Source organism: Thamnophis sirtalis, unplaced genomic scaffold (assembly GCF_051295495.1).
Source record: "Thamnophis sirtalis isolate CommonGarterSnake01/CBP01778 unplaced genomic scaffold, rThaSir2_p1.2 scaffold_4, whole genome shotgun sequence".
NCBI classification, from domain to species: domain Eukaryota; kingdom Metazoa; phylum Chordata; class Lepidosauria; order Squamata; family Natricidae; genus Thamnophis; species Thamnophis sirtalis.
Genome location: NW_028261384.1, coordinates 85,098,959 through 85,171,047, shown reverse-complemented (window position 1 = coordinate 85,171,047; position 72,089 = coordinate 85,098,959). Strand labels below are relative to the sequence as shown.

The following is a 72,089-nucleotide window of genomic DNA, read 5'->3' as shown; positions in this document are numbered from 1 at the left end:
CTGTGGATATTTCTATGAGCTTGTAACAACACAGTCCTTTCAGCAGTTCCAAGAAGGTTCCATACCCATTTGTACTATTCAGGTGACCCTGAAGGCACAAATAAACCTTCAAGTGGCCTCAATAACTCTCAGAAAGAGTGCTAACAACCAGATGACTTTGACTAATGTAAATCCTTCCCTCTTCCACCATTGAGTCAGAACTGAAGGGACTTCTTAGATGAGAACGAAATGTCTTCAAGGAAAATCAAAATCCAATTGCTTTTTGAAAAAAAAGCACCTTTGGGACAACCAGATCTTGATAGAGAATAGAGAATAGAATAACAGAGTTGGAAGGGACCTTGGAGGTCTCCTAGTCCAACCCCCTACTTAGGCAGGAAATCTTATATCATTTCAGAAAAATGGTTATCCAATCTCTTCTTAAAATGTTGGAGCATTCACAACTTCTGGAGGCAAGTTGTTCCACTGATTAATTGTTCTAACTGTCAGGAAATTTCTCCTTAATTCCAGGTTGCTTCTCTCCTTGATTAGTTTCCACCCGTTGTTTCTTGTCCTGCCCTCAGGTGCTTTGGAGAATAGCTTAACCCCCTCTTCTTTGTGGCAACCCTTGAGATATTGGAAGACTGCTATCATGAAGTAATATTCATCAGGAGAAACCCACAATGTAGGCTGATAAAGTGAAGGCCTATCCAGGCAGCCAGATGGTTTGCCATAGACAATTAGCCTGTAATGGGTACCTTACCTCAGTAACAAAAAGTTCTCAATATCTCTTTGCTGCCATCTATTGGTTAGCTAGATATTTGCAAATTCAATATCCTGGCCCTACTGCAACAGTTCTTGAAAGCCTGCTCTGAAGGAGATATATAATACTGGAGGGGTGGGTGGGTTATAAATTAAATAAACAACATAAAAAATAAAACTGGAGGCTGATTAAGTGAAATGTGACAAATATATAAGTTCCAGAATTACCTCCAAAGTCTAGTTAAAAGAAAAGCAAACAATTTGATATAAACAAGCAGCAGGAGGAAAACAAAGCTGAAAACAATTGTTTCCGATGATGAAATATTTCCCAACAAGATCGAAGAATGCTGACCTCGCTAACGATTTGGTGCTTTGCCCATCTAGGATTACGTACATCTTCACAACTTTTTCTGGGCGAGTGGCAGGGTAGACTTTGTGATCAGATCTATGTTCCCTGATTGGGCAGCGGGTATTCTGCCCAGGAAAAATGATTTATTACCGGTCACTCTTTGAATCACCCTTTGTTAACTGGAATGGCAGGCAACTGCTCACCAAGGGAATAGAAAGACCACAGACTTTTTACACTACGTGATGGGACAGATCATGGAAAGTCAGAAGTATCTTAACACTGAACTGTAAGTTTGCTATTAAGAATGCCTGATAATAAACTTGGTCTGAAAGAGATTCCTAAGCGTGGAGTTAAGCTGCCTGCTCCTGCATCGCTGGGTCAGAACAATTAGCTTTGCTTTATGGAAAAAATGAAGTTTGTAGGAATACAAAAATAAATTCTTTTAAAATATTTGATGATAATGGAGGAGGGAGCAGAAATGCTATGTCCACGATGACGCATATTAACTAAGAGCCATGGTGGTGCTTAGAAAGATGGTTGATCTTACCTGAACGGTAGTTCCCTATGCACTGCAGGAGACTCCATGCATGGGTTATAACTTGTGTCTATTAGCTCCGAGACTGAGTTTGAATGTTTGGACATGCCTCCTTGGGCTTAACTGTAGCTCAGTTCTTTTTTTTTTTTTTTTTTTTTTTTTATAAAATATTTTATTCAATTTTTCAATTTTCACATTCCATTTGCAATCATTTATACACAGGGTATTTACTATAAGAAAAGAAGAAAAAAAAAGAAAAAAGGAATAAAACGAACAAATAAAAAGGAAACACAACTCATCATTCACAACCCCACCTAACCCTTGCATCCTCCATACACCCCATCTACCCCCTCCAACTTTCCTTTCTCCCTCTAACACTCCGCTCCTACTTCCCTTTCCCCTCAAACCTTCCTTCTCCCCTTACTCCCCAGACACCCTCCTTACATACTCCTTACATTCCCCTTACTCCTTCCTTACTCCTCCCTCTTCCTTCCCTCTACCTCCCTCCTTGGTGTATGCCTTTATTCGAGTGTTGTTTGATCTAATAAAAGTAAAGTGAACCAAGGAAAAAATAATAATAATAATAATAATAATAATAATAAAAAAAAGAACCACCGTATATAAATACATTCTTGTTCTTATTAAGACTATATTAACACCCCCCCACCCCACCCCCCACAATCCCCATCCCTAATCCTCCCGGCTTCCCAGGGCCCACACCTGGCACTACCTTCTATCTAAAATATCTTGTATACATATGGATTAAAAAATAAAAGTAATATATCAAAAGAAAAAGAAAAGCAGAGAAAGAAAAAAAAGGAAAAAAAAGAAAAGAGAAAAGAGAAAAAAGAAAAAAAGAAACCACTCTTTGTGTTGATCTCAGCCCCCCATCTTTATCTATGCTTAAATAGTATAAATCATTCTATCTATATTTTATTCTCGTCTCTTACTTCTTTGCTATTTACCCCGATCTTCTGTAGACTCTCCCGTTCCCTTCCTAAACCTCATGATCCCTTCCAATAAGATTTAAGCAGCATGGTTCATGCCATATATTCAAATATAACTTTACAGACAAGTAATCAAACTTTCCCTTCTAGTAAAATTTAAACAACGTAAATGATCTTTCTTTACCCCTTTTTCAAACAGTAATTCAAAATAATCTAACCAGATTTCCCCTTCTTAGTAAAGTTAAGCAGCGTAGATCAGATATTACTTTACACAGGAATCAATTTCTATCTTAAGATAATTCCAACCGACTTCCCCTTCTAATAGGATTTAAATAACTTAGTTCATTCCACATGCATTTTACCCTCATCCCCCACTTGTCTGATATTTACCACTATCAAATTTATACTAACATTTGTTTAAAATATAACTCAGAGCGATTTGTAGCATGAGTCATTCCACATATTCCAATAATACTTTCAGCAAGAGTCAGTTAACCTTCTATTTTAAGGTAGTCCCTTCTAACAAAGTTTAAACAACATAAATCATTCCGCATTCTTTTTACAGTTATCTTAAGATAATCCCAAGCGGCTTCCTGTTCTAATAAGCTTTAAACAACGTAAATTTTGCCCTCTTCCCTTGCTTGTCTGATATTTACCACAAATAACGTAGTTCATTCCACATGCATTTTACCCTCATCTCTTGCTTGTCTAATATTTACCACTATCAAATTTATACTAGCGTTTATTTAAAAAGTAACTCAGAACTATTACAACCAACTTTCCCTTCAAATAAAAGTTAAATAGCATGGATCATATTCAAATAATACTTTCAGCAAGAGTCAGTTAACCTTCTATTTTAAAATAGTCCCATCTAACAAAGTTTAAACAACATAAATCATTCCGCATTCTTTTAACCACTATCAAATTTATGCTAACGTTACTTTAGAATCTAGCTCAAAGTAGTTTCACCCAGCTTTCCCTTCTGATAAAAATTAGTCCACTTTTTCTACCGGAGAGAGGTCTCAAACCCCCATTCAGTCCTCAACTTTAGGAAGTCTTTTGAAGTATCTAAATTCTCGATCTGCGTTCTTCTGCTTCTCCGAGGGAGGAGGGGCTGCCCCCTCCATCTTGCAGCCGCATGGCCATCCGTTTGCTCTCTCCTTCCGCTTGTCTCTCCTCTCTTCCAAGCGCGTCAGGAGGTCCCGCCTTCAGAATCCTACAATAGAAATCTTGAGCCTCCGAAACAGAGTTAAGACGAAATCTTTGATTCTCAAATGTAACCGTGATGCCGGCAGGGGCCTCCCATCTGTATCGAATCTGTTGACTCCTAAGCTCTTTGGTTAAGAAAGTGTAGTCCCTTCTTTCTCTCAACATCTGGAAAGGTATATCTTTGAAGACAATCACGTCCTGGTCATCAACTCGGAGACTGTTATTATGAAACTTTTGCACAATCGCGTTTCTAGATTCTTTTGTAGAGAAATGTATAATTATGTCCCTCGGGAGCTGTCGCTGTTCCGCTATCAATGAGTTCTGGCGATAGATTTTCCGAATCTGCCAATCAAAGTTAAGTCCCGGGCTTCCCAGCGCATGGCTGAAGGCTTCAGCAAAGGTCTGTTTCAAATTCTCTTGCTCCTTTTCACGGAATCCTCTGACTCTTATTGAAAATGCCTTCCTATCAAAATTTTGCATCATAAGCTGTTCTTCGTTATTTCTAATTTTTTCTTGTAAAATTTGAATATTGGTAGTCAAATTAAAATTAGCCTTCTCCAGACTTTCCAATTTGTTCTCTATTTCAGCAGAGTAATCTGACAGGGCAGACACGGCTGCAAACGTATTCACCTTCATTTGATTAACTTTAGATTTTAGGTCATCATAAAGTTGCAATACAAATTCCTCAATTTCTTGCTTAAATGCATTAAATATTTTAAAGAGATATTCCTGTGTTAAAACTTCTCCAGTAGAGGGCGTAGGAGACAAAGGCTGTGTTTCCAAAAAAGATTCTTTAAATTCTTTAGACACATTTGTAGCAAGACGCTTCTTTGATCTGGGTGCCATAATAAATAAACAAGTAAGCAGCGCTTCGCTCCCCTCTATTTCCAAAGAAAAAAAAAGTTTATTTTGTTAAGGAGCGGTCTGCAGGAAGATAAACCCGGCTAAGTACATCCAGTAATCATCCACGGAGAGAAATCGCCATTTTGAAGTCTATTTAAACAAAGAAGTCTTTAAGACGAATGGTGCTGGTATTTAAGATAGTAATAAAAGCATAAATCTCACAGGGGTGGTACCCTCCCGTATCAAATCTAGCTTGAAAAAACTTTGTTTTGTCCTGGGGGGGGCTAGCCTGTCTGGGGCTGCCAAAAAAAAAAAGGCAGCTGAGAAGAACTGGCCGGAGATAAAAGCTCCGCTTCGGCTGGATCTAATCTCTTCCACAGCCAAAAAAAGAAAAAGGCTGTGGCTTACGAATAGACCCTAGTCTACGGAGCTATCCTCCCTGCCCCTTTCTTAGCCAAAAAGGGGTGCTATCTATGATCTTATTTAGATATACAGACCAGATCTCTGAGGAGCTCGGTGGAGCCCTCCTCGGCAACAGGCCACGCCCCCAGGAAGCCCCGGCCACGCCCCCAGGAAGCCCCCACTGTAGCTCAGTTCTTAACGAAGGCGTAGATCAAAGAAAGTCATGATTAGAATCTGCGCCTGCGCTGGGGAGATGGCTGCCTGAGCTTTTCGCTCCAGCTGAGAAGAGCGTTCAACTGTCCTGAACTGAACCCTCCCTCTCTGTTTATCAGATCTAAGCAGTGGGGGATCTAAGAGAAGAGCTTGGGCTGAGCCTGGGAGTGGTGAGCGAATTTAAAAAAGCATTACCCAGGGGCTTATCCAGAGGCTCTGAAACGGATTCCGGCATTCCTCAGCATTCCTCAGCATTCTCGGCGTTTACGAACGGCGTTGCGAACGACCTTCAGCTTACTGGGCGTCTTCCCCCTCCCCCTCGCACGGACGGCTATTCCCAGCAGGAGTGGAGCCGAGCTGAGTTTGGGCTGTTTCCTGCCTTAGCGTGGAGAGTGCTCGAGGGTTTGGGGCAGGTGTGAGGTGGCATTATTCTTTGAACTTTGCTTAAAGGTGCTAAAGACGCTGAAGACGCTGTAGCTAGCATTGTGAGAACTAATGCGGCTCAGCTGACTGGGAGACTTTGCCTGAAGTGTTATTTGTTCGCTGGGACTCTAGACGAGTTGGGAGCATCGTGACTGCTATGAGCGGCGCCTGAAAGACCACTATAGCCCAGCTGCCAGGAGGGGGGTCCCCTCACTTGATTGCTACAACTATCATAGCCACCTGACAACTATCATAGCCACCTGAGAATGCTGTGGCTGGCAGGAGTACTGAGGCTTTTCCGTGTGAGTTGCTGAAAATTGAACCTTTCTGTAGGCCACTTGTCAACATCATAGTCTAGCTGCTTGAAGATTGTGGCCTTATTGTTCTGGATGCTGTGGAGTTTGTGGGCCTTATTTTGCAAGTCTTTGTTGGGCCACCTGCGGTGAGAGACGGGCGGTGGCCTCTCGACCACTGGGGCCGAAGACACCCGTGGAACCTGGAAGAGCAGGCTGAAACCATCTGGCTGCCGTGGGAGCTGCTACCGGTGACTGCTGGGGGGGCCCAACCCCCCTGGGATTGCCTGACGCCTCCTCTGCTGTTTGTGCTGCTGTAGGGTCAGGCTAGGGACAGGGTAGGGTTAGGTTAGAATTTAGGGTGGGTTAGTTTAAGATATAGTTAGGATAAGGTTAGGATTAGGGTGAGGGAGGGGGTGGGGTCGCTAGCCTGATGGCCTACCGATGGGCTGCTTCCACGGGTAGTGTCATGGTACAGCTGGGAGTGGGGTTCTCCCCCCCTTCTACCGTGGGGTTATCCCTGGCTCCCGGGTGTTCTTTGCCCCCGATGGGAGGGAGTGCTGCTGGCCGCCGTCTCCTGCGGCTGGCCCTACAACTTTTGCCATTATCCTTTACTGCCTGCAGCCCACTTGACTTTCAGACTTGCCTGGATTCGCTCTGGACTACTGTGAATTACCATTTCAGGTCCCCCTACCCTTGGACTCCGGATATCTATTTCTCGGGAAGTTTGGACACTATTTCCCGGCTGCTTTGGACTATACAATTGGCTGGACTGCGCAGGCTCATAATCATAATCTTAATTTTTATACATTTGTAAATTTTTTATTTAATTTTTATATTTATATGTATGGGGAGTGTATGGTATGACTGTGATTGACTGAATGTCCCACTTTTATTATTATATTGCTGTTTTTGTTTTTAACTTGTATTGTGGGGATTGACCGGTTGTATGCATGGGTGTGTTTGGTGGGCCGGGAGTTTAGCTGGGACCTCCTTCACTGAGTGCTTTGGCAGAAGTGCTAGGGGGCCCCGGGCCTGGTCCCGGCCCTTCGTTGTATGTGTCGAAGGGCCTGCCGATGAACCCGGTAGCTGGGGGAGAGGGTGAAGGGACCACAGATGCAGGAGTGGGCCGGAACATTGGGGTCATAATGGGGAGGGGCAGATATGGCGGGAACTTCAGGGCAAGCCATTACCGAGGAAGGAAGGTTCCCTATATTCGAGGGATCCTCCCTTCCAGCCCTGTGAGTTCCACTCCAAGGCCAGATGGTGTGAGTAATCAGGACCCTGGTCTCAGGTTGCTGTTGCTAAATGCCAGATCTGTGGTTCATAAGGCTCCCCTCGTCCAGGACCTAATTACAGACGAGGGGGCAGATCTGGCATGTATTACTGAAACCTGGCTGGGCCCGGAGGGAGGAGTCCCCCTCACAGAAATGTGCCCAGAGGGTTTTCAGGTGCTTCATCAACCGCGACCTCAAGGAAGGGGCGGAGGAGTGGCCATTGTTATCCGACAGTCTTTAGTTCCTCGTATGATCCCTGCTCCGGAGCTTGTCGGGTGTGAGTCCTTGCTGGTGAAGTTGGACCTTGCGGGTCAAGTGGGCTTGTTGTTGACGTACCTGCCTCCCAACAGCGTGACAACAGCCCTCCCCTTGCTCCTCGAGTCAGTAGCCGAGCTGGCGGTTGAGTTCCCCAGACTTATGATACTGGGGGACTTTAACTTGCCTTCGCTCGGCAAACACTCTGATGGAGCACAGGAGTTCATGGCTTCCATGACAGCCATGGGCTTGACCCAAGTAATCCAGGGCCCGACCCACTCAGCGGGTCACACACTCGACCTCGTATTTCTCTCGGAGCAGTGGAGTTGTGATCTTGGTTTGAGAGGTAGTGAGATCTTGCCCCTGTCATGGTCAGACCACTTCCTACTGAGGCTTGACTTTCGGAGACCAATCCCCCGCTGTAGGGAGGAGGAACCGATTAGGTGGTTCCACCTCAGGCGTCTTATGGATCCTCAGGGTTTCCAGACGGTGCTTGGCATTATGCCTGATACTCTCACCCGCAGTTCGGTGGAGATCTTAGTTGCTACTTGGAACTCGGTAGCGTCTGAGGCTCTCCACAGAATTGTGCTTTTACGGCCGATCCGCGGCAGTGGATTCAGGAGGGCTACTTGGTTTACCGAGGACCTCCGGGAGATGAAGCACCAAAAGAGACGCCTAGAGCGCCGCTGGAGTGCCAGTAATTCCGAGTCAGACCGAGCACTCCTGAAAACCTGCATCGGAGCATATCTATCGGCAATACGGACAGCTAAGAACAATCACATTGCCGCTCTGATAGCGTCCGCTGAGTGTCACCCTGCCGCCTTGTTTAGGGTGACCCGCTCCCTCCTAAATACGAGGGTTGCAGATAACCCTTTACAAGGTAGAGCAGAGGAATATGTCCAGTTCCTCGCGGACAAAGTTGCTCGGCTTCGGATGGACCTGGACTTCAATTGCGCAGAGCCAGCCGGGGTACCGGGGGAAGGTCTTGAACACCACCTCTGGACTGACTTTCAACCTGTTGCTCCTGATGAAGTGGACAAGGCCATGGGAGCAGTGAGTGCTGCCACGTGTGTACTGGACCCGTGCCCCTCTTGGCTGGTCGCGAACAGCAAGGAGGTGACGCGGAGCTGGGTCCAGGTGATGGTGGATGCTTCTCTTCGGGAGGGCTTCTTCCCACCGGCATTGAAGATAGTGGTGGTGAGACCCCTCCTGAAGAAGCCATCGTTGGACCCAGCTAGTTTGAACAACTACCGTCCAGTCTCCAACCTTCCCTTCATTGGGAAGGTTGTTGAGAAAGTGATAGCCTCTCAACTCCGACGGTCCTTGGATGAAGCCGATTATCTGGACGCCTTTCAGTCTGGATTCAGGCCTGGCTACAGCACGGAAACCACTTTGGTCGCACTGACCGATGATCCCTGGAGAGCCAGGGATGGAGGTCATTCCTCCATCCTGGTTCTCCTTGACCTCTCAGTGGCCTTTGATACCATTGACAATGGTATCCTTCTGTGACGGTTACGAGAGGTGGGAGTGGGCGGCACCGTTTTCCAGTGGTTCTCCTCCTACCTCTCAGACAGGTCGCAGTCAGTGTTAGTTGAGGGAGGGAGGTCGACCCCTAGGCCCCTGAAATATGGGGTTCCTCAGGGTTCGGTCCTATCCCCCCTTCTGTTTAATATCTACATGAAGCCACTGGGTGAGATCATTCGACGGCACGGGATCAAATACCATCAATATGCGGACGATACTCAGCTGTATCTGTCCGCCCCGTGCCAACTCAGTGAGGTGGTTGACATGATGTGCCAGTGCCTGGAGGCTGTCAGGGTCTGGATGGGGGTTAACAAGCTTGTACTCAATCCAGACAAGACCGAGTGGCTGTTGTGTTTTCCTCCCAAGAATTTGGCCAGTATTCCATCACTCAGGCTGGGGGGTGAAAATTTACGCCCCTCAGACAGGGCGCACAACTTGGGAGTCCTCCTGGATCCACAGCTGACTTTAGAACATCACCTGTCAGCTGTGACCAGGGGGACATTTGCTCAGGTTTGCCTGGTGCACCAGTTGCGCCCCTACCTGAACCGGGAGGCACTCGCAAAAGTCACTTACGCCCTCGTGACCTCAAGACTGGACTACTGCAATGCGGTCTACATGGGGCAGCCTTTGAAGATTATTCGGAGACTTCAACTCATCCAGAACGCAGCCGCGCGAACGATTGTGGGTGCACCTCGGTACACCCACGTTACACCTATCCTCCGCGAGCTGCACTGGGTACCGATCGGTCTCCGGATACGCTTCAAAGTGCTAGTCGTAACTTATAAAGCCCTTCATGGTATTGGACCTGGGTACTTGAGAGACCGCCTGCTGCCAATTACCTCCCAAAGACCCGTCAGATCTCACAGGGTCGGCCTCCTCCGGGTTCTGTCCACCAGCCAATGCCATCTGGCTACTACCCGGGGGAGGGCCTTCTCTGTAGCAGCTCCGGCCCTTTGGAATGAACTCACCGTGGAGATCCGGACCCTCACCTCACTCCAGGCCTTCCAGAAAGCTGTCAAAACCTGGCTGTGCTGGCAGGCCTGGGGTTGATGAGTTCCCCTCCCCTCTCGACTGGTATGGCTGTGTGATTTTCGTGTATTTTAATTATGTGTACTGTTGTTTATGTTCCCTTTCCCCTTTGAGTTGTTCGCTGCCCTGAGTCCCTCCTGGAGAAGCATACAAATAAACCAAAACTAAACTAAACTAAACTAAACTAGAAGTGCAGAATTCGACATGGATCCTGGACCGGCTCCTCAGGGAGGGAATGGAGTCTCCCGCAGTGCACAGAGAACTACCGTTCAGGTAAGACCAACCATCTTTCTCTGTGCACTGCTTAGAGACTCCATGCATGGCATATAGCCAAGCAGGTTCCACCACAAAACCGCGTTTGACTAAAGGGCGCTCGACGAAACCACGTAGCTGACGTCATCACAGCGCGACAACAGCGCGGAGAAAAAAGCACGCTGTAAATGCTAAACCTAAAATTAACCCCTAAACCTAAACCTAAACCCCCTAAACCTAACCCTAAACCTAACCCTTAACCTAACGCTAAACCTAATCCTAACCCTTAACCTAACCCTAAACCTAACCCTTAACCTAACCCTAAACCTAATCCTTAACCTAACCCTAAACCTAACCCTTACCTTAACTTGAATCGGCTTGCTTTCAAAGCGCTATTTAAAGCACCCTTCTTTCTCCGTGCTCGCTGTTGTCGCCCTGTTGATGACGTCAGCAACGCGGTTTAATCGGGCGCGCTTTAGTCGAGCATGGTTTTGTCGTGCCACGAGCCAAGCATAGATGATCAAGGATGGGCGACCTTCTAGTCCAGGGTGCCTTCCGTAGAGAGAATCCTTTGCAGCGCACATCATCCAAATGCCGCCTCTGGCGAAGCAAAGGAGTCTAGCCAGTAATGTCTGATAAACTGCAATGGTGAGGCCCAGGTTGCAGCTCTGCAGATGTCTTCTACTGATGCCTGAGTTGCCCAGGCGGCAGTAGTGGCAGCACTATGGGTCGAATGAGCTGTGATGCAGTGAGGTAAGGCTGTGGATTGCTATTCATAGGTTAAGGCCATGCAAGCCCTCAACTACCTACCGATTATTGCTGGTGACACTTTCCCATCGACTGTGGCAGGCTGGAAAGACATGAAGAAACTCTCAATGTACCAGAAGGCAGCTTTATGTTTAATATAACGATACACTGCCCATCATACATCCAGCTTGTGCCATCTTTTCTCAGAGGGATGGACAGGGCAAGGACAAAAGTCTGGCAGGACAACCTCCTGTGCCCTATGGAACCATGTATTCACTTTCAGCAGAAAGGACGGGTCGAGTCTTAGAATGATACTGTCTGGTCAGATGAGGCACAAGTCTGGACGGACTGAAAGAGCTGCCAGCTCCAAAATTCTCCTGGCCGATGTTATGGACACGAGAAAGGCAACCTTGATGATAAGGAGCTTGAGAGTCATGGATTTTAACGGTTCAAAGGAAGGATCTGTAAGGACTTGAAAAACAACAGAAAGGTCCCAGGATGGGTACCTGTGTACTACAGATGTGCATAGGTTGATAGCCTCCCTGAGAAAACCCTGTGCCATAAGATGATGTGACAGGGAACTGGGGCTTTTGATGGGGTAGAACAATGGCAGCCACTTGCCTCCTGAGAATGTTAGGTGCCAGCCGTTTAAATAGTCCATGTTGTAAGAAGTCCAACACCTGAAGGACCGTAGCCAAAGGAGCTTTGATGTGCGTTCCTACGTACCAGTTGCAGAATGCCCGCCAGGAAGCCTTGTAGATAGAGGTAGTGGAAGTATGTCTTGAGGCCTGTATTGTAGAGATGACATCTTCAGAGAAATGGTGTCTTGTTAAGAGCTCCCTTTCAAGCGCTAGGTGATTAATTGGAGCCACAGTGGGTCTGGGTGCTCCAGTTCCCCCTGACTGAGAGAGATCTTGTGTTCTGGGTATCATCCATGGAGGAAGGATGGAGAGGTTGTACAGATCTGCAAACCACGGTTAGTGTGGCCAATGCGGTGCGATGAGGATGAGGTCTGCATTTTTGGCAATTGCCTTCCTGATGACCTTTGACATAAGGGGAAGGGGAGGAAATGTGTACAGTAGGCCTGGCAACCAGCGACTGTGGAGAAGTTCCATGCCCTTTGCCCCCGGGTTCCGGAACCGCTAAAAGTAGCATGGTAGCTGGGTGTTCTGTGGCGTCACAAACAGGTCCATTCTGGCCGAACCTCTGGGTGATATGTGGAAGAGGTCGATCATGGCCCTGCTCAGCCAGTCCCCTTGAATCTTGTCTACGCCTGATATGTGCTCTGCCTGCAGAGATAGGAGCTGCCCTGGTGGTTCACATATGCCTTGATTGCAATGCTGTCCATCATCAAAAGGACATGACAGTAGGTGATGCGGTGATGGAACTGACAGAGAGCCAGGTGTGTGGCTCGGAGCTCCAGCCATTTGATGCTGTTCTCCAACTCATCTTGAGACCAATGGCCCTGGACCAATTGAGATTGGAGGTGGGTCCTTCAGCCGAAAAGGCTGGCATCCGATGTGACAGTTACCCCTTTGGGTTCCCTGAACAGGGTTTCCATCTGGATGGACCAGGACTTCCACCACTGAAGAGAACTCAAGACTCTGAGAGGCACATGTATGGTTGCTAGAGACATGGAGATTCCCACTCATTGGTGCGGAAGAAGGAACCATTGCAGACGAGAATGGAGGCAAGCCCAGGGCACTATGTCTATGCAAGATATTAGCTTCCCTAAGAGGTGGGATAGCAATATCAGAGGTACCTTGCATCGAGAGATGACAGTATCCACCAGAGTTCAAATGCTGGTGCAACGGTCCTGGCACAGGAAGACCATGAACAAGTCAGTGTCTATCACTGCTCCAGATGAAGAAGTTGGGTGCAGGGAAGTAGATTACTCTTCTCTGTATTCACAAAGAAGCCGTGACTCACCAGGGAATGAAGAGCGATGTACAGGCTGAGAGATGACAACTGTATCAAAATGTCATCCAAATAACATTGGAAATGAATGGGGACTGACCAGAGTTGAGCTGCCACTGCTGTGAGGATTTTGGTAAATGTCCTGGGAGCTGAGGAGAGTCCGAAAGGAAGAGCTCCGTACTGGTAATGTTGTTATAACAAAACCCGAGGAACCTCCAGTGGGAAGGTCTGATGGGAATGTGTAGATAGGCCTCCTTGAGGTCGATGGACATTAGGAAGTCTCGCTTGTGGATACAGGCCAGGATGGACCACAGAGATTGCATCTTGAATCACCTGTAGGCTACATAACTGTTGAGCCTTTTTAGATCCAAGATGGTCCTCCAACCCCCAAGCTATTGGGAACCAAGAATATGATGGAATAGAACCCGGTTCCCCCATGACCTGTGGTCACTGGCTCTATGGCCCTGATGTTCATCAGATGGAGGATCTCTGCTTCCATGAGTTCCCTCTTGAAGGAGCTCTTTGGGACAGCACATTGAATGAAATGGGGAGGGGGAGGAGACAGAACTCTAGGGTGAGCCCTAGGTGGATAGTCTGCAGCACCCATGTGTCCGTGGTGATTGCCTCCCACTGAGTCATATAATACTGCAGAGGACCATCAATGGGAGTGTTTAGGGAGTCACTCTGACTTCTGAAAAGGCTTATTGCTGGTTTCCCTAAAAGGTCTCCTAAAATAGGACTGCTGTTGTTGTTGCCTGCCCCTAGTCCCGAAGGATTGCCTATCATGGTGGTGATCGTGTCCCTGGGAATACCCTCACTGATATTGGTGGGGCTGGAACCCAGTGTTAGCTGATCAAAATGGCTGCCTACCTGGATATGGGAAATTCCTACGGTCAGATTTTTTAGTACTTGAGGGTAGGATCTTCTTTTTGTCTTTAGTTTCCACAAGGACAGATCTAGAACCTCATTTCCAAACAAATGGCTTCTGTTAAAGGGAGCCGATACTAAGCGCCATTTGGACTTCATGTCAGCTTGCCAGTGTCTAAGCCAGGCTAGCCGATGAGATGTTACATTGGCCGCCAGTGGTCCTGAGGCGAACTTGGCTCCATTCATAGTGGCATCGGCGGAGAACTCTGTAGCCACTGCCAATTTGTTAAAGTCCTGGCGTATGAAGGCTTACCTCAGAACAGTTGCCAGAGCCCTGGTGACCATTTACCTTCTTCTGTAGTCCAATTAAGGTTAGTATATGGTATAGAAGAGAGACCAATTAATTTCTGTGGCTGGTTTAAGAGTCCAGATATAAAAATTCTAACAAATGCCTAAAAATCTCAGAGAAGAGTTGAAATGTGTCTCGTTGGACTAAGACTGAGTTAAGAACTGAGCTACAGTTATCCCAAGGAGGCGTGTCCAAACATTCAAATTCAGTCTTGGGGCTAATAAGCACAAGTTATAACTCATGCATGGAGTCTCCAAGCAGTGTACAGAGAAAGCAGTTCTGTAGACAGTTTCTGCTGACTGCAGGCTGCCAGCTGTTCCACATTTTGAGTCTCACCAGCTCAAAGTTGACTCAGTCTTCCATCATTCTGAGGTTGGTAAAATGAGGACCCAGATTGTTAGGGGCAATATGCTGACTCTGTAAACAGCTTAGAGAGCGCTGTAAAGCCCTGTGAAGTGGTATATAAGTCTAAGTACTATTGCTATTCTGTTGCAATATGTAATCATACATATGTGATGATGAATTACATCTTTACATCATTGTGAATCTTCAATTTCATTTAATCAGTTTGGTCCTGTACTTTTATTGGATTTTGAGAACCTTGGAGTAGACATGGTCAATATTTCAGGGTCTTCCAGTTTTATAGATTTTAAGAGGCAAAATATATGCCCTACTTCTTTAGAAACCTTAGACCAATTTTTTGTACTATAATTGTTCTCTAAGAAAACCCTTGAATGTACTAAAAGAGGAAAAGGTAATTCAGACATGGTTTCAGTATGGGCAATTACAGGCCAGATAGAAAAAAGATCAAAAAATTGGTTTTATGCAAAATGAGGATAATTTATTAAAACAAATTAGGGATCAAAGTCAAATGCATATAAAAAGACTATATAATGTATTAATAGAAATGGATTCGGAAACAGAATTAGTCAAAGACTGTATGATAAAGTGGGCACAAAATTTTGAAGAACCAATAATGGACACATGGGAAAAGATATGCGTAAGAAATGTAAAATTTACACAAGCCCAGAATTTGAGAGAAAACTTTTATAAGATGTTTTATAGATGGCATTTAGACCCTAAAAAACTGGCCTGTATGTATCTGAATGTACAACTTAAATGCTGGAGATGTGATTGTCTCGATGCTACATATTACCATGTATGGTGGACTTGTAAAAAGGTAAAAGCATTTTGGATAAAAATATGGTGGATTATGTAAAATGTTCTTAAAAAAGGATAAAGTTTACCCCTCAGTTATTCTTGTTAGGTATAACTACTGATTGTACTGTTATAGAGACTAACTTGATTTTGTATTTAATAATGGCAGCAAGACTGTTGGTGGCGCAATACTGGAAGAAGGAAGATTTGCCTACTATTCAAGAATGGACATTAAAAATAACAAACCTAGCAGAGATGGCTAAAATATCAGCATATCTCAAGGATCACTCAAATAAGATATAAACTGGAGTGGAAAAGATGGATTGACTATATTCAAAATAAATATGGGACTAAGAAATTCCAAATAGTTTATGACTGAAGAAACAAGGAATGATATAATCTGTTTAGAGTTAACCTAGCAAAGAGGAGTTAAAGCTCAAATGAAAGATGATACTAACTTTCTTTAAGTTTATTTTAGAACATCTTTGTTAAAGATTTATACCCTGTATTTGTTCTGGGAAGTCGGGGGAGGGGAAGGTTGGAGCGGGTTCGGGTGGGGAGAGCGGGTGGGGAGAGCGGGTGGGGAAGTAAACATTTGCAAAAGTTTTTTGTAAAAAAAAATCAATTAAAAAAGAAGAAGCCTTTAGTTAGTTTGCAAATAAGCGTTGCCAAGAAGTATTTATAAAAGATATGTGTTATTTATTCAATAAAGTTAATTATCTGCATAGGAGAATAAAAGATAATATTAACATCAAGTTTGGAATATGCCTACTGAGCATTTTTTTTTAAAAAGTGGAGAATAATAATAGCTTATTTATGAGAAGGTCACTTTGCTTGAAGAGGACACCAAGGATGGCATGCCTTCCTAAAGAATTCAGCAGCTATTTTGGCACAAGACATTTTAAGAGCAGTCTGTAAAGTGTAGAAGGCACAAGAAATCTTCTGGAAATTGCATTTGTTAAAAGTAAAATAACATTCCCTTTTCTCCAGCTATTTAATTCAAGAGACGTCCACTAAAATCAGTCTTCTTGGGAGATCTTGCTACGTATGCCTTTAATATCCAGTATTCACCAAATGTCAGGATAAGGATGGATTTGCTTGGGAAGGCAGGAATAATGGGTGAATTCAAGGAAGTATCTCTGTGGGTTCCTTTCCCAGAGTTGATGGCAAGGTGCACTGGTTGTTGTAGGACTATAATCCAGACAGAAAGTGTGCAGCTGGCAGTGTTTTTCCATTGCTCCTAAGCTTCTGTTTTCCAATTGCCTTCTGGAGAATTCCAGACTCTTATCCAATTCCAAAATCTTCCAAAAAGGACTGGCACAGTTGAGATCATTTCCAAAGGAATTCTTGCAGTTGCTGGTGATATTTCTGTCGACGGACACAACGAGGGCAGAAACTGACATTTGCCTGACAACTATTGTGGAAGACAGTCTTGCACTCACTACACCTGTAAGGAAAAAGAAGTATATCAATTCTAGAAGTAACTCATCATCTGTGAGCAGTTAACTACTTGAGAAGGTCACATTAGAGCTCAACAGCCAAGTTGGAATTGCAGTACAACAGATTGGAAGGTATTAGATATTCTCTTTCTGTATTATTGGCTCCAAAGGCCAACCTCCCTCTTATAATATCTTTACATCTCAAGCATGAAACTGGAATCACAAATCAAGCTATCGTATCCCTGCTGCCAGTCTTCCTCAACTGAACTCTTGAAACAACTTTCCACTCAGAGATTCCAGTTCTGTAAGAAAAAAAAGCTTGAAAAACTACGCTTTTCTCCCGTGGTACTCAGATATCATTTCGAGAGAGAGAACAGATAACTTTACATACAATAGTATGGTGCACAAACTGTCGCAATCATTATCTGGTCAAAAGGAAGGAGGGGGCAGATATAGAAAGAAGTCCCGGACAACAGCTGAAAGGGTAAAAGCAGAGTCTAGGGTTAGAGAGAGTCTGCCAAAGCTTTGGGTATGCTGTTGAAGTCTCCAAAGTTATTAAATTGCATTTTTAATATCACTCAAGGGGAATATGTAACTAGAAATTCATCACATTAGTTAAAATTCATTTCAATTACACTAGCTATGAAATCAAGTGTGATGAAATTTAATTTTGGTTACTTTGGAGAGTAAGCTCCCAAAGAAATATGCACCCTCCCGGGTTACATTAGGTCAGTGTTTTTCAAACTTGGCAACTTTATGATGTGTGGACCTCAACTTCTAGAATTTCCCAGCCAATATACTGGGAGTTGAAGTACTTTAAAGTTGGCACGGTTGAAAAACTCTCTGTTAGATGGTTAAGTAATTTTACTAGCTATAAGGCAACTTTAAAACTATTTAACAGGTAGAGCGATAAAAATGAGATAATTATATAGCTGCCTCTTTCTTCACATTTAGGCTCACGTGCCGCTTTCTCTTTTGCCTCTGGGAACTCTCCTTCTGCCTGACAGCTAAGAAGGGATTTTGAGTTTACTTCCTGTCTAAGCTGTGTTCATTACAGCTCATCACTGCCTATCATTCCGAAGGGTCCCTCAAATGACGATTACCGTTGTGTTGACTCTGCGGGCCACTGAGTGTGGGTGTGCCTCTGGCTGAGGGGGCATGCATGAGGAAATTATCCCCAGCTGCCAGCTAGACAGGATGATGATTAAGGAAGTGGCTATTGCTGTGCTGCTACCAGAATCAAAAAAACCTCCCCAGAGTTACCATAAAGAAGCTTCTAAGAACATCCTGTTTCACAGGTAAATCGTCTGGCTCAGGAAGCAGGAAGTAAGTTTGTCTGAGCTTGGAGACATTCTTCCTGCTCTAATACACATCCAAAAGGGAAGACCGGCATGTGTGTCATTGCATTGTTATAGTTTTTGGGGATGAACAATTATATCTAAAGGCTGCTCAAAGGCGGATCTGGTGAATAAAATCTTTTCAGGATTTTCTTATTTGTATTTTTTTTATTAAAATGTTTTAATGTTTTATAATTGTATACCTTTCCCCTTCCCTCCCTCCCCCCACAATCCCACATCCCCTTTTTTATTTTTTTATTTTTTTGTTTTTTATTGTTTTCTATATATTTTTCTTTATTTTTTTCACTATTTTATTTATTTCTTTTTGTATTTATCTTTATTTTTTTATATTCTTATTTGTATTTTTTATTAAAAAGCTTTAATAAGTTTTACAATTGGTAATCTTTTCAGGATTTTGACTGCCTCATGGAAGGTGAATCAGCCTTCTTCTGATTGTCTTCCCCAACCTGGAGACTCTCTGGATGTGCTTTGTTATTTCATATATAATCTAGTGGCCAAGGATGTCCTCCTATACATCTGGAAAAAACATGGTGGGCTAAGATTATATGCTTTAATTTTTTGGATCCCCTCAGTATTCTCTCTCAATTATATGTTTATAAGCATTCTGTTACTTATCATTATAATAGGTTTTAAGGACTTCATTAACATTTCAATCAATTATCCTGATTCTTTCCTGCTGTAATTCTCAATATTCTATGGAATATGTATGTATGTATGTATGTATGCATGCATGCATGCATGTATTTATGTACTGTGTCACAACTCCTGGTATGCCCACATATGGGAGGGAACATACTGCTTCCCTTTTCTGTCTTCTAATCACTCTGGGAGCCATCCAGGCAGAGAGCCATTTTTTAAAAAAAGATTATGTTGCCTTGTTACATATTAGGCAGATATTAGCCACTAAGCCACAGGCTCTCCTCCTTTATCCCCCTTCTCCCCACTGGCTTAGCTGATAAAGGAGGAGAGCCTGTGGCTTAGTGGCTAATATAGTTGCCTAATATGTAATACAGCCTAGGTTCGATTCCCAGTAAGGGTGTGGCTAGCTGATGAGAGCTAAATAGCTTGAAATAGATCTATACTAGTCTCTCTTTATTTATTTATCAGCACAATTGCAACACAAATGTAACAAGGCAACATAAAAAAATGGCTTTCTACCTGGATGGCTCCCAGAGTGAGCCGATAAACAGAAAAGGGAAGCAGTATGCTCCCTCCCATATTTGGGCATACCAGGGGTTATGACACAATATATACCTATTTCCCTGGCTTAGCTGATAAAGGAGAAGAGCCTGTGGCTTAGTGGCTAATATAACTGTCCAATATATAATATAGCCCAGGTTCGATTCCCAGTAAGAGTATGGCTAGCTGATGAGAGCTAAATAGCTTGAAATAGATCTATACTAGTCTCCCTTTATTTATTTATCAGCACAATTGCAATACACACACAGACACACACACACACACACACACACAGGTACATAAGTATATGTGCATGTGCGCGCACACACACATATATCTGAACAATGCCATTCTGGTCAGCTTATTAAAAAAAGGAAAAAAAACCCACAATAAAACTATAATGAATAGCAATAACTAATAGGCAACTTGGCTAACATTTGTACACTCCTCTGATGGGAACTTACATACCTTATACTCCAACACTGGAAGTTTTTAAGATGTTGGATAACCATTTGTCTGAAATGGTATAGGGTTTCCTGTCTAGGCAGGGGGTTGGACTAGAAGACCTCCAAGGTCCCTTTCAACTCTGTCATTCTACTCTATTTCATCTGAACCTTGCCCCAATGGGCAAATGACCATGTTTTAAAATCTTTCCTAAAGGCCAGCAGGATTTGGGTCAACTTAGCATCCTCTGTGTGTGTGTATGTGGTGCTGGTGCTGGTGGTAAGATCATCCCAAGGCACTGCTACTGAGAAGGCATGCAATCTAGATCCTTCTTCAAAGAGGGGATCCAAAGTCTATCTACCATATTAGAGCAAGTGGGACAGGCAGCTGTTTTTAGGGGGTGTCATGGGTAGCTGTCCTAAGGGGTAACTCAAATAACTCAGTATTATGTACTATGTAGAGTCGAAAATCATACTGCGAGCTCCAAGATATGGTCAGTATATAGGGAAGAACTCCATTTTATTTTAGTTTCCTTAAAATGTGTATTCAGTTCTAGAGGAAGGGAGATGTGCAACACTTACCTGCTGGTTGTATCAAATTCAAAGGGAAAGATGATATCATTCTTGTTGCATATTTGGCAGATGAAGCCCCTCTGAGTACAAAGATCACAGCTGTACACATGGTGGGAGGCAAATTGGATCAGCGATTGAAGAAAAGTTTCAAATATACCGTCTGCTATCTAAGAAGAGAGAAGGGCCATGAGCAATTGGTGGGGAGCAGAGAAATCACTTCTGTTTCTGCCTTCACAGGAACTCTCAAAGTATGGAACACAAGTTGTTCACCCAAAAATGGTCAAGGCCCTTATGACACCAGTCTGATTTAAAACACTTGAAAGGCATGAAACAGCTGGTTTTGGTTGGTCCGTGTCAAAATTGGAATTCATTGCATTTCATATGATTTTTTCTTGTATGAATTCAAATTTGGTAATATATATGGTCATGTTCAGGTAGAAGTAGTTCAGAGGAAGTTAGGTAAGGAATATGGAATGGACACAGGCAGCAGCTGATTGCTGGCAGGGAAGGGATTGTGTTGAGAAGATTGCGGATAGAGTGGCAAGATATACCATGGTAGAATAAGAAACAGATTAAGTTTTAAATCAGCAAAATATATTCTCAGAAATACAGAAATTATTAAATACAAGTGGGAGGATAGAGAAGAAGTTGCATTACTTAGTGCATCTAACAGTAAATTATGACAGAGAAGTTGGAGATGTTCATCAAATGGAAAAAAAGGCAGTTAAAATTTAAAAAGTCGAAGAGGAAAATGAATATAAAGAAATTAAAATTGCTGATATTTATGGTGATTGGTTTGTTCCTGAAAACAGAAAGAACGAAAGAGCTGAAAGAGGAATTAAATGGAGAGGAAACCTACTCCAGATGGGAAGATACAGAAGAGGAAAAAATAAAAGAATTTATGGATTTAAAGAGAGAAATCTTATTAGCAATAGTTTTGATAACATCACCGATAATCAAAGATAAGCTGATTAAGGAAACAGAAGAAGGGCATCTAAATTACATAAGAGATCTTTTAAACAAAGAGTTGCTAAGAGGAGTCCATACAAAGCTGATTAAGGAGATGATTATAGGACTGATGCCACAAATGGCAGAAGACATGCGACTGTTTTGTTATTGGAAAGATACAGGTTGATAGATGGAAGAGTATAATTTAAAACTACCTAAACTTAGCGAAATTTAGTGATAATAGATATAGTTAAATAAATAATTGATAATGATAATAATGTATACAATGTGTAGTGTTATGATAAGTAATAACTGGATATGAATATTGAATGGTACCCATGAAAGGAAGATTAGAAACCCTTTTGGATTATATATAAAGGTTAATAATAATAACAACAACAACAACTCCGCCGTTGCCGGTCCCAAGCCCGGATGAGAAAGGAGGAGGGTTGGGGTCAGGTTGGCAACCTGGTCCCATAAAAAAACCCCGGCCAACCCAGACAATATGGTGAAAGAAACGAATAAAAATTCTATACCACATCGGTCGTCACGCGGGTTAACAAGGGCCGCGGCGGATGTAGGGGTCCCTGGACATCCGTTCGACAAGTGGGCTACAAGTGGACCAGCCAACAAAATGACAAAAATATAGTGCAGATGAAAACCGTGCCATAATGGCCTGTTACTACAACTCAGAGCCAGAAAAAATAGGTTATTTAAAGCGAATGTATGAATTATGAAAAAAACAATATCCAGATTCAAATGTTAGTGAAAAATGACTAGCAGATCAAAGGCGATTTATTATACGGAATAAAGTGTTTAGTGAAGTTGAACTTGAGGAAATTCAGACAAATTGCAAAACCAAAAAAACAACATCACAAGTGGAAATAACTGATATTCAAGACATGACTAAAGACATTATAGTAGAACTCCCAGAAGAAGCTGTCGGGGAGGAAATAACAACATTACTACTAGAACCAGTTATCACTGAACCAACTGATGAACTAACTCAAAAACAAAAAGAATTGAAGGATAAGATCATGGAGCATTTTCTGCTTAATGAGGAAAGGCAACATTTACCATCACTAAAAACTGTGCCTAAGAAAAGTTTGGCCCCTATCATGAAAATGGTTAATGCAGTGTTTTCAACAATTGAATCGGGATCCATCTTGGAAACGAACCAGTTAATGTACAGAACTGCTGTAATAGTCACTAATGAACTAGGCATTAAAATCAAAGTACCTAATCACACAACAGAAAAAGCATCAAAGCCAAAGTGGAAAATCCGATTAGAACAAAAAGTCAAAAAATTAAGGGCAGATGCTAGTAACTTAAAGAACATGCATGAGCAACGGCTTAAAAACAACAAAATCATAGATCGGTTAATCAGAGATATAGATTGGATACAAGAAACATCAATGAAGCTGTAGAGATTGTAAAACAGCAGATAACAGCAACAGCTAGAAAAATTGAAAGATATGAGGCACGAATCATCCAATATAAACAAAATCAGCAATTTCGATCAGACCAACGGCGTTTTTATCAAAGTCTTAATGTGAATGGTGGCACCAAAAATTAAAACCAGAAAAGTAGGCTACAGTTGAATTCTGGAAAGAATCGTGGGAAAATGCAAGGACTACAATAAGGAAGCAAAGTGGATACATGACTTTGAGAAAAGCATTGGCAACAAGCAAATGCAAGTATTAGAAATAACAACTGAGATGGTCAAAAATCGGTTCCACCACAAAACCACGGTGGACTAAAGCGCGCTCGACGAAAGCGTGTATGTGACGTCATCGCAGCGCGACGAAAACATCACGCTGTGAGCGGTAAATTTAAATTTAAAGCGAAAACCTTACCCTAACCCCCCCAAACCTAACCCTAACCCTAACCCTTAACCTAACCCTAAACCTAACCCTTAACCTAACCCTAACGTGTAACGTAACCCTAAACCTAACCCTTAACCTAACACTAACCCTAACCCTAAACCTAACCCTTACCTTTATGTGAATCGGCTTGCTTTAATTTTATTTTAATTTTAAGTTAATTTATTTTTAATTTTTTTCGTCACGCTGCTGCTGATGTCACATACGTGCTTTCGTCAGGCGCGCTTTAGTGGACCGCGGTTTTGACGGGTCACGCAAAAATCGAGTAAAAAAGGTAAAGAATTGGACATCACCTGGAAAGGATCAATTACATGGTTTCTGGCTCAAATATCTGACCAGTTTACATGCAATATTGGCCAGGCAATTGAATGAAATTTTGCAAAATGGCCAAATTGATGAATGGTTGACAACTGGAAAAACATACTTGATTCAGAAAGATGAAACTAAAGGAACAATACCTGAAAACTACAGACCAATAACATGCTTGCCAACAACCTTCAAATTACTCACAGGCATTATTGCAGATAACATGATGGATTATTTGGAAACAAACAACATCTTGCCAGTAGAGAAAAAGGCAACAAAAGAAGCAGCAGGGGCACAAAAGATCAGCTCCTAATTGATAAAATGATATTAGAAAATTGTAAGAACCGAAAAATGAACGTGAATATGGTTTGGATTGATTACAAAAAGGCATTCGACTCATTGCCACATAGTTGGATCATAAAATGCTTAGAAACAACTGGCATTAGCAAAAATATTACATTCTTTATTGAGAAGGCGATGAAACAATGGAGAACTGATTTGGCAGTAGGGAATGAGAACTACGGAATGGTTAATATCAAGTGAGGAATTTTCCAGGATTATTCACTTTCACCTCTTCTCTTCATCATTGCCATAATCCCACTATCAGTAATCTTTAAAAAAATGAAATTAGGCTATCAAACAGCGAAAGAAGCTGAAAATTTTTTGCATTTATTATATATGGATGATTTAAAACTCTATGGAAAGTCAGAAACAGAAATCCAATCACTGACAAACACAGTCCGAGTATTCAGCACCGATATTTCAATGCAGTTTGGCATGGAAAAATGCGCCACTGTATCCATAAAAAGGGGCAAAATCACTACATGTGAGGGAATTGAAATGCCCAATGGCCAACTAATTAAATGCAGCGGAAATGAAGCCTACAAATACTTTATTCTGCAGCATGGAGAAGTAAAAACTATTGTCAGGAGAGAGTACACCAACAGTTAGGAAAATTTTGAAATCTAAATTGAATGGTGGAAATACAATCAAGGCCATAAATACCTGGGCAATACCAGTTATAAGATACACAGCTAGTATAGTTAACTGGACACAAGCTGATTTGGACATTTTGGACCGAAAAACCAAAGAAACTAATGACAATGCACTACAGTTTACATCCACGTGGTGATACTGATAGACTATACCTGCCCCGAAAATCAGGTGGCAGAGGATTATTACAAGTGAAGCAAATAGTTGAAGAAGAAAAACTTGCACTGGCTGATTATTAAAAAGAAAGTCAAGAACATCTATTAATCGAAGTAAAGAACAAAAATCTATTGACGGTCCAACAGACGAAACAAGAATACAGAAAAGATGTGATAAAATCAAGCATGGAGAGTTGGCAGAACAAAGCATTGCATGGCCAATTTCTGGAAAAAATAAAAGATAAAGTGGACAGTGAAAAACTTGGTTATGGTTAACAGCAGGTACATTAAAGAAAGAAACAGAATCACTAATCCTGGCTGCGCAAGAACAAGCTATCCGCACAAATGCCATTAAGGCCAAAATCAAAAAAATCCTCTGATGATGCCAAATGCAGATTTTGCAAAGAAGCTGATGAAACTGTTGATCACATACTCAGCTGCTGTAAAAAAATCACGCAGACTGATTATAAATTGCGGCACAATTCAGTAGCACAAATGATCCATTGAAATTTGTGCATAAATTATAATATTAAAACAGCAACAAGCTGGTGGGAACATCAGCCTGAAAAAGTCACTGAAAATCAGATGGTCAAGATCTTGTGGGATTTTCGCATACAAACGGATAAAATACTGGCGCATAATACACCAGACATCACACTGGTTGAGAAAAATAAGGTTACAATCATAGACATTGCAATACCAGGTGATAGCAGGGAAGGAATATGAAAAAGTCATGAAATGCCAGGAATTGAAAATCGAAGTTCAACGATTATGGCACAAACCAGCCGTGGTAATTCCAGTGGTAATCGGCACACTGGTTGCTATTCCAAAAGCACTTTTAAATTACATTTAAAACAGTTAAAAATTGACAAAATCACCACCAGTCAAATGCAAAAAGCCGCACTGCTTGGATCTGCACGCATATTACGAAAAAACGTTACGACGTCCTAGGCCCCTGTGTGCACTGTTCCCTCTAAGGTGCGCGGCTGCGCACATGGCAAGAAAACACCACACAGCAGTTTCTAACTGCCACGCAGTTAGGGGCCTCAGATTTTCTGTCTTGGTTAGGGTTAGCACGAGCGCGGGGGTGGGGGAATGGCGGCAGGAGCTTACACGGCACAGCCGGTCTCCTAGAATCTCCTAGGCGCCGGCTGCGCCGCTCATTACCATCAGTCGCTCCGTGTTCAGCAAAGCAAATGCGGGGAAGTCCTTTGCAGACGGCTGGAACTGCAAACTACCATCAATCGCTCCGTGCATCAAAACAAGTCTGAGGTCTTTTGTAGGCAGCTAGAACTTGCCGCCCGCAAAGGACCTCCCCAGACTTGTTTTGATGCACGGAGAGACTGACGGTAGTTTGTACTGGTCGCGGCCTCTCAAACTAGTGTCGTTGCCCCCTTTTCAGCAAAGCAAGCCCGGGGAGGTCCTTTGTGGGCAGCCAATCCTAGCCACTTGTGCCTGGCGCTGCAGCTGAAATGAACCCCCAAAGCCCCCGCCGCTACCAGAATATATGTGGCTGAGGTGAAGCCGCAAAAGCTCCTGTCAGCATTCCCACCTGTGGCAGTGGTGCCTCTCCCTCCACGTGGAGCACCTGAGCTGGCCCCCGCATTATCCCTCCCCCTTCCTCCTCTGCCATGCTTTTGAGGAGCCATGAGGCCGTTGGAGCAAGTAGGAAGGCAGCGGTGGGGGCGGGAGCAGGGAAAAAAGGCCTCATGGCTTCTCAAAAGCACGGCGGAGGTGGAGGCGGCGGCAGGGGTAACCCAGTGCCCAGCTGAGGTGCTCCGAGCGGAGGGGGAGGCACCACCGCCGCTGCCATGGACGGGGGCGCCAGCGGGAGCTTTGGCTGCTTCACCACAGCTGCAGCGCTCGGCAGCAAATGTGGTGGTGCTGTTGGAGGAGGAGGAGGAGGCAGCAGCAGTTATTCTGATGGCGGCAGGGGCTCGTTGGCATCTTCAGCGGCAGCCCTGCCCCCTGTGAAAAAAAATGAAGATGGAGCAGATCCACGCAGAAAACGTCGCCGCAACGTGACTGGAGGAGGAATTCTGGGAGTTGAAGTCCACAAGTCTTAAAGCTGTCAGGTTTGAAGACCCCTGGTTTTTTTTTCCCTAAAGGGTTAGGGGTGCGAGGGTCTTGTAACTTGACAGCTTTAAGACTTGCATGCTTCAATGCCAGAGTTTCTGAGCCAACATGACTGGAGGAGGAATTCTGGGAACTGAAGTCCACAAGTCTTAAAGCTGTCAGGTTTGAAGACCCCTGGGTTTTTTTTCCCTAAAGGGTTAGGGGTGCGAGGGTCTTGTAACTTGACAGCTTTAAGACTTGCGTGCTTCAAATGCCAGACTTTCTGAGCCAACATTTTGGTTGCTAAACAGGAGCGTTGTTAAGTGATACTGATATTATATAACACTTTTAATTAAGCGGGTACCTTGAATAAACATAACTTTGAGTTTCAAATAATACTGATGTTGTTGTTGTCTTACGTGACATCTGTGAAAAAAATTCAGGTGCTCAGGCATGAAAATGTGCCGCTCAAACACTATACTTTTCTGCTCACACTGAAAAAAATTAGAGGGAACATTGCCTGGGTGGGGTCCGACTATTAATCAATGCCAAATCTGGGTGAAACAACTGGCCGCTGTGATACAATTGTATAATAATAATAATGTTAGATTCAGTTAAGTCTTGATTACTAGGGGGAAAATGATATGATGCAGGATATAGTCAAATAAAGGAGGGATAAGGATAATAACGTATATATATGTATGGGTGCAATATAAGGAAATGAGATGTAAATTGTAAACAGTGATTTGGAAAGAAGGATAGAAAACTCTGTTATTAAATATTAATAGATGTTTCGCTAGAATAGGACATAAGGATTTAGTGTCATTGGAGGATTTTAGAAATAGTAAATGAAATGCCAGTATGTGGTTATGTATTAAATCTTGGTATATTTTATGATGAAGGACGTTTAAACAACTCTAGTAAATGAAAATGGAGGTATGATGACAGTAACATGTATAAATATCTGAGTTAAAATACTTGAGTAAATATGAATTATGCTTGATGACTGTGGAAGAGATGCACGAAAGTCTTTTGTAATCAACTGATACACTTTCTACAGTATGTAAAAAAGGAAGATTTTATGTGTTGTCTTTGTTTTGAAAATAAAAAAAAACTTTACAAAAAAAAAGAAACAGATGCAGAAATATCTCTCTCTCTCCCTCTCTCCCCCCGCTTCTCTCTCTCTCTCTCTCTCTCTCTCTCTCTCTCTCTCTCTCTATCTATCTATCTATCTATCTATCTATCTATCTATCTATCTATCTATCTATCTATCTAAACGTGAGAACACTCACGCAGTAATCAAGAAATCTCCAGAACCATAAAGCCTACAAACTTGAAATTTGGCACATATGTTCCTCTTGGCGTCTAGATGCTCGGTAACAAAGGATGACCATCAGAGCATTCATATTTCATATACTATTATTAACACGCTCTAATGTTAAGGAGTTAGATGTTCTACTCCCCTCCCAGTCTGAAAACATGGAGGTGGGTGTGGCCAGTGTGTGACTCATTTGGCCTGCTGGCTAGGAGTTTGGAGAGGAGCCTGAGGGAGAGAAGGTGATACGATAGGTAGGGCTTCTGTAGGCAAACTTGAGGGAGACAAGGTGATAGGTTAAAGTGAGGCTTCTGTGGGGTAAAACTGAGGGAGAGACAGTGATAAGTGGGGTTTCTTTGGGGCAAACCTGAGGGAGAGAAGGGGATATGGTATGTGGGGTTTCTGTGGGGCAAACCTGAGGTAGAGAAGGTGATAAGATAGGAGAGGTTTCTGTGGTGCAAGACTGAGGAAGAGAAAATGTTAAGTGGGGCTTATGTGGGGCAAGGCTGAGGGAAAGAAAGGAATATGATAGAGGTTTCTGTGGGACCAGGCTGAGGTAGAGAAGGGGGTGGGATAGGGGAGGTTTCTGTGGGGCCAGGCTGTGGGAGAGAAGGGGATATGATACATGGGGCTTCTTTGGGGAAAACCTGAGGAAGAGAAGGTGATAAGATAGTGGAGGATTCTGGGGGGAAACCTGAGCGAGAGAAGGATGTAGGATAGAGGTTTCTGTGGGGCAGGCCTGAGGGAAGAAGGGAATAGGATAGAGGAGGTTTCTGTGGGGCAAGCCTGAGGGAGAGAAGGGGATAGGATAGGGGAGGTTTCTGTGGGGCAAGCCTGAGGGAAAGAAGAGGATAGGACAGGGGAGGTTTCTGTGGGGCAAGGCTGAGGCAGAAAAGATAATAGGATAGAGGAGGTTTCTGTGGGACAAGCCTGGGGGAGAGAAGGAGGTAGGATAGGAGAGGTTTCTGTGGGGATAGGAGAGATTTCTGTGGGGCCAGACTGAGGGAGAGAAGGGGAGAGGAGAGGTTGATGGTAACTACTCATTAATTTTCAAGCTGTGTCGATTTATTAAGCCCAATCACATAGTTTTGTAGCAGAGCACGGGCATTCAGTTAATAAGTTATATTAGCAATGATACCCAAGATAATGGAGGTAAGTAGGTCAGAATAGTACAACCCACTGTGGCCATGTTACCATTCGCAGAGGAAACTCGCCTTGGGACATTTCCTCACGGGGTAACTCAATGCCTTGCTGCTACCTGACAAGCCTTCCTGGTTTCATTGCATGGAAAAGAGGCTTAAGGAATTTAGTTCTCCTTTTCCTGGAAGTCCTAGCCTTAGTGCCCCTGGATTCTCGAAGGGTTCTCTCTGCCTTGGAATCCTTGCCCATGCACTACTAGATCACCCGTGAGTCCTGGCCATGCCGAGGCTGTGGGAAAGAACCAAACATTTTTTCCCTCTGTTGTGAGACAGGTCAATCGTTGAGTCCAGGGGGACCCTCACCTTTCTTCACTGTGATCTGGCTCAGAGAGGTGATGCCAGAGATGATAAAGTGCTGCTGCCATCACTGTCTAGATGGGCAAATCAATGCATTGAGCCCTGTAGTGGGTGTTCCTCAGAAATTGCGCTTCATGCCCATCCCAACCCCTCAAGGCTGGCTGTGCTGCTCTCCCTCTCTGCGCGGGCACCAGATGGATTTCCTCAGTTCATCCCCGTAATTACCACAAACAGAATTGGCAGAGCAGCGGTTTCTTTTTCACCTGGGCAAGCTGTGTCCTGATGGACTGGGTTGGACTTGGCGTGGGGGATCCATCCCCTCATGTTCTCCTTTTCTTCTTGGAGTTCCACAGGCTCTGGTGAAGGAAGATCCAGTGTAGGCAGGGAACAAAGGAAGTGCAGCAAGATGGGCAAAGTGCAACCTCTGGGAAACACTTGGCAGGGTGCAATTCTTCATTAATTTGCCCATCTGGACAGTGGCAGTGGCCTATCGGCTCTGGCATCACCTCTCTGAGCCAAATGGCAGTGGGGGGGGAGATGGGGAACCCCTGGATCCAGGGGTTGATCTAACTCGCAGTGGAAGAGAAGGAGGTTCGGTGCTTTCCCACAGCCTCACTATGGCCAGGGCTCTCGGGGTGATCTGGTAGGTTGTAAGGGAGGGGATTCAAAGGTTGGGATAGCCTCAGGGTCTTGATACGTCTCTCCAGAGGCACAATGTCCATGGAGTTGGGGTCTTCCATGAAAAGGACAACTAAATTTTCCAAGCCTCTTTTTCATGCAAAAAAACCCCAGGAAGACTTGCAAGGGGTTGTTATCCCACATCCAAAAAATTAGGGCATGTCAAATTTTTTAACGTTCAATTTCCAAACATTAGGGATGTTCAAAATTTATGATATGCCTTGCGGATTGTAAGGATATTTTGGTTACTTTAATACAATTTAGATGTGCTTGGTAAGTAACTACATAAATATCATAACTTTTTAACATTTTGTTTGTTTCATGCAGATCAGAGTTGGTATCCAGCAGGTTCGGACCAGTTCTGGAGAACTGATAGCGGAAGTTTTGAGTAGTTCGGAGAACCGGTAAATGCCACCTCTGACTGGCCCCACCTCCATCTATTCTCTGCTTCCTGAGTCCCAACTGATCGGGAGGAAATGGGGATTTTGCAGTAACCTTCTCCTGGAGTGGGGAGGAAACAGAGATTTTACAGTATCGTTCCACTGCCACACCCACCAAGCCTCGCCATGCCCACCAAGCCACGCCCACAGAACCAGTAGTAAAAAAATGTTTGAATCCCACCACTGATGCAGATCCAATGCAATTACCAAACATTTTGCAAAGGACTAGGAAAAACAATTAGTGAGCAGAAGCGAATGGGCCAGATAATTCTTGGAGAGTTTAGCTGTCTCTATTTGCTATACTCTTCAGATAGGACAAAGTTACGACAGGAAAAGATTGCATCTGTACACGCACAGACCAGCTCTCAAAAGCTTCTTGCTTCCTGCTCTGCACTGAATGATGCAACATCTCATGGTGCATCAAATAATTTGTATGGAAGGTTGCTAGGCTGTGATTTTGAGGGATCCAGCTTAGGGGGTGAAGAAATGAGTATTATTTTCTTGAACTGAATTTCCACCTGCTTCTAGATTGAAACATTTCTTTTTTCCAGATCTCCTACCTGCCTCAGGTCAGCCACACTGTATTTATGGGGACACTCCAGGAGATAGTGCCGGTGGTCAAGCCTTCAAAGAACAACATCATTAGTATATTAACATTTGTTCTCCACTTCATCCCAAGCGTTTTATACAACATAAAATAAAACCCTGATGAGACAACAAGAACTCTTGCTTCATTTCTCGTGCTCCATTTCTGCACATCAGCTGATCTCTTAGGCTTCTTTGTTCATTCTTCTTTCAATGTGTGCCATTCTTCCCAACCCTTACCTGCATCAAGCTATTGTATCACAAGATACTTTTTACCTGGCCTATATTTCTTGATCTCAGAAATATACCATTGCTCTATCCATTTTTCAGAGATCACCAGAAACACGCCGATGGTACTCAGGGCCAAATTGGATACTGATACATTGGGATTTTTTCTTTTAATTTTCTAGCAACATTTTTTCTACAATGAGAATGCACACTGTATACATATCAAATTACACCGGTTTGGATTTAGCAAACCAGACCCAACAACATCCCCAGAAGTTTTCTGTGTCATCCAATACAAGCCCCTATCCTCCTGACTTGAAGAGATGGAAACAATATTGCTCTTCTGATTTTTTCTCTTGCAATGCTTCTGGAATCAATTTAGGACCAGACTACTTTTCACACAGAAAGAGATAGCTACTCCAAAACAGCCAACACTGAAACAGAAGTATTCCACTGCTCCTGCTGAGTAACCATATGTCACGAGGATGGCAATAAACTTGGGAATGTGCACATAAAAGAACTTCTATGGAGGAAGCTGGGTCTATGGAGGGGATGCAAAAGGCATCTGCAAGTGGCAGTAGGCATCCAGATCCACATACAACCTCTGACTTAATAGCCAGCATCATTTGGAAGCAGAATGCTTACTTATTCTTGTGTCGGAAGGCTGGAGTCAATTCAGATTAATATACTGATTTGGAGAAGGCCCTCTAATGCCTCTGGCTCACCTCTTACTGATCTCCTTCAGGGTGCCACTGCGACAAAGGACAAGGTAATCACTCAGCAGCTTCAGCTGCTCACGATTCTAATAGATCTGCTTCATTTGCTCTACATGGTCATAGAGGGTTTCATTCACCAGCTTCAGGTCAATCAAGGGTTGATTTTGAATTTTGGCTAGGAATTTCAGAGCCTGGCAACCAATCTGACAGAGACAACAAGATGAGAATGTTCCTGTAAAAGCCTCTTGCAGCACTGATCAAATAGCCCCAGCAGAGATTATATTGGTATATAATTGGTATATATACTGGTTCACATTCTAGTAAGGACCTTCTTATCATTTGAACTGATGGTTTGTTTGTTTGTTTGTTTGATTAATTGATTTCCTGCTCATCTCACTCCAGACAGTTTATAATAATAAAAGGGTAGAAAATGAAAAGAGATTGTGTTCTGACAACTGAGATTGTGCCTTGAGAAAAATATACTTTTTCTCTTTACTGAGCTTGGCCATAATTAGAGGATATTAAAAAAACAACAACAACTAACAGCTGAAAAAATGAAAAATCCTAATCAGAATGCTACCTTACTCATAGATTTCTCATTTTATGGTCCTTGAGGTAAATCAGCGTTTCTCAACGTTAACAAGTTTAAAATGTGTGCACTTTTGTTCCCAAAATTTCCCAGCCAGCACTGGGGAATCCACTTGCTGAGGTTGAGAAACACTCAGAGGGAGGGAGGGAGGGAGGTCACATTTTGCTCGTCTGCTTTTTAAAACCTGCACTTATTTGCGCTAACTTGCAATGCAGGTAGGGCACAAAGGAAGGAGATCCTTACAGATGCTCTCAAGCTTTTCTCTTTCATAATGAAAACTACAATCATTTTGTGACTATAGTTGTGCAGGTGGGATTTAAAAGAGACATGAGAAACTATTTCACATTACCGAGCTTATATACCCCCCTCCCACCATAACAGGGCATACCGGATATCTGGAAAGATCCCAGTTATGAATTAGACGTGAAGGTATCACAGACTCTTCATCTTGGTGGCAATTGTCACAGTAATAGAGGCCGGTGAATGAACACAACTTAGGCTTCATAAAGAAGAGCAGCCTGGAAAGGAAAGAAAATGTAAGATCATCTTAAATTGCCGGAATCTGACTCTTGGCTATTGGAGAAGCTTCTGTATTTAAGACAGCCTATTCCGCAGCTGCTGTCTCCAGAGAAGTCAGTTTTCAGTAATTCATTTGCTGACTAGGCCATTGCCTATAGTAAGAGGAAGATATTAGAGCTGAACCAAGGCTCAGCTATTGCTCAGCCTTAATCTCGAGATCTGTGCTTCTGAAGTATGAGGTGCCTGGGTGTATAATACGTATATAAACACACTCACACACAGACCTCCTGCCTTTATTAGAGAACGATATATTTTTATCTACTGCTCAATACATATCAAGAAAGAACCCTCCTTTTTCCTGTGTTACTTTTTTATTTTTAGTCGAAAGAAAACCCAAGGCCAAAACTATCTTTGGAACAGAACTATTTGTTGTTCTGATTTTAGTGGCTAGAAATATAATAACGTACTTTCCTCTGTGACTGAAAAGAAAGATATGCTTCAGAAATGAGGATATTTAGCCTTATCTTTCATAAAAGTGTAGCCTCTTGTCCATTATTTAGTTGTATTATCAGATTTACTACTAAAGGTGTAACCCTTAATTTTTTTCTTGTTCACAAAATTATCTTAGGAATAAAATGGATCCCAATATTTTCTGGTTAATAAAAGTTCCTGCACTTTCTTGCAAGAGACTCATAGGCATTATCTCATCTCGAGACTGAGCGCTATACTGAAGGATTCTTGGACATTTCCCAGTTATCCAAATTGCAAAAACTGGATATTTGTTAAATAATTACAGATACAAGAGTAGTTGAACGTAAGCAATGAAAAACTAAAAGCCAAATGTGTTATTCATTCATTCATTCAAACAGAGAAAAGGGTAGTTGTCACCAAGTAGATTAATCTACGGTCTACTTAGAGATGATGATGAAGATTATGAACTAGAGAACAATATCCAAATATGACTTCACAAACTGCATTTGTTCATAAGACCTGCCTGTCACGCAACAACTGAAATTTGATTTTTTTTTCCGTATCATCAGGAATAATTATTTCAGAAATTTGGGATTGCCTGGGAAAATATTAGACACTGTATTACAAAGGTATTCCACAGTTTTTCTTCTGGATGTCAGCAGAATAGATGGGTGATATCTGGAAAAAGTGATCTGGGAAAGATGACATCATTTCCTAATAAATATGACATACAGACTGGCTCAAAGCCAGGAATAAGGCACTGGAGCTAGGAGGAAATGAAGCCAAGGACAGGAAGTTTCAGTGCAGCTGCAGGAAAAGCATTTCCGGAATCAACATCATTCGTTCATTGTGAGGCCCCTAGCATGTGATTGTGACAGATTTACCATTTCTCAATTTTATAAAAAAGTGCTAATAAAAATATGGTAATACTTTACATGTATGATAAATCTGTACAGGTATAGTAAGTATCTATTTGTATTTAAATAGATTTGTTTGCCGTTTCCATATCATTTTTTTCATCTTGGATTTGTGTGAATTTAGTAACCTGTTAGTGTTTTCTAATGATAGTTCATTAAAAATGTAGTGAGATACAATGATGTTCTCAAGTCCCCAAACAAAGAGTTAATATCCCATGATAAACAATTGACTCAACGTCCAAAGGGCTGCGTCAGGGAGATTCAGAAAAATCATTTTAAAAATAATAATAATAATGCTTTTGGCAGCTACTGAAAATTAATGTCTATTTGGCATGCCAGAGATATCAAACAAACAAAAGCCCCACAGAACAAAACTAGCAATTCTTACAGGGGAGACCACTGGTGAGACTGGTGAAAGAAGCTGGTCTGTTCCTGGAAGGCTTCCGTCACAACCATTGACTTCACTGGCCCAGGTTTTAGTTCCTCCCTTGATGTTGCAATGAATTTGGGCCACATCCACAGGTTCTTTGGTCACAATTATTGTGGCTAGCATCGAGGTCTGTTGGACTAACAGATTCTCCACTCTTAGGTAAATTGGGAAGCTGTGAATTTGTCATTAATGCAGGTAGCATGATGTCAACAGAAGCTTCTGCCATTACAGTATGAGGAAGGTGCGCAGTGCAGAAACTGGTGGCAGGGCCGGGGCACTCTGGTGGGGAAGACCGAGAGACAATGTTTGCTTCATGAACTCCTACAGATTCCAGCTTTCTCTGTGTCCTGGTAAATTCTGCTAACACTCTGGAAAGAAATAGAAACATTTAAAACATTTGCAAGAGAGAGGTCATCTCCAGTATTCTATCTCTCAATTTGCCACACGCATTCCACAAATAAGGTATCAACGATGACTGAAGTTTAGTCACATATAATTCAATGCATTCAATAACTATTAATTTGCTCTTTCAAGCATCAAAATAAACTGTTTAAATACATGAATAAAATTGATGCAGTCTATACTATGTGTTAAGTTGGTCTAAAGCACGGGTGTCAAACTAGCGGAGTCATGTTGACATCATGTCATGTATCACAACATTTCCCCCCTTTCAGTAGCTGGGGTGGGTGTGGCCTGCATGTGACGCAACCGGCTGGTGGGGCACCAGTTTGACACCCCTGATCTAAAGAATTAGAATCGGCAAGTTAAATATCCAGCATGCACAGTATTTTGAGAGTGAATATTCTAGTGCAGACAAAATAGATAGGAATTTGGCCATGTGTTCAAATTGCTCCTTAGTTGTGGATTTACTGAGTGAATCATCCAGACAAGACTACAGCTTTCTCAAATGCTGAAAATGGTGCCACTGTCAAACCTATAATTGATAAACTCTTACTAGCATATAAACATTTTCAATGTTTGTTTGTAGATAATGCAACATACTAACTATAAAAAAACCTATGAACTACTGATTATGCTGCTGTGATGTAACATAAATGCTAAAAGAAAATCAGAACAGTTGTCGTGAATGAAATGGAAAGATTGTTTAACCAAGGGAGTACTTTAACCATTGTGTGGTTAAAGTAAAATGAACAAACAGGACCAATGATAGGAGACGCAAGCCTCTATCTGAGGTTTAGAAAAAGGACAGAAAAGATATGCGGGTTTCCCATATCCACTTCCCATATTGATATGCAACCATATTATTAAGAATTCAGGAATTGTTATTTTAGTATTAGGCTGAATCCCACTAAAGTTCTGCTTTAATTTTCGCAGACTTAGGATATTATGTGATATATCATTTTTGCTGTCATACTCACTCTTGGAGGTCCTGGTTCTGGTCCAAGTCTGCTGTTGCTGCTGTCATGTCAAATTCAGAGTCATTGGAGATGGGCTCTTTCTCCCTAGCTGGGCTGGTAGTGCTGGTAAGATTGGCTGGGAGAAGAATGTCAGAATCAAGGCTGGAAGAGAGCTGTGAGGAACCAGTTGTGCTGATGCTCAAGTTGGAAGCTGTGAGTTTATCTGCCTGTTGACTTTTCGGGACAGGCAGGATGGCTGGGTGAGCTTCAATTTCATCAGAGCCAGAAGATTGTGAGAGAAAACCAAGTGTCTCCTTTCTTTGAGATTCCAGCCCCACAAGAGGATCCAACAGTTCCCAGGCAGGACAAAGGCCTGACAAGGATAAAGGTGTGATGGTCCACTCGTTCAATACTGCTGACTTATAGGAGAGGTCAAAAGCCAAAGAAGACAAGCCCTGCAAATAGCTGAGGAGAAATTCAACCTCCTCGGGATCCAGAAGCAGAGCAGGTGAATGGTAATATTCAGAGAGTTGAGACTTTTCATGAAGCAAGAGTTTTAGGTAACACTCCATCAGGCCATCATTCAGAGCCAGCCTCAACCACGCACGGCAACGCCCCACATCTGTATTGATGAAGACCAAGTTTTCCAGTTCAGAAATTATGTTTCTGAAAAAGAAGAAACATCCAGGGAGGGGGAAATACAACATCCATTAAAAGGACAGCTCCCAAAAACAAGAGAAAGCAGTTTTGGACAGTCGTACAAGTTGGGTTGGATGCATTATTGTCTGATGAAAACATCAAGAGGTAAAACGGTAAAGGAGTCCCTGTGGCTTTTACTCTACTAACGGTTGCCAACAATAGTGGGCAGAGCTTATCTTCCATTTGAACAGCTATGGAGCCAGTGCTTCCTAAAGACATTTCTGTCATCTTATGGCCAGCATGATGTCATGGAGCATTTTTCTTCCCACTGAAGTGGTACCTAGTTATCTACTCACATTTGCATGCTTTCGAATGGCTAAGTTGGAAAGAACTAGGGCAGACATGTCAAACACAAGGCCTGCGGGCCAAATCCAGCCCTTGATGTAGTTAGATCTGGCCAGAGGGGCCACCCTGGAGACAGCGAGGGGCCGGACCTTGCCACCTTGACCCCGATCCATCCCTGGGTGCATGTCTCCATGGGCCAGATCTAAGGCTGATCCTGTTCCTGCCCAGATGGCTGCCACAAAGTTATAGTATAGCAGCACATAGAGCCCCAGCAGTGTTGCATCAAGCAACGGCATCTCCGCTGCCTCCTTGGTCTGCGCCAACCTGACCTCACAGTCCACAAAGCTTCCCTTTCACTGGGACTGCCCCTGCAGGGAAAAGCCACATCTATTGGCAACATGGGCCCTGGCTGCGCTGCCAAACTCACTTAGAAGCTTATGGAAAAGTTTTCCTGCACACAGAAATGCAAATGGTATGTGAATGCTTTCCTTTCCTGTGAGGGGAGTAGGGAGGGAGAAAAGAAGGAAAGACGGAGGAACTAAGATGGAGAACAGGCAGCAACGGCTGTAAAAAACTCTTCCAAAAGTAATGACATGTCCTGAAAATAAGGCCATGCCACATTTTTTAGTGGGCAAAAATATAAGCCCTCCCGCAAAAATAAGCCCCCTGGACAATCCCCCCCCCCTCCAGCCAGGCAGAGTGCTGCTCACCAACCTAGCAGTATCCTGAAAGTGTCAAGCCACGGGAACCGGAGGGGGGCAAAGGAGCTCGTGTGTTTGATGCCTTTGGGATACTGCTAGGTTGGTGAGCGGTGCTGTGCCCAGCTGGAGAGGGGGGTTGCCGGGCAGCTACTCTCTTGCGAGCGGGCTCCCAAAGAACTGGGCAAAGCCTTAGAGGTGAACGGCTGTGTTGCGCTGTCGCAGCAGCACAACACAGCAGCCATGAAGCAACCACGCTCACCAGCAGCCACCCAGCAAACCCCCTTTCCAGCTGGGCACAGCGCCATTCACTGACCTAGGGGTATAGCCAAGCTGCGTGAGTGCCTGTTTGCCGCTGCCTGCTTGGCTCCTTTGAAAAGCCAATGAATGGCGCTCTGCATGGCTGGAGGCTCCCGCTCGTGCGCCTCTCAGACTCACGATGCTCTGGCCCAGCTTTCCCTGCAGAGTCAGGGCACCTCCGCTGCCGCCGCCATCCCAGCATGGCTTTTTTGGCAGACTCCAAACTAAATCTCAGTGGCCGCTCTGGGTGTACGCTCTATGGTTATGGACTGGATGCCGGCAGAGCATACTCCCAGAGCGTACAACCATAGAGCGTATGCCCAGAGCAGCCACTTCTGGAAGACTTGGTTTGGAAGCCGCCAAAAGAGCTTTGGGATGGCGGCAGTAACAGCAGAGGAGCTGTGGTTCTGCAGGGAGAGCTGGGCCAGGGTATCGTGAAGTTGGGAGGCGCAGAAGTGGGAGCAAAACAGCCGCTCATGCAACCCCCCTCTCCAGCCTTGCAGAGCGCCATTCACTGGCATTTTGAAGGTGCCAAGCCGCGGGAGCTGGAGGGTGGCGAAGAGCCACTCACGTGGCTTGGTGATACCCCCTAGGTCAGTGAATGGCACTGTGCCCGGCTGGAAAGGGGGTTTGCCGGGTGGCTGCTCGTGAGTGTGGTCGCTTCATGGCTGCTGTATTGCGCTGCTGAAATTGCGCAACCCAGCCGTTCGCCCGAGGCTGTGCCCAGCTTTTTGGGAGCCCGCTCACAAGAGAGCAACCGCCCAGCAACCCCAAAACAATAAGCCCCCCCTGATAATAAGGCCCAAGTCATATTTTGTGGGTCAAAAGAAAATAAGACCGTATCTTATTTTCAGGGAAACACGGTATATACATACATACATACATGTATTTTTATATTTTTAACTGAGTTTTAATCTATACTGGACTGTTACAAAAGCACATGGAGTGTGGCTACCATGTGTTTTAGAAACATTTTAACAATACTACAACCCAGGATTTTTAAGAAGGGGGAAAAGAAGAAAGAGACAGCACTCTGCAGCAGAGAGTCCATCCAAGCCATTGAAGCAGAAAATGGAAGATTATACTGCAAACAGTCTCTTCCAGCAAGTAACTCATCTGCGGTCGCCTTATGAAATAAATTTAATTTATGTGAGTCACTGGAATGGGACCTACAAACCGAACTTGAAAGCAAACAGCATGTAGAACTGTTCTCCTCCCTCTCAGAAAATGTTTCCCCTCCTTGGAACTCAGCAGCAGCCTTCCTTGCACATGAGGGAGATGTAATAAATTTAAAGGGGGAAAATGTGAGATTTACTCTCTAGACAATGTTTGCTTACAGCTCAAACTATAAACTCAATCTGTGAACTTTTATCAACTGTCATAAGTAAGGTTGACTGCCAGGAAGGAAGGAAGGAAGGAAGGAAGGAAGGAAGGAAGGGAGGGAGGGAGGGAGGGAGGGAGGGAGGGAGGGAGGGAGGGAGGGAGGGAGGAAGGAAGGAAGGAAGGAAGGAAGGAAGGAGAGAAAGAGAAAAGGGGGAGGAAGGAAGGAGATAAGGGGATAAAAGAAGAAAGGACATGGGAATGAGAAGGAGGGAGGCAGGGGAGGAAGAAAAGGAGAGGGAAGAATAAGGAAGAGAAGATGAAAGTGGAAGGAAGGAAGGAAGGAAGGAAGGAAGGGAGGGAGGGAGGGAGGGAGGGAGGGAGAGATAGATATTGGAATGAGACAGAGGGAAGTCCTGCCTTAGCATTTGGCCACCAATAGTCCTGCTGCCCTTTTTTTGCCATCCCCTTGCTCCCTCCTCCTGGCCTCTCCTGGTGGTCTTCCATCCTATCACTGAGGATGCTTTGCTTTACAAAGCCGGGTCTCCTTGTGTGGTGAGAATGTGGGCCTCCCCCTGACCCACCTACTCTGCCCTCCTGCACCCATCATGAGCAACCTGGCCAAGGAGAGTGAGCACAGCAGCAGCAGTTTTGAGGAGGAGGTAAGCACAGCTGGGAGCCCCCTTAGGAAAGCAGGGCTGGGCTGGACTGCAGGGTCCCAGTGCCCTGGAGCTTGAGGACTGGACTGCCCTCCGCTGCCCAGAGCTCTGGGCAGCCTGTACCACCGTCCGGGGTCTTCTGCGTGGCCAGAGAAGGGCAGTGAGGCTCCTCTGGTAGACTAGGCTTGGTGCTCACTGTAGTCTCGCCTTTCTCCACTGGAAACCTCAGGATCCCCTCTTCCAACCTTGCCAGGCCTCCCAGAGGAGGCAGAGAACAACACTGCTATGTGTGGAATCATGGAGGAGAAAGTTGGCAGGAAGCAGTTTCCTCTGAATCCAATTTCTGCCTTGACAGTCTTCTGGAGAGGAGGAGGAAAGGGTGGAGGGCAGAGGTGGGTTCCTACCTCTGCCCTAGTAATGTGGCGGCCTAGGTTGCTGGAACCGGCAGCACCCCATGCCTGCCATGCTTCCGAATCGGTTCTCCTATGGGGCGGCCATCTTGTTTTCCAGTTTTACGCACAAGCAGAACAATTTTCAGTGAAAAAATTAATTTCCTCTCCATTTTTTAAGGTTTTGCGCATATGCAGACCTTTTTATTTGCAAATGCACATGCACACATAGCTCTCACAAAATATTTGAGGCACTAATGCTGGCAGAAACTCATCCCTGGTGGATGGGGAGCTGCATGAGGGAAGGCTGCCTCAACAAGCCGGCATTTTTATCTGTGATTGGAAATGGGGATTCCCTTTCGAGAACAGCCAGCCTCCTTCATGCACTGCTCCCCTGCCTCCTCCTTTGCTCTCCAGAGATCTATCAGTTGGACTCGGAGGAAACTGTTTCTTGCAAACTTTCTCCTTGTGCTTCCATATACAGCAGCAGCAGCCTTTGTCTCCTGCTTTGCTGGGAGGGGGCACTGGACAGGGAAATGCCAATACTGTCTGGGTTTGGGAGAAGAATGTCTCCTTTGGCATGTTGTGCTCATACACGGACATGTGTGCATGCACATACACCCACTATTCCAAGCTTGGAGATTTTTATCCATATCTGACTTACAAAGTATGGATCATGTGTGGGCTTGGTGAGAAGGGTTCTTCTTCTGTGGATAAAAATCTTCAAACTTGGAATGGTATGTGTGTGTGCGTGAACATGTGTTTGGCTGCCAGCACCTTGAGGAACCGAGGATCTTGTGGGACACCAAATTGTCTCCACAAGCCAGTGTGTGATTTGTTCCGTCCTGACCCAGCCATCCCGAGTCAGCTGCACCCACCCAGTGATTGGTGCAGAGCTGGCCATGCCCACCAAGCCACACCCACTAGTTGTGGCGACTCGGCTACTGGCTACTGTTACTTCCCAAATCAAAATTGCATCATTTCTCAGTCTCACCTGTGAGTAATAGATTTTAGCAGAGTCCAAAACACTGGCTGAGGAAGTCGCCCTCCATGTTTTTTCCCTTTTGCTCCAACCTCTGCTTTGATGTGCTTAGTGTTCAAACCATGCACAAACACAGCCTCCAATACACAACAAAGAGTATTAGCATCTTCATCATCACTTGTTACAAGAGCATCAGAGGTCACATAATGCTTCTGCAGGGCTTTGATGGAGTTCACCAGCTGCTTCTTGATCAACTAAAGTAACATAAATACAGGATTAGGTTGCACCAAGATTAAATAAACCTTCCCACTTCCCAATTACTATTAATACTATGCAAGCACTGGCAAATCTCAATGGGTGACTATAATAGTACGGTCTGAGCAATGTAGTTCAAGAAAGAGGCTAAAAAATAGAAAGTATATGAAGTATATTGTTTGAAATGGATCATTTCCTTTAATGTTGATGCAGCATGGATTGGAAACATTCAATATTTTGGTCTCAGATAATAAAAATACTTTAAAAAATCATTATAGTATGAATTATCTCTTGAAGCAGAAGACAGGAAGTTGATTAAAGACATTTCAATAAGAGCCAGTATCCCTGGCTTTTATTTTCTTAAGCGTGATGCAGACTTAAAGCACAATTTCCAATATCTACTCTTTCAAGTTATGCAAAATGTTTCACTTGGAGCTGACTTTTAAAATACCACATTGAGCAACGTGTTTTAACCAGCTTCCGTTTCTTTCTAATGCTCCAGTACAATTCATACATTTTCTGCTATTGGAAAACCAGTTGTTTTTATTAACAGGTAAGAAATGGGAGGGAAAGGGGGGAGGGAGAGATAAATTTTGTAACCGTGCCTAATTTTCCTCATTTTCCTCTGTTATAATGTTGAAGCCATTAACATAATAGTCCCTTTGTTCCCTTTTCCCATCTTACTCGCTTCTCTTGTGGGGGAGATTAGGTTGTTGCTTTGGTAGTGGAACACTTGGTTGGTGTGGGTGGAAAACTGTGACCATCTTAGACCAAGCCAAGTCCAAAAATGCCAGGGAATTTTTAGAAATCTTGCAGTCTGACAAATTAGCCATTAACAGGCACATAGACATAAACAAAATCTATATACTATGCAATCAACAGGTCAAAAAAGGAACAAAAAGACCAGAACGCCTCCCCACCGGGCAATCAGCACCCTGATAACTCCAAGATTAACCATCGGGTAAACAATACTTCAATCAAGGAACTGCAAACAAGTCAATGGTAAAGAGCTCAACAAAAGAACCTCTAAGACCTCGCCCACAGACAGTGACCGGATAAGCCACCAGAAATATAAACTGAGAACAAGCCCCACTCCTTACTAGCACTGATGAAGTTGCCTGGTTTGGGTAATGAAACATCTGCAAGAAAAGAAGCTCAGATATTTCATCTAATATAACTAAAGGCCTCATTTTCATTCTACAATATATATTCAGTTAACATTAGCATTATTTTCCCCCAGAAAGTATACTTCTATTCATTATTGTCCTTGCATTTCATACCTTAAAACAGAGATCTTATTCCTTCATTTTTCAACAAGGCGTCGCTGCCTATATATACCAGTTTTCATTTGTTCCCCCATTAGAATTGCTTTATCAGCAGCGAAATATCATTATAGTAAGTTCTTAACCTTTATTATTATTTGAAGATGCAGATGTTAAAACAACTGTAACCAAATGACATGCTGCATGTGATGATGGTTTCTTTCTTTCTTTTTTTTCCCCTTCTTTTTTGGACTTTTTTGTCCTTTTTGTCCTTTTTGGCTTCCCCCTCCCCCCCTTTTTTAAAACCCTAGCTTATTGTGGTGTTTATTAAATATACAACAGAGAGATATGGGATGTATAAACGTAGTAGGGATGCACCTGTGATCAAATGACATATTGTATGTGATGATGGGGTTTCCCCCCCTTTTTTTTCTTCTCCTTTTCCCATTGTTGTCTATGTAATAAAAAATAAAAAATAAACATGCAAAAAAAAGAAGAAAAGAAGCTCAGATAGCAACAATGACCTCTAATAATAGTGTTGTAAAAAAAGGTGGTTTAGATGATAAAGACGGATTTTAGAAGAAAATAAATGAAGGTATTAATTGGAACATGAGAAAATTAGAGAATAATTACCAATTAGCAATACCAATTAGTACCAATTGGTATTAATAACTGCCAATAATGTTGAGCTTTGCTTTGAAAACTGGAAGGCGACCCCATGTGCTGTGTCCAGACCAAATCCCAGAGCAGATCTTTAAAATTGAATTATGTATAATTGACAGAAATAGCAACCTTTTCGACTTACGGCCACAATTGAACCCACACTTTCTGTTGCTAAGCAATATAGTAATTAAGTGAGTTGAACTACCTTTTACAATCTTTTTTGCCATAGTTGTTCAGTGAATCACTGTGGATTTTAAGTGAATCTGGCTTCCTCCATGATTTTGCTTGTCAGAAGCCAGTTGGGAAGGTTAAAGTGATCACATGACCCCAGAACAGTGCAACTATCATAAGGACATGCCAGTGGCCAAGCGCCCAAATCTTGATCATGTGACCACGGGGATGCTACAATGTGTGAAAACTATTCATTAGTCACATTTTCAGTATTATTGTAACTTTGAATGTTCACTTAACAAATGGTTGTACGTTAAAAATTACCTCTATGGCAACTTATGCCATTTCTATGTTAAACTCAGCTATTTAATCTGATGAATTTCCTCACCAACTGGACATGTCCTTACATCCAAAACAGCCTTATTTCCAGATATTAGTTCAGGAATCTGTACTCACCTGGGTAATTTCCTGTGCTCGACAGCCATTCCTAGTTGTCTATCTTTGCTTCTGTCTCACTCCGACATCACATGATAACCTGGGGAAAAATAAAAACAGAGTGGAATTTTTACCAGAGCCCTACATAAGCAAAGCATAATTACTGATAAATAGTCTGGGCTATGTGCCACTTTTCTACTTATTTACCCAAAAGTAGATATTGGTGAATGAATATACATTTGAGTAGGGATGGGGAGAGAACAGTTGGCAAGATCTTTCCAACTGTCCTTCCAGCAATGTTCCTTCCTCGTGATCCCTATGATTTAGATTTGCTGAGTTGTGACAGAAGCGTCTTTATTTGTGAAGAATGTAAAAAGAAATATTTTCCATGACGGTAATGACTAAAAACCTGGCTTATTATTGACCACTCAATTAGAGAACCTTTTGGTTCGTCTTAATAAAGCTTTTAATGGTCAGTAACAATTCCTCTTTCCCTTAAGAAGAATAAAAGAAACTGGCCTAAAACATGCAGGTGTCACAACATTATAAGCAGAACATAAGTTAGCCAAAGAAACACATTTATGAAGCAAGAGTTCTAGGTGACTCAAGTAAATGTCCACTGCCTTATATAGTTTATCCCACAATCCAACCAATAATAAAATTGTTTCACCACACCAAATGTCCCTACTGGCCTAGATTTGGATATGTGTAAACATACTTCCAATGAATTCTCCAAAATTCCTGGGAACTTGATTCTCCACAATGCTTAGCAAAGTGTTAAATTTCTTATTACATTACAACTCCCTTTCTTCTTTCTATTCCTTTATTTCATTTCTTCTGAAGCCCACTTACCAGTAGCTACAGCTAGAGCCCCAGGATGTTACAACTCCTTTCCTTCATAAAGCAATACACAAACTAATACCATTGGTACTCGAACACCACGTATTTCATTGAGATGGATGAGTTGTCTGAATAGGGTCACAGAGGCTCAGGAGACCAAGGACAAAAGCTGCATTGGCCTGTGGAATAGGGGTAGAATGGAGACAATAAGCCTCTGATCTTAAGGCTGATCTTGTCACAAGACTTCCTGAACTCTGAACACTGCAGTATTAAAAGCTGAGCACAGCAACCACACTTTAAATTTCTTTTAAACTCTGACATCCTATTGATGGAGAGAAAATTTGCCTCTTCATATTTGCACAGATTAGATTTCCTTCCATGGACAACAAAAACACAATGTAGTATAGTGATCACATTTTTGGAACCTCACAAGTCCAAATTAAAATATATTCCTGGGTGACTCACTGGATGGGCTTTTAAGATTCCTAAAATATATTCCCAGCAGCATTGATGATAGGTTGATTTTCCAGCATTGTGGGAAAAATTGGGCTATAGTCCAGTGGTAGAATGCTACCTTGCAAACAGAAAGCGAAGTTCAATACTTGGCATCTCCAGTAATAATTAAGGTGACCAGATTTTCAGATTGGTAAAGAGGGACACCTTTGACCGGGGGGGGGGGGGGGGCTTGATTAAAAATTTTATACGGAGCAACAAAAATTTTCATACAACGCAAAAATAGTATTGTAATTTTTTTTATTTCAACATAACCACAATTTACAAATATAATACGAATTCTGATCTTAGAAGGCCATGACCTGCAGGAAGGCTGGCATAATTGCTTATGGAATGACAAACATAAAACGCACAAATACTTTCAAAATCATTAATTAGAAGAACTTTACTGCAACAATGGCTCAAAATAAAAAAAAATCCACTGTGTGAAAATCCCAAATTGGCTATCACCAACAGAAAGAACGACACACCCAAATTTTACAGATTGGAACAAAATTCTAAGATACAAAGATCTAATTGACAGACAAGGAAATTTAAAAACAATTGAAGAATTGGCAGATCAGAATATGAAAGTTGATTGGCTAACCTACCTCCAAATTAAAACTAAATACAATAAAGACACTAAAATATATGGTATTGAAACAGAACCACACAAATTGGATAAAATTATTCAAAGTCCGGACAGAAAGATGATAGGGAAAATATACAAATTCCTCTTGAAGTATCAAATGGAAGAGGAAATTGTAAAAGAACCAATGATAAAATGGGCACAGAACTTTGGCTATAACATTGAACTAGACAAATGGGAAAAATTTTGGGGAATAAATTTAAGAATGACACTATCAATTCCATACAAGGAAAACCAGTACAAAATGCTTTATTATAGATGGCATCTAGCACCGTCAAGATTGGCCAAAATTTCAACAAATACCTCGCTAAATTGCTGGAAATGTGATTCAATACATGGCACATATTATCATTTATGGTGGACTTGTGAAGAGGCAAAAAAATTCTGGAAAAGGATCAAAAATTGGTTGGAAGAAATAACAAAGGTTAAATTAGATTGGAAACCTGAACTCTTTCTATTAGGAATTATACTGACAAAATACAAAAAAGAAATACAATATCTAATATTACGTATACTTACAGCAGCAAGGATCGCTTTCGCCCAGAAGTGGAAAAATAAACTAAACCTAAATGAAGATGAAATAATAAGAAAAATTATGGACTGTGCCGAAATGGATAAATTAACGAAAGAAATACAGGGAAAAGAAGAATTAGAATTTTATTGGATATGGATAATTGGTATATAGTTGGATGGAACAAAGGAATAAAATGAAAAAATAGAATAACACTCAAAAATAATAATTATGAGTAAAACAAGGGGGCCAAGATTTGTGAATTCAAATCAGGATGATAGCTGGAAAATAGACTGTAGATTAGAACCCTAAAGAAAAAAGGAAAGGATATGAAACAAAGTTGGGTGTGTGGAAATACCATCCCCAAGAAAACATGAACTGGGATCTGAAAAAGACACCTGTCCTATAAAACAATAGAAAAAGAAAGGAAGGGAAGAAGAAAGGAAGGAGGGGAGGAAGGAAGTAGAGAATTGAGGGATGAAGGAAAGGAAAGGAGAGAGTAGAAGAGAGAGAAAGAGAAGGAGAGAAAGTAGGAGAGGAAGAAGAAGTGTGGAGGAGAGGTAAGGGAAGAAGAAAGAGTGTTATTCTATTTCCCCCCCCCCCCACCCATCTCTGCTGCTGCTGGACTGTGAAGGGACAAAGGCTAGTGGAGAAGGCGGGGTGGGGCGGGAAGCCAGCCCGTGGCGGCTACTGCCAGCCCGCGGCCTCCCTACCCTGAGAGAGAAACCCGGGAGAAGATGTGGGGAGGGGAGGGAATTCATCGCTGTTGGTTTTGCCAGCCAGAGACCTTGGGCAAACTTACAGGTTGGCAATGCCCGCCTTGTGCACGGCAGTGGAGATGGCTTTGATGGCCATGCAGAGCGAGTTGAGCAGCTGGGTGAGCTCTCCGGTGCCCCGCGCTTTCCTGCCTCCTTCCATCACGAACCAGGTCACAGATAGTGGTCACCTTGGTGTCGAAGGTGGACCGGTCTGTCATGATGGCAAACGGCTGTGGTGTTGGCGCTTGGACAGGGAGGAGGAGGAGGAGGAAGAAGAAGAGGAGGAAGTGGTGGCCGAGCCGAATCCTTTTGAGAGGGGACGGGCGCGACCTGGGAAGCGTCGGCATGCCCGCCTAACTCTGCAAAGGGGGAGAAGGAGAGGAGGGCCGTCTCCTCCCCCCAGCCGCCCTATTGTGGAGAGACAAAGGCTAGTGGAGGAGGCGGGGCGGGGGGAAAGCCAGACCGCAGCGGCTACTGCCAGCCCGCGGCCTCCCTAGGGAAGGCCTTTGCAAGGGAAGGCCTTCCCTTGATAAAGGCCACCGCCGCCCACCTGAAGTGGTGAAGCCTCCTGATTCCCACCGGTTACTCACCAGTGAAGCAGCAAAAGCAAACGGCGAAGGCGAAATGAAATGGAGACTTGTGAGTCGCGCGGCATGCTTAAGTGGACTCCAGCCAATCAGTGAGCTGGCTGGGATGGAAAACTTTAAGCACGCGGCGTGCTTAAAGTTTTCCATCCCAGCCAGCTCACTGATTGGCTGGGGTCCAGGCCAATCAGTGAGCGGCAGGCTGGGCTGGCTTAGATTTTTAGTGTAGAATAGATGGGGGAATGGAACGAGCGAGCTAGCGGCAGCTGATGGGCGGGGGAGCGAGCGCCAAAATAAAGCGGGGTCTTTTGAGAACGGCCCAGGACACGGGAAAAATTATGAAAAGGCATGCCTGTCCCGCCAGATGCGGGACGTCTGGTCACCTTAGTCATAATGCTATGAAAATCTCTGAATGAAACCTAGTTATTTTCTGCACAGAAATGCACCTAGGCAATTGCCAGATACTTTAAACTTTAAATTCCTGTCAAACCACTCAGACCAGTCAATGGCAAGGGAATGTGGGAGTCATTCATTCTAAATAGCAAGAAATTGCCTAACCAGGCCTAGACAGTATTAATCTAAATAGATCACGGACGGAAAGCACTAACAGTGCTTTTCGAACAGGTAGAGAGACCAATGGTTGGTACTTAATGACAGGGCTCCAAATTTTATTTTCCAAGTCTTACATCTGAGAGAGAAAAATGTATCATGAATGTTCTATAAGCATGCAGGATGATTTTCCTCCCCATCCCCCAACTATATTCATTTTACTTACCAAATTAAACTATCTATGCAATTTATATTTTCCTGGATAATGCCTTTCCTGCCAAGCACAAAGACATGACAAAGCAATTTTGAAACCTTTGTGCCCAGTTTTATAGCACTTTTTGAAATTGTTTCACTTGAATAGAATACAAATTTGAACTATTTGCAAAAGTCTCTGCAGGTTTTTCTTTATTATTCTCAAGTACTGACTCTGAATACTTACAATTAACATTATGTTATTAGAAAGTAGCCAACATAGGACCAGCGGGGGTATTTAGTTGGTTTGGACCAGTTCGGGCGAACCAGTAGCGGAAATTTTGACTGGTTTGTCAAACCGGTAAATATCTCTGTCTGCCCCTGCCTGTCTCTTTGCCCCACCTTCCCACTTAACGCTCAACCTGCCCATCCCAGCACTATATGTTGCCTTCACCATGTGGCCCAGCTAATCGCCTCGCCAGTGGCCTCTGCACCTCATCCGCTCTGCTCAGCTCACCAAAGGTAAGCATGCCACCCGCTTGCCCTTTGCATGGGCAAGAGTTTGGATGGGGGCCCAGGGGCGCATCATTCTGAGGCCTCGGAAGTTCCATCCGCTTCTTGTTTGCCTTCGCCAGGGAACGCATCATTTCCCGGCTCCAGCCTTCCCAGGGCCTCCTCCTGTATGCCGTCCACTCTCCCTTCGCCTGTGGGCAAGCCGAGAGATGGTGGGACAGAGTGGACAGTGCATTGGGATTGCCTGCCTCCCCTCCCCAGGTCTCAGCCTCTGTCTGGTTCTTCCATGCACTTTTTGCCCAGAGGGAGACTGGAAGCTTTCTCTGCTTGCAAAAGGGGCACTTTGAAATGGAACTAATTGCCCCATTTACAAACAGACGAAGCTTCCAGTCTCTGTCATTTCTCCATTCAAGCGAAAAGTGTTTGGGTGCCTATGGGATGCTTGGGAATGGAACAAATCACTCCCTTCCCAAACGCCCCATAGGTACCTAAATACTTTTTGCCCAGAGGGAGACAAAGCTTCATCTGGTTGCAAATCGGGTGCTTTGAAACAGAGTTTCAACAGTTCCTGTGAAATGGAGCTTATAGCATGACGATTACTAGTTTGGGTAATAAAATAAGCAAGCTCCGGGAGCACCAAGAACTTCTCATGTCAACCCTGAGCTACAAATATTTTCCTTTATTTGTTCTTTCTTTTTAGTAATCATTTATTTTACCATTTTACTTTTCTTTCATTTAAATATCTTTCTTTAAAAAAATATGTTTAAGCATATTGGAGCTTAGGGAGCTTGAAGACCGAATTACTATTGCTAATAGAATAAAATTAGCTACTGCTACTAGCTACTGCTAGATCAGCAGGTCAGCGGTTCAAATCTCACCGGCTCAGGGTTGACTCAGCCTTCCATCCTTCCGAGGTGGGAAAATAATATATTTATATAATTATAAAATTATAATGTAAGTGGCAGTAGACTCCTATTTTAGAAAGTTTGACATTTGTTCTAGATAATTAAATATACTTCAGGAAAACTTTGTAATAGTAAAGAGCAGAACGTCAACTAATTTTCAAAAAGACTGTCTTTGTTTCTTCCAAGGATTTTTAAAGGTCACTTATCTTAGAATCTACCTAGATTTACATAGACCTAGATTTATAAACAGTCAATCTTTATTATGATCATAGACCAGTAAATAAAAGCATCAAAACAACAACAATAAAAAATAAAAGTAAAGAACAAATACAATAATATATTGCGATTGGTGGGGATTAACAGTGGGCACTTAAAATTTGCCTAATTTTATATACAACATAGCAGAATTTGGCCATATTCAGAGAAACTACTCCATATTGCTCTGATAATAGTAGTTGTGTGTAAAAAAGATCAGCATTTGCCCAACATTTTATTAGGTAAGTTGTTACAAATTGAGTCTGTGAGTCCTTATAGAAGATGCAATACAGCAGGACATGAATTATAGTTTCAATGACTCCTTATCCACAGAGATTCAAAGCTAACCAAATAACTTGACATTCTTCATCTGATTTAGAACCTTCCCTATTCCAATATTTTTGCTGACCCATTTCAGACTTCAGACAGTAAAAACTTTGGAAATACCTAGTAACTGAAAAGATCTTGCATTTGTTTTCTGCAGAAATGAGTCTATGGTGGGAAATAACAGTGACTGTTGATTGATAGCTGTTGTTGTTGCTGCTCATAGCATTCTGGATAATATTGACTGCCACAGAGTAAAGAGTTTGATAAACATTCTAAACTTTGCAAGTGACAGATACCTTACTCTCCATCACATTTCTAGGGACACTATTATGAAACGAAAAAGATTCCATGGCCATGAGCCAATAGTCTGAAGAGCATTCAACATTCAGAAGACTCCTGGATGTAGCATTCTGTATCTAAACTGTCCTTATTGGCTTTTTTTATAAACTCTATAGGACCTGAAGTAATTCTGGAGGAAAAGTCCTGATATATTTCTTGCTACACAAAGCAATGATTCAATTGTATATTTTGTAGAAAAATGGCCTCTTTCCTTCTCTAAAATAATGGCATGTCAAGATTTCTCAAAGTACTCAATATTTTTAACTCTTCCCACACTAACTTGATATGGGAAACAAAAGGAAAATCTGGAATGATTCAGACAAAAGGACCTTCTACTCTCACATTTGATTCCTTCATTGGCTAACCACATGCCAGTGGAAAGTCTTCAATGAGCCAAGGTGGCGCAGTGGTTAAATGCAGCACTGCAGGCTACTGCTAGATCAGCAGGTCAGCGGTTCAAATCTCACCGGCTCAGGGTTGACTCAGCCTTCCATCCTTCCGAGGTGGGAAAATGAGGACCCAGATTGTTGGGGGCAATATGCTGACTCTCTGTAAACCGCTTAGAGAGGCCTGAAAGGCCTATGAAGCGGTATATAAGTCTACTGCTATTGCTATTGCTAAAGAGACAATGAATATAATAGTAGCTTTTTGCTCTTCTTTCTTAGCAATTGATGTTGGAAAGACCTCTTATGTAAAAAAAACATAAAGATAAGCCATTCCAATGCCAGCTATAGGATTTGGGGGGGGGGCATAAACTATGACAGGTGGGTGTGGATTATTAGGGAAAGCATTGCAGCATGAATACTGACAGTGTCTCATGACACATCCGTGATAATGACCCACTGATAAATGGCATAGTTTTTTTCCAATTTTAAACTGAAAAAATGACATTTTAAAGGAAATTTGCTTCACTGATTGTGGTCTACTTACTTCCAAATTTCCTATTTAGTCATGTATGAAAGGGAAAAATGAGCCATTCAGTGTACATAAGAACTCTGACAGACCAGGTCTGAGGCCTAGACCAGCATTCCTAGTTCAAAAGCAGAATATGCCAATAACCTCTATTCCATAGCAATTGATACTCAGAGGCATAGTGCTCCAAGTGAATCTATGCCCATCCTGTTTAGAAGACATAGATAGCTAGATCTCCCATGGAATACTTGCATGTATTCTGAGTTGCACTGTTTCCTTCAATATGTCAAATTATTTTCCTACCTTAAAAAATGTTTTTGGGAGGAGGAGCCAACGTCGCAATGATACATTGTGCGGATTTGACTGTCCGAATCCACCTATGACACTTTTGCTCCTGGATGGTCTGGAAGGACCTAAACCGTCCCGAAGAGACGGTGATTGGGAAGACAAGACCTTGCTGGTCGCAGGGACATCGCAAAGTCCCTGATTGACCCAAGGGAAGTGCTTCCAACCGGCGCCCCCCCCCCCCAGCTGACATAGTTGGAGACGGCTCCAGGAAGAGAGAAATGAAAGTGTTTCTACCTGGTGAGGTTTTCTTTTCTTTTCTTTTAGAAGATTGCCCTAAGAAACTCTTTTCTTAAGCTTAATTAGTCTATTAAGCAAGAACAAAGTGGCATATTTAATCCCTATTGGACTGCCTTAGAAAGTTTTTTGCTCTTGCTTGTAATCTTTTGTGGATTGAGTGATTGCAATGCTTCCATTTTTTCCGCTTGAGGTGAAGGGATCTTTTTTCCCCCTATTTCCCTTTACTACTTTAACCTTTTTGGCTTAAATTAAAACTCTTTACTTTAATAAATTTCTTCTTCTACTTGTTACAATATTATATTAAAAATACTTAAGGAAAGAGGTTTTAAAACAATTGAATCTGACACTTGGAAGCCCAAGTCTGAAGCTTTTTTTCTTTTGCTGTTGTAACAATGTTTCTTTTGTTCACTCTTATCTGATTATACTGAGTGTGCAACAAAAGGGTTTGGAACGTCTCTTTAAACCCTGATAAAGACCCAAGGTCACAAATAGTGGTGTGTAGAAAATATTTTGACAAGAATTGGAAAAGGAAAGAAAAACTTCTTTGAAAACCATAAAAGAACATTTGTCTAAAATAAAAGTAGATATATTCTTCAAAATCTGTGACAGGCTAGAGTGGCAGATCGTACCAAATTCTTCTTCTTGCTCTTTCTCTTTATTTTTCCTTACTCTAAAAAATGGAACAATACTCAGATGAAGAAAACTTGTTAATTCAAAACATTTTGGCTGGACTTCAAAACATCTCAGAAGGACTTGAGAGATTTGACAAGAAATGGGACAGACTATGGGATAGAACTCAGATGAACTTATACATGGAGTAAACGTGAGTGAAAGTGGAAAGAAGGGAAGCTGGAAAAGTGACTTTGATAATTTGGTGTTCCACCCCACACTCCAAGATGTAGGAGAAAAAGAAAGAGCGAAAAAGATGGAGTTAATAAGACAAATCTATTTAGAAACAAACCTGACAACCAAAGTTAAGCTTACATTGATAACAACTCAAGGGCAACAAAACCACATGAGAGATCATTTAAGCTTCAGTGTGCGGAGAGAAGTCTTAAACCCTGGAAAGGTTCTGGATATAGAATTGACACAACAACTGGCGAGAGATGAAATACCATTTTGTTACTGGAAAGATACTGGTTAAAAATGCCAATTGATGGAAAAAAGCTAGTTAATTTTTGATGATTATTACGTAGAGATTTTAGTACCTTATAGACTGTTTTAGATTACCATTGAATGTTTATCCATTAACATAAATTTACTATGATACTAATAGAGAAATAATAACCCTAGTTAGGATAAATAACCAGGCCATAGAAATGCTAATGTACATTCTGGGTGATTGTCAAGTAGAAATGTTAATATTTCTTAGATTGTCTTAGATGTCTAATATTTATTTTCTTAGCACGTAATTAACTAATTTGGGATTGAGGGAAAAGTCCTATAAATCTTATTAATAAATCATTGTTTAAAGATGCTTATAAAGTTATAATATTGTGTGGGCCTGGAGAGGAGAGGTGAGATAATCAGTAAATATCCTTTAGTTAACTACAATAATAACAATGAAATGTTAATGGACAATATTTAATGATACATATAGGTGTGTTATGGGGGGGGAGGGGAATGCTTAGATATCTTACTTAACCGAATTAATTTTAGAACATGTCATAAAGGTGCAATGGTATTGGAGATCTATTGAAATTGCAAATGAACGCCAGTAGGTGGTTGTGTTTTCTAATATAAATGACCCTAGATAAAAACATGTTTAAACAATGGTAACCAAATGAGAATTATGGTACAGGGATAGTAAAATACATAACTTTTCTTTCTTGACTTAAAATGTACAACATGATTTGAATGAAGTATATATAAGGACTGTAGAAGAAACGCAGGGAATATATTTGTAACCAATCGATACGCTTTCAACAAGATGTAACAAAAGATGATTTTTTTCCTATTTTGTTTTTTGTCTAACTAAAACAATAAAAAAAATTCTCAAAAAAATATGTTTTAATGGCATAGCATGCACAAAGTACGCAAAAAAGTGATTCAACAGGAAGTTCTCCAACTGGACACTCGTGGGGGGGGGTGAGCTCTGAAGAGCCTCACATGAAGCCTGTCTGACAAACCAACTCTGGAGATTCTTTTTTGGATCAGAACCACCCTGGAGTGGGGGGAAAGAAGGGGCAGCGTCTCATCAGACCTAAGGGGAGTCCCACAGGTCCCTCACAGGTTTGAAATTTGCCCTCTGAATCGATCTTCCATGGAATACTTGCATATATTCTGAGTTGCATTGTTTCCTTTAACATGTCAAATTATTTTCCTACCTTAAAAATGTTTTGATGATGTAGCATGCAGAAACATTTACAATAGTGAAAGCTATTGATACAGGAGGAAAAAGTTCACACATCTATCCAGCTATCATTACAGGATAGAAATATTATAGTACATTCTAACCCCTCAGTTTAAATAGGTTACTGAAACAGAAATTAATAGTAGTAAATAACATGTGTAAGACAATAAGAATAAATTAATGGAAAATATGATTTATTCCTTCTAAACAGTTTTCAACAAATTCTCACCATCAGCATTCCCCATTCCACCTGAGAGAGAACAGGTCTCTCTCATATATTATATACATTTAATGCTATTATGAAAGTGACTAAGTAATTAATAGCTTGCTAGTCTAGAGAGAAAAGCACTGTCAACAATTGAGTTTAGATATAGATGTTTCTTCCTTTCTCCCCTCCCCTTTTTTCTGAACACTTAATTTGTCTTTTTTTAAATGAAATGAATACCAATGAATTCACTACTATAGCTGTGTGAAAAAGTCATGCACGCTTTCAGTTTTAAGCTGTATTTACATGTTTAATCAACTTTTCACTCAGGGAAACCACACAAAAGTAGTACTTTGATGAAAATTTCTGTAGGAGGATTGAGATGCATAATTTTTATTAATAAAACCAAAATCTTTTAAAGGTTTGAGTGAGTTTATGTGCTAAAACAAACACAACTTGAATTTTTGAGAATGTTAGGATCGAAAGTAGCCAATCAGCAGCGAGCTTTGGCTGACCAATCAAAATGCACAGAGGCTAAATCTATGAGCCAATCAATGTTGTCATATTCTCTGACTATAAATAGGCATGAAAAGCATTGAGAAATTTAATTTAGCTCTGGCTATCGGCAAGGATGAAGGCCTTTGCTTTCAGCAGTACTGAGCAGTGGCATCACATCCTTGTGCTTCATGAAGAGGGTTACTCCTGTACAGAAATAGCCAAGAGAGTGAAATGCCATCGCACTACAGTGAGCAGAGTCGTTGAAAAACACCAAATAACTGGTTCAGTTGATGATAGGCTTCACTCTGGAAGACTAAGAAAGTCGACAAAACAGTAAGATTGGGTTCTGCAACTCATTTTGATGGCTGACAGGAAGCTCATCTCACCTCAGATTCACCCCAGTTTGGGGTGAAACATGTGATGTAAAAGTGTGCACAAGGACAGTGTGTCGCAGATTGCTTGCCAGAGGGCTCACAGACACTCTCGTCGATATGTGTGGGCCAAGAAGTATGCGAAGTGGACCAACGAACAGTGAGCCAAGGTTATCTTCAGTGACGAGAGCAATTTCTTCTTGACTAGGAATCAGTGCAATAAGTATGTAAGAAGATTTACAGCCTGAAGAATTTAGGCCATACTACCTGAATCTATCTGTGAAACATCCATTGCACATGATAATCTGGGGCTCTATCACTGCTTCTGGTATTGGTCGGATACAAATCATGCAGGGAATCATGAATTCCGAGCAGTATGCTGAAGTCCTGGAAGACCATGCTTCCTTCAGTTCAGAAACTTGTAGGGATTACTTTTAGGATGACAACGCTCCTTGTCATCGAGCCAAATCCGTCCAGCAGTGGATGAAGAAGCATGGTGTTTGATTCCTGGATTGGCCAGCTCAGAGCCCGGATTTGAATCCAATTGAGAACTTGTGGACCAAGATTGGTTACGAAATAAGCAAGAAGCATCTGAAGACCAACAGGGGCTGATTGAATCCATTATTGCAGCCTGGTACCACATTATCACCAAAGATCACGTGCAAAGGCTTATACAGTCTATGCTGAGGAGATGCCGCCTGGTGATAAGCAATAAGGGCTGGCCAATCTCATTTTTTATTCATAGTAAAAATGTTAACAAAACACTAGCATCAACCTTAGTAATTGCAACACGTATGCCACTGGGTATGCATCAGTTAATCTATTTTCATAGACATTGTAAGCATGCAAGAAAATTCACAATCCCCATTCAAACAGCACCAAATTGCAAAAAACGTATGCTTTTAACTTAAAAACCACCAGTATTTATTTAAATATAACAATATTTGCATAGCAGCATAAAATATAAAATCAATGGCTTATACAAAAATGTCATAAACCGTAAAGTGTAAAGTGTGGAGGACAGCTGTGTATGAACAATACAATGTATTGCTGCAATATAAGAAAAACCTATGCTGTAGTAAAACATATTGTTGTATCCTTTGATGAATAGCAAACCTTTCTTTTCCAAAATAAATTGATCACAAACAAAAATAAAATAACCAACTCATGACAACAAATCTGAATGGGACCTCACAATTCTGATTTGAAAGAAAACATATGCAAAATGCAAATGAGCATTTAAGAAAGTATGAAGTTTAGCTTATTTTGGGATAAGCAATGGAGCCATTTTGTTTCTCCATTTTTAAAAAACTTAAGGGTTTCTGGTTGAAAGCAAATTGTATGAAAATCCACAATTTGTTATTCTGGAGAGTCTGTGAAAGTAGCAAATGCAGAATCCACATATTCCCAGCCTCATACTATAATTTCCTTATGTAACATAGGATGGTTTGCAAAGCCTATTAAGAAGGGGAGGAGGGAGACTTCCGGTTTGGATGTATTGTCTGAAGAGCGGCTTTTTTAAGCAGCTCCAGTCCCGAGATTGCATTAAGCTGTCTAAACAGCATTCATCAGCTTTTGACAGATTGATTACCTCTTCTTTGGGCGAAGGAGGGGTGAGTAGCTGGGCTTGGGAAGTGCTCCACTAACCTCCCAAAGGAGATAAATCTGGGAAGTGGAAGGTGTGAACCCCCCTGTAACTCAGCGAACTCTGCGCCCATGATTCATTCTGCCTTTTTGCAGAAACAAAGACACACGTCCATCCCTTGTTCAACGATTGATTTATACCTGAATCCAAGACAGGCAGAGAAATACCAGAGAACTTCCAATTGTATGTATTAACAGACTTTAACTCCATTTTTCTAAAAATTCCTTCTATTAAACTACATGGCAGAAAGATAAAAATGGCGCTGAAGAGCTTTGAAGGCGGGGTTGTGCTGTAATGTTATAAACTACCACAGAGCTTAAAATTACTTAAAGATCACTAAATCAGCAGTGATTTATTAGCAAGCTACAGAGTAATAATTGGAACAAGCGGTCTGTCTGGACTTATTAATTGGGTGCAAGATAAGATTAACTGAGGAAATGGCTTCAAAGCAAGCTAAAACAACTATAACTTCCAAGAGCGCAGGGAGTTCCCCTGCTCTGACAACTAAATTACAGTCATTGCTGCCCCCCCAACACTCCCCCTCCTGCTGGAGAACCTCTGACTCAAGAAATATTGCAAAGAGTTTTAAATGATGCTTTAAAAGACCATGCAGCTATGATGGAAATTAAAACACAGGAAAAGATTTCTGTTGCTTTCAAGGAGATTTCGGAAGAAGTGTTGGGATTGGTGCAGATTCGTAATCAAGAAACCAGAGAAGATATTTTAGAAGCCTTTAAATACTTATCTGCCTATGTCTCAGCATTGGAGGAGAAAGTGGAATAAGTTAGTGACTCTAATATTAATCTGGTAATTAAAATGGATGCGGTCCAAAGCAAGGTTGATGATGCAGACAATGAAATTACAATGTTGCAGTATAGACAGATGGAATTTGCTTTGAGAATAAGGGGCCTAAAAGAGAAAAACCAAGAAAACCTGAAGGAGATTTTCTCAGAAGCCTTTGATCAATTGTTGGGCCGGCCAGGAGAGGGCTTTGATTGGCAAATGGACAAGATATATCGTGTTAATTCATGGCTTGCCAGACAGAATCAACTCCCAAGAGACATTGTAGTGTATTTTGCCACAAGGGACATGAGGAATTTGATACTACAAGAGTCTTACAAAACCAAGCTGCAAATTGTGGGCCAGGAGGTGATAGTTCTGAAGAAAATCCCACCCAAAATGTTGTGATTTAGAAAAGGCAATACATTCTTAGTGAATGAACTCAAAAATCATCAGCTACAGTTCAGATGGGAAGCTCCAGTTGGATTAGTGGTCAACTAACTGGGACAAAGATATCGTCTTAACTCAGCTTGGAAGGCTAAAGATTTTTACAGCAATATACTGAAGGCTGGACATCCCCCCCGACTCCAGGATCCAGAGAAAGAGAGCAAGAAGGACAGACCAGACAGCAAGAAATTCAAGGATCATTGCAGGTGGACCAAGTCCGGACACCTCTGCTGGAACTAGAAGGAGCCAAGGAGCAAAGAAAAACTCGAATGGTCACTAGACACATGGAACAAGAGTTAAAGAAGCAACAAGCTCTCCAATACATTCACGCAACGGCTAAAGAAGCTACAGATTCTAGCTCAGAAGCGGTGGGAGGAGCCAGGCCGAAAACCAAACTACAAGATTTCCAGATGGCTCTAAAAAACTTCAGGGAGCTAAAGATGATAACTAAATTCTTCAATGGCTTAAGTTTACCACAGAAAAGGAAGAAAATAAATCATTATTTGAAACAATTCAAGAATGATATAATTTGCCTGCAAGAAACACATATTAGAACAATTGACCAGAAATATTTGATGAACGCAAGACTTGGACAACACTTTGTAGCCTCCGCCTCAGAGAAGAAAAACGGTAGTTATATATTTAAGAAAGGACATGAAAGCTGAACTAATTGAGGCAGACTCCCAAGGAAGATATATTGCAATAGAACTAGTATTAGAAGAGAAAAAGATACTCTTAATGGGAATATATGCTCCGAATCAACAACAACACAAATTTTACAAGATGTTCCATACCAAGTTAATACAATGGGACTATAGATCCTGCATATTAATGGGTGATTGGAATGGAGTTTTGGATACCAAGAAGGATAAGAAGGGTCTTCTGCAAAACATTCATAGGTGAGCGAAACTACCTAAGTCTTTTTTTGATATGATGGATGATATGGAGCTAAGAGATATATGGTGAGAAAGAAATGCAAAAGAACAGGACTTTACATTCTTTTCTGATAGACATCAATCTTTTTCCAGGATTGATTTCATATTAACAACAAATGATTTGCTTTCCAAGGTAAAGAAGACAAAGATATGTTCCAGAGCCTTAACAAATCACAACCCGGTTTGGATGGAATTGGAATTTGGGAAGGAATCTAGAAGGTGTTGGGGGTTAAATGAACATTTATTTAGATATGAGAAAAATGTCAATGAATGTAAAAAAACTGTTGAGAGAATATTTTGTTTTTAACATGAATAAGGGTACATCTATGGAAATGGTTTGGGATGCAAGTAAAGTGTACATGAGAGGACTCCTAATAAATTTAAATAAGTTACATAGACGTAGACGGGGGGGGGGGGAAGAAAGAAATTAGAGGAAGAGATTAGGAAGAAAGAGCAGGAGTTAATATTGAACCCAGGAGACAAGAAGATTAAAGAAGCAATTACCCTATTACGAGCACAATTTAACATGCTGATGTCAGACTAGGTGGCTACTAATTTGTTATATGCAAAACATAATACTTTCTGCAATGCAAATAAACCAGGTAGATGGTTAGCATATATGATCAGGAAGAAACAAAAATCTCGTAATATACCAAAAATATATTATAAAGGAAAAGAAGTTTATCAACAGGATGATGATCCAAAAGGCTTTCCTTGAATTTTTTACAGGATTGTACGCTGGTAATAAAATACAAGACTTAGATATAGATAGATAGTTGGACAAATAAAAAATACCTGTAGTTAAGGAGGAGCAAAGGGAGAGATTGAATTAATCAATAACTTTGGGGGAAATCCTCCAGGTAATTAAACAGTTAAAGGCTGGGAAAATACCGGGCACAGATGGCTTGACAGTGGTTTATTATAAAAATTTACAATTAGAAATGGTAGAGCCCCTTAAGGAATTATTTAACAAAATACAAGTGGAAGGAAAGGTACCTCCATCTTGGAGAACAGTTTTCATATCCTTGATACCTAAAGAAGATCAAGATCTTAGTCAACCAAAAAATTATAGGCCTATATCACTACTCAATACAGATTATAAAATTTTTACTAAAATAGTAGCGAATAGGTTGTTTGTTACTCAGCAACTGATTCATAATGATCAAACTGGTTTTATACAAGGGAGACAAATGAGAAGTAATGTAAGACAAATTGTTAATATATTGGAATATTTGGGAAAGAATAACCAAGTCCTCGCAGCGCTTATATTTCTAGATGCCGAGAAAGTATTTGATCGAGTGAATTGGCAATTTTTAATGAAAACAATGCAAAAGATGCAAATTGGAGAGTATTTTCTACAATCAATCAACGCAATATATCAGGAACAAACAGCACAAATTATAGTCAATGGAAGTTTAACAGAATCATTTAAAATTGAGAAAGGTACAAGACAGGATTGCCCCCTATTGCCATTATTGTTTATTATAACCCTGGAGTTATTGCTGAATAAAATACGGGGGTCAGATGATTTACAGGGAATTAAGATTAGGCACCAAGAATATAGATTACTTTCATTTGCGGATGACTTGGTTATAACTTTAACCCAACCAGGGAAATTTAGCAAGGTTTTAATGAATATGATTAATCAATATGGCCAAGTATCTGGGTTTAAAATAAATCTAGGGAAAACAAAGTTGTAAGTTAAAAATATGAATACTAATCAAAGGGAAGACTTAGAAAAAATAACAGGATGTGAAATAGTTAAAAGGTTAAATATCTAGGAGTTCATATCTCAACTTCAAATAGGAAATTATATAAGTATAATTATGAGCCATTATGGCATAGATTACAGGTAGAGATGAAAAATTGGGAAAAACTACAATTATTTTTGTTGGGAAGAATAGCAGCAGTGAAAATGAATGTCTTGCCTAAGTTTCTATTTCTTTTTCAAATACTACCAATCCTTAAAAAAGATGCAAATTTGCTTGAATGGCAGAAGGGTATTAACAAATTTGTTTGGGCAGGGAAGAAACCGAGAATAAAACTTAAAATAATGCAAGACGTATGTGAGAGAGGAGGCTTGAAAATGCCAAATCTAAAACTATACTATGAAGCAGTAGTTTTATCAATAATTAGTGACTGGATTAATTAAACAGAGGATAGATTACTGAATATCGAGGGGCATGACTTGATATACGGCTGGCATGCTTATTTGATATACGACAAGAAGGTGGATAAGACATTCAAAAGTCATATATTAAGGAATGATTTATTGCGTGTCTGGAAAAAATATCAATATAAAATAAATGATAAGATACCTATCTGGGCAATTCCCAGACATGCAATAGAGAACTTAAGTATAGCACAAAAACATGATGTAACTACATATAGACAGCTTCTTACTACAGAAAGAGGTGTATTACAGTTAAAACCCTTGAATGTACTGAAAGAGGAGAAGGTAATCTAAACATGGTTTCAGTATGGACAGTTGCAGGCCAGATGGAAAAAAGATCAGAAAATTGGTATTACGAAAGACGAGGACAATCTACTAAAACAAATCAGGGATCAAAGTCAAATGCACATAAAAAGGTTATATAACATTTTAATAGAAATGGATTCTGAAACAGAATTAGTTAAAGACTGTATAATAAAGTGGGCACAACATTTTGAAGAACCAATAATGTTGGACACTTGGGAAAATATATGGGTAAGAAATGTAAATTTTACATAAGCCCAAAACCTGAGAGAGAACTTTTCTAAGATGTTTTATAGATGGCACTTAGATCCTAAAAAATTGGCTTGCATGTATCCGAATTTGCAACCTAAATGCTGGAGGTGTGATTGTGTTGATGCTACATATTACCATATATGGTGGACTTGCAAAAAGGTTAAAGCATTTTGGATAAAAATATGGTGGATTATGCAAAATATTTTTAAAAAGAGGATAAAGTTTACCCCTCAGTTATTCTTGTTAGGTATAACTACTGATTATACTGTTATAGAGACTAACTTGATTTTGAACCTAATGACGGCAGCGAGACTGTTGGAGGTGCAATAATGGAAGAAGGAAAACTTGCCTACTATTCAAGAATGGACATTAACAAACTTAGCAGAGATGACTAAAATATCAGCATATCTTAAGGATCACTCAGATGAGAAATACAAACTGGAGTGGAGAAGATGGATTGACTATATTCAAAATAAATACGTGACTAAGAAATTCCAGATAGCTTATGACTGAAAAAGAAAGGAATGATATAATTGTTTATAGTTAGCTTAACAAAAGAGGAGTTAAAGCACAAATGAAAGATGAAGCTAAGTTTCTTTTAGTTTATTTTAGAATATGATTGTTAAAAATGTATACCCTGTATTTGCTCTGGGAAGTTGGGGGGGAGTTGAGGGGTGGAATGGGCTCGGGTGGGGAGGGTGGGGGAGGGAGGTAAATATTTGTAAAAGCTTTTTAAAAATTTCAATTAAAAAAAAAAGAAGGGGAGGAGGGGGGATAAATATAAGTCATGGCCACAGTGACTAAAATGTTCTCAAGATATCAAGATCTCTGGAACAAATAAATAGTTCATTTAAAAATATACACATAAAACAAAACAAAAACTGAAACAGCATAAAATATATTTAGGAACAAACTATCCAAGCATTCACTTCCACAGCCCTGGATCTTCATTTATCTTGCCCTATTGTAGTATCAACTGTTGGGACCCCTGAGACATTGTTTTTCCAAAGGACTACCGTACGCACCAGAGTATAAGACGCTCCAAAGTTTTGAAGAGGCAAATTAAAAAAAAAACTTTTTGCACTCTACAAACCTCCCCAAAACAGCCCATTTTTCACAAAAATGGCCCTGTTTTATTCCAAAAAAAAAAAAGGGCATGAATAGCCTTTAGGGGGCTTATAGAGTACTCCTGAGGGTTGGGGGGCAAAATTGAGCAAAAATGACCCATTTTTCACTCATTTCTGCCTTCCCCAGCCGCCAGGAGCTCTCTGAAAGCCTTCTGCAAGCTCTCCACGGCCATTTTGGTGAAGGGGTGGGGTTTCGAGAGGCCAAAAATGCTGTATTGAGTGTATAAGACACACTAAATAAACAAGCATATCAAATAGATTTGTGTATGTGTGTATGTATACACACAAAGGTGTATACACACACATACACACTCACACTCATTTGCAAAAAGAGTAAAAGACATACAAACTTATAAACAAATCCTGAATGAATAAGAGCTTTACAGGTACAAGCAACCTAAATTCATAACAGGATAGGAAAAAGCAAATTAGTTATCAATTCAATATGATAATGTTCCCAGGTTTGTCATGCGCCACTGAATCAAAGACTTTGCAGAAATCTATGTATCTATTGCTTTACCCTGCTCGAGTTGAGAGGTCCAAATGTTTTCGCGGTGTATGAGTTGCAGATTACAGGACAATTTTTTCCTGAAACCAAATTGCTTATTAGAGAGTAGGTTATTTGTCTCTAAGTGGAGAGTGATGGATTGATTTATGATGGATTCCATGACTTTACAGGTGACGCAGCAAAGGGAGATTGGTCTGTAATTCTCAAGAAGGCTGGGGTCTCCATTTTTGAAGATAGGTATGACTGTTGCTAATGACCATAGGTTAGGCAAGGAGCTCATTCTAAAGCATACTTCATAGATGATGCTTAGAGGTTTAGCTAAGGCAGTGGAGAGCTTTTTTAGAAAGTAGGTATATATTCCATCGAGGCCAAGAAAGAAGTAGCTTTAGGTTGTGTAGTGCCCTTTTGACAGTATCTTCAGTAAAATCAATGTGGATTAGCTAATTGCAATTGGTTATGGTACAAGTAGGAAATGAGGGGGAGAAGCCATTGCTGTTGGCAAAAACTGAACTGAAAAAATTGTGTAAGAGATTGGTCTTACCGGCATCATCGTTACAATCTACCCCATTTTGCCCTTTTAGAGGTAGGATGGTTTTTGAGTTTTTAAGTTTGGCATTTACGAAATTATAGAAGGCTTGATTGGATTTCGTGTGTAACAGCTCTTCCTCCTCTTTGCAGTGGTAATTGGTACATTCTGTTTTTATTTGGTGGCACAAGGTTTTGTATTGTTTTTGAACTTAGCTACGTAGCCAGTTTTATTTTTCCGCCAAAGGGATTTTTTGAGGGGATTGCAATTTTCTTATTTTATTGGGTAATTTGTTCTTTTTGGCTTTGGGTGTTAAAAAAGGTACATCTATATTAATGACTCTTTGGACTTCCGGGGCGGGACCTTGCTGATGGCGGCAGCTTAACGAGCTGACCCCGGGTTCCTGGCCGCGTTATCTGCCTAAATACCTGGTAGATACCTCATTCTTCAGGCAAAGAAGAGTGAGAGAGAGATCCAGCTGGTAAGAGCTTTTCTTTGAAGTTTGCAGCTTTTTTTTGCTGCGAATGGAAGGGGGGCCGACCGAAGGCTGAATCACATCTCCGTGCCAGAAACTTCTGCTGTAATCATTACGGCGCAAAGTAAGGAACCCCCGCTTAGGACAATTTTTGATATATTTATTTGAGATTAATACAAGCAGAGTCCGTACCCGAGAACCTTATCTGCCTTTTTTTTTAAAAAAAAAGAGAAAGAGCTTTCTTTGTGCACTTGGTTTCTAAAAAAATAAGCTCCTAAAATGGCGGGTGCCATATTCCTAACTGTCTGCAAAGAAAAAGATCAAAGGAACAGCCAGATAGCATTCTCTTATTAATTAGTTTCGTTTCTCTGAAGAGTTTACAAGACTTTTTTCTTATCTACTTTTAAAAGCTCTAAAAGACTCCTTGTTAATATAGAGACATTCCAAACAGAGATGAATATGAACTGTTTTGTTACAATGCTAATCTTTTGAAACCTGCTTTGTTACAATGCTCTTTTCTGAAACCTTTTGAAAAACCTCTAAGAACAAATAAAGGGGGGACTTAATACTTTCTTCCCTCGTAAGCTACACAATGGGCCAGCAGAGTTTGAATAATTGTTGAATAATTGTTTGAAGAAAAGATATAATGGCATCAAAATTAAATTCGGGGAGACCTCTTTTTAGGAGTACATCTCATGCACTTGGCACAAAGTTGCAGCTTCCACCCTCTACGCCCCCTACTGGAGATTTGCTAACGAAAAAACTTTTTTTTGAGACTCTTAGAGAATTTAGAGAGCAGAATTTAGAAACTCTCAGAGAATTCAGAGAGGAGTTAAAGAAATTTAATGCACACTTATATGATAAGCTTGATACTAGGATTGCCAAAACAAAGGATGATATGGTGGGACTTGTAACTGTATTGACAGAATATGTTTCTGGAATGGAAGATAAGCTAGAGGTTCTTGATGAAGCCAACACTAATTTGACATCCAAAATTGAAGTGGTGCAACAAAAAGTTGAAAACACTGAAAAACAAATTGTTATGATACACTACAAACAGATGGAGCTTGCATTAAGAGTCAGGGGGCTGCGTGAAAACGAACAGGAGAACTTGAAGCAGATTTTCTCAGAGGCGTTTAACTGTCTGGTGGAAAGACCGGGGTCCAACTTTGACTGGCAGATCGAAAAAATTTATCGCGCTAACTCCCCCGAGATGTAATTATATACTTTACTTCAAGAGAGTTTAGAAACATGATACTACAAGAGTCTTATAATACCAGGCTTCAAATTGGCAGACAGGACTTGATTGTCTTGAAAGAAATACCACCCCAAATGCTAAGAGCCAGGAGAGATTATGCTTTTCTAGTGGAAGAACTCAGAAACCGTCAGATACAGTATAGATGGGATGTACCATTTGGTATCATAATTACATTTGATAAGCAAAAATATCATCTCAACTCTGTATGGGAAGCCCGAGATTTTTATCACAAGACCCTGAAGGTGGGACACCCTGAATTATCTGGATCTGGAGAAAGACTACGAGAAGGACAAGATAAACAACAAATCACACACCTGCCAGACAAAAAGCACCATTTCCTCCTTCCAGAAGGGCAAGGGACCAGAGAACAAAGATCTAGCCGTATGACTACCAGACGAATGGGAAAACAAGGCATATTGCAACAACCTCAATAATCATCGGCCATTGATCAAGGAGTTATGGTCTGAACTCTTTACAGAAGAGAAAGAAAATATTTCACTATCTCAAACAGTTCAAGAACGATATAATTTGTCTGCAAGAAATTCATACCAAATCAACTGATCAAAAATATCTGTTCAACCCCGAACTTGGTCAATATTTTGTGACCTCTGCTATGGAAAAGAAAAATGGTATAGTTGTATACTTAAGAAAAGACATTAAGACTGAGTTAATTGAAGCAGATCCCTTTGGAAGATATATCGCATTAGACCTAATTCTGGGAAGGAAAAAAGACTTGATGGACAACTTCGAATTGAGAAATGTTTGGCGAGAAAGAAACGCAGAGGCATATGACTTCACCCCTTTTTCTGATGGACATCAATCCCTTTCAAGGATTGATTTTATACAAATCACTAATGATTTATTTTCTAGGGTGAAGAAGACAAAGATTGAGGCGAGGGTCCTCTTGGATCATAACCCAGTCTGGACGGAATTGGGAAGGGTAGTGCAGGCAAGAAGGTCTTGGAGGTCGAATGAGAGTTTATTTAGATATGAAAAGTATATTAATGATTGTAAAAAAATGCCATCTGAATACTTTGTTCTGAATACGAATAAGGGTATATTCATGGAATCAAAAGAAAAATCAAAAGAAAAATTTGAAATGTATCCAAATTGTGTTATAGAGGGAAGGAGGTACAAAGGGGACAAAATTAAGGGTTTAGATACTTAGATAAAGAGATAATACCCCTAGTTAGAGAAGAGTACAGGCAAAAGTTGAACCAACAAATAACTTCTGGGGAAAACCTGCAGGTAATCAAACAACTAAGATTAGGAACAATGTAAACTGCTTAAAGTTTGTGTAATGGCAAGAAGCTGAGTTCAACGCAGAGATTTTACTGATTTTTTTCTCTTTCTTTTTTCTTTTTCTTTTTTTAAATTTCCTTGGCTTTAATATATCTTAGACTGTGTTTGATAAAAAGCTATACCGTGTACGGGCTCTGGGAAGTCGGGGGGGGAGGGAGGTGGGGTCATAGGGGGGAGGGCGGGAGGGGGGGAGGGGGGAAATATAGTATGTGCCAGATTTTAAAGTAACATGATTGCACTTGTATACTGTTGCCTTTTTAATTCTAGTGTAAAAATAAGAAGCTGAATATATTGATAGATAGTAGAAATACACCGAAGGGAGGAGCAGAGGGAAAGAAGAAAAAGGGGTAGAGAGGGTGGGAGAGAGGATCGGAAGGAGGGTGAGATGGAAGGGAGGGAGTGTATTGGGAGAAAGGAGTGATAGAGGGGGAGGGGAAGTAGGAGAGGGGAATGTTGGAGAAAGGAAAGTTGGAGGGGGGTGAAAGAAAGGGTGTATGGAGGGTTGAAGTGGTATATTGGGTTTGTATTTTGGGGAGTATTTTTGACAAGGATGGCTGTGTTTATTGCTCAATGTTATATGGCCCCGGTCATGCACAGTATATATGTGACTGTATGAAATGAAAATGAAAATGAAAATAAAACATATTTGGCATAGATTAATGACTCTTTGAACTTCAAGTAGAAAAGTGTTATAATAGTCTTCAACAGAGTTTGCAGTCATTGAATAGGATTTGCCAATCTAGAGATGAGTGGTCAGCAGCTATGAGATCGTAGTTTGCTGTTTTGAAGTTGTATTTAGGAGTCCTATTATGAAATTCTTTGTATGGATGTAAATTTAGACAAAAGACAATTATGCTGTAGCCCTAGACTTACGATTCTGTTGCTAAGAAACAGTTGTTAGATCAGTTTTGCCCCATTTTACGGGCTTTATTGTCACAACTGTTAAGTTAATTACTACAACTGTTAAGTTAGTAACCTGGCTGTTGACTAAATCTGGCTTCCCCATTGACTTAGCTTGTCAGAAATCACACAATATGATCACATGACCCCAAGATACTGCAACTGTCATAAATATATGCCAGTTACAAGCGTCTAAATTTTGATCATGTGACAAGGCTGCTCTAATGGTTGTAAGTATGAAAAACGGTCATATGTTGCTTTTTTCAGTGTCAATGTAATTTTGACACACAAAAACACACTAAATAAATGGTTGTAAATAGAGGACTACTTGTATACATAAACTTTATGCTTTTCTGAAGGATCTCTTTCAGCAATGATCTCACCAATTTAATGGACAGAGAGAAAGGCTACCCTCATAGCAAAACTCTACTCAAAGAGACTTTTCATCTTGCTTATAGAAATGAACAATTATTCACTGGAGTTGTAGCACTATATTTGAATGACAGTAGTTCACTTCTCTGTAAATAGCAAGAAAAGAAATATTTATTATATTTTTGCCTAATTTGAATATATCAAGGGCTTTGTATAAATTATACCAGCGTGGAAAATATGAAGATTGACAGCAGCCTAGAACAGAAATGAGCTACCAGATTATTGTAAAAAACTGAATTTGGAGAGTTAAACAAGATGGAGAACAAGAATCTTCATATTTACAGAGTGAATATATTATATGACTGTCAGGACTGGAAGTGATGACACAATCAAAATAGGGGTTGAAATATTTTGAGATACGCAGACAACAGCACTTTATTAATTTAAAGAAGAGTTAAAAGACATAAAATATGAAATAAAGACGGAATGTGAAACGTCTAGTATTATTAAACCAATAAAAACCCACTTACTTAATGAACTTGCAGTTGATGTTTCTTTTGAGCTCAAAAACAGATAAACCTGACCACATACAAGAAAAATAAATAGAAAATTAATCCTAGTGAGGAGCACAACCAAAAACATAGATAAGACTATAACGAACAAAAATGAAGACAAGACTGATTTATTAAAGTAGAGTTCTTTTCAGTTATGAGAGCTGAAGAATGAGAGAAGACAACTTCTTCTGAACCCCCCCCCCCTTAATTTCACAGTCCTTGTAAATGGTTCAAGAGGATGACAGATTAGAAAAACTGATTACACTTAGCAAAGCTAAGAGAAGGCAGGGAAGACAAGGATCAGATTCCTGGAATGTCTCTAAGAAAGCTGCCGGTTGTCATCGGGACAAATCAAGGAAACGGGTATTTGTCTCTCCCGCCACCAGGCTAAGTAACCGGCAGAGCGCTATCCCGAAAGGTTGCTTTTCTGCAACCTACCTTTTAACCTTCTTTCCCACACCTTCCTACAGGTTTCCTCCCCAAATCTTTCCCCGCTTGCGTTCCTTCAACACCACTTCGCCTTCCTTCCCCAGACTCTCCCTATCGACTCCTTCCCCCACCAGGGGCGGGGCTTGGTGGGAGGGGGGAGGGATCTCACCAGCTTCGCGGCGCGACCCCGACGAAACTCAAAGGGGAAACCCGGAAGTGAGCTGATCAGCGGCCGCGTTTAGCGCAGGCGCATCTCTTACGTCATCGTGCACTTAGAGCAAAAATGGAAAACGCTTAGCGTGAACTAGGCTTCCGTTTCAGTAGCTGCTTCCTCCCACTCTAAGATTGAGGAGGGCAGCTTCAAGTGCAGAAAGTGAACCAACGGTATTGAGTAGGAGTAGCTTTTGCCTTCTTCTTTTTTTAGATCGGTCGAACACACACAAAAAATACTATTTCATACAGCGTATTGGGTGACATCCGAAATACTCTGAACAGTGTACAAAAAAACCCACAAAAATGATCCGTTATCAAATGTGCCTATTACCTTCAGCGTGGAAGCGCCGTGTCTGCTTCCAATATCTATTGCTAAGGAATGGGATGGGGTGGGGGGGGGGGGCGAAATGCCATTCTGATCCCGCCCCGTTGCCGCTTTTCGCAAATGTACGCGTGTCCTGTACTAAGATGGGACTTGCAATGACGAGCCTGCCTTTTTTTTTTTAAGGCAAATTATAGCGGGAAATTTCTCGCTACCATAAAATTTAGAATATGTCTCTGATGATATCCAGGCAGCGCAATTATACTAGGCTCCCCCTTCAAAGTTACGATTCTGTCCTGGATTTCTCTGTCATATGGGCCACGCGTTTCTTTTCATTGGGGGGGACGGGGCGGACGACAAGTGCTGAATTTTTGTTCATCACACAAGCAATGCTGAGGGTTGCCAGACTGTACTAGGTTAGATGATTGAAAGTATGAGAAAGTCACCCCCAACTCTGGTCATCTTTTAGTTAACTGGCTTTTCAAAATCAAATTTGGATTCAGGTGTAGTTTCAAAACAGAAATTATGTAGTTGGATTACCATGAATGTGAAAAAGATGGGAAATCACCGTATTGATTCTGAGATCAATTTACCCTGCATTTCTTTTTTGCTGACACTGCCTACCTAGTACTGATGATGTTACCTAGTTTAGTAATGAAACATCTGCAAGAAAACTATCAAACTCAGAGAGCACCAAGGACCCCACAGTTAAACCCTGAGCTACCAATATTCTCTTCTATGGATACAGTTTTTGGTTAAAGGGGGTCAGAGCCTGCCTTATATGAGGTGGCTCCCAGTAAATTTCATTCTAAATTTTTATCTGCTGTAGATCTGCATCTTATTTTGGTATAAGAGTAATGTATGTGTTAGGGTGAACGGATGAGACAGGACTCAGGCTTCAGTGACAACAACAGCTCTTTATTCAGCAAACTATGTTCAGATCCAGCAGTGGCCTGTCTGACAGCTAGCCCTTTCATAGGGTGCTGTCAGATGGTGTTGAGGACTCATAAAGTCCTCGAGTTACGACTGGGAGGCCAGCAACAGTCCAGGCCGTGCCCTGATTGGCTGGAGCACAGAATAGCCTGTTGCTAGCCACTAGAGCCACCCGGATTGGTCAGGGCGCAGCGTCAGCAGTTGCCAGATGCCGGGAGAGCGCCCATTGGTTCTCCCCGCCCTGACAGCCTGTTTAAATAGCTGTCAAGCGGGGAATG

The 72,089-nt window shown here is 41.6% G+C and overlaps 1 pseudogene across 1 annotated transcript; it reads right to left on the bottom strand.

The window, feature by feature from the left end:
- Positions 1–15,924: 15,924 nt before the first annotated feature.
- LOC106544554 (pleckstrin homology domain-containing family M member 1-like) lies at positions 15,925–47,987 on the bottom strand (annotated as a pseudogene). Its single transcript, XR_015696521.1, has 10 exons — positions 47,937–47,987; positions 44,541–44,579; positions 41,746–41,987; positions 36,423–37,067; positions 35,002–35,411; positions 33,095–33,224; positions 32,127–32,320; positions 31,149–31,212; positions 20,329–20,486; positions 15,925–16,774 (listed from the first exon to the last, which is right to left on the bottom strand). The product of XR_015696521.1 is annotated as a pleckstrin homology domain-containing family M member 1-like (transcript).
- Positions 47,988–72,089: the final 24,102 nt, after the last annotated feature.